The following is a 72,089-nucleotide window of genomic DNA, read 5'->3' as shown; positions in this document are numbered from 1 at the left end:
ACCTTAACGTGCGCTTCTCTCCAAGTGGCGGATAGAGTAGCCCGATTTACTTTGCTAATTGACTTTTGGATAAGTTTAGGGTCTATTAAATCAGAGGCAGTTAGCCTGTTCCAGTCTAACGCCATCTGTTCTAGCAGAGGAGTTCCTTTGTTAGTACTAAGAAATGAGTAGCAAGGAGTTATTGACATATGGCCATTTTTAATCAGTATCAACCAATTTTCCAATTTTCCCAGGGTCCAGGACCAGCCTATATTCCTGACCAGGTCTGTAACATAGTGTCTAATTTGCAGGTATGCAAAGAACTCCTTGTTGGGTAGCCTAAATTCATTTTTCAATTCTTCAAAAGTTTTTATACTATTTAATTCCATCTTAACAAGTTGCTGGACTCTTTTAAGTCCTAAATGAGACCAGTTGTCAAAAATAGCCGAGTTCAGGCCAGGCTGAAATTTTGGGTTCCCCTTTATTGGTAAATGTTGAGAAACATTACAGTTACTTTTAAGCAGGACCCCAATTTTCCACCATGCTTTTATGGGATTTAACATAGTTTTAAGCTTCTTGATTTCAGAAGGTAGTGTTTTAGGCTCACAGTGAGCCAACCCTACTAGAAGAAATGGGTGACAAACATTTTCCTCTAGCAGTGTATTTGACACATAGTTTTAAGAATGAAACCAGTCTGTCACTGTTCGTGCTAAGAAGACCAAATTCTATTGTCTGAATGTCTGATGTCAGGGAGGGCTAATCCTCCAAATTCTTTCGCTAGGGATAATTTATTTAAGGAGATCTTAGATCTCTTCTCTTGCCATATAAACCTTCTGACTGCCTTGGTAAGTAGATGAATATCCCTTTCAAAGACAATTATTGGGGTATTTTGTAGAACATATAAAAGTTTTGGAAGACGGATCATTTTATATAATGCTATTCTACCACATAGTGATATTGGTAAATTTTGCCAGACTTTCATTTTTTCACATATATTTGTCAAGATTGGCGTTATATTAAGTCTGTATAAATCATCAGATTTAACTGGTATTGTAATTCCTAGATATTCGAAAGATTCAGAAACCACCTTGAACGGGCTATACTTTATTGAGTGGATATTCTTCCTAAGCTAGTATATCTCAGACTTGGACGCGTTTATTCTATACCCCGAAAAAGAACCATATTGAGCAATTATGCTTAAAAATTTAGGTATGTTTACCTTTGTATTTGTAATATAAAGGAGTATGTCGTATAACACAATCTTCAAATCGTATTTACCTATTCTAATACCGTCAAGACATTGTCTGATCTTTAACGCTAAAGATTCTATAGCTATATCAAAGAGAAGAGGGGATAGAGGGCAACCCTGTCACATTCCCCTTTCAATTTTGATTTCTGAAGATAAAGAATTATTAACTATCAGTCTCGTTTGAGGAGACTCATATATATTTTTTTTTTATGAAATTGGGAAAGTTGTCCTTAAACCCGAACTTAGCTAAGGAAGTGAACATGTGACTAAAATAGACTGAATCAAAGGCTTTCGCCGCATCAATTGCGACTATTGCAAGGTCCGTGGTACCCTCCATCCCCCTCTCTCGGGTCTGAAAATATTGTATTGTTAGCAGAACTTCCCTATTTTAGAAGCAGAATTTCGATGGTAAATAAACCCTGCTTGATCGGTGTGAATAAAATGCGGAAGGCCGCTTTGGAGTCTGCGTGCTAGGATTGAAGCGAGGATCTTATACTCTTAATTCAGAAGGGCTATGGGTAGGTAAGATCCCTTGTGTGTAGGGTATTTTCCAGTTGGTATGGTTTTACCATTAATATAAAAGTCATTATAAAGATTACATAAGTAGGGAACCATTTCTTCAATTAATATCTTGTATATCTCATTTGGAATCCCGTCAGAACCTGCTACTTTATTCAAAGGCATTTCAGAGATTGTCTTCCTGACTTCCTCTTCAGAGATTGGATTATTCAAGCTAGTATTTATTTCTGTCGGGACTGTGGGGCAGTTTATTCTGCTCCAGAATTCTGCAGACTTGTCTTCATCACCATCTCTTGCAGAGTATAGATCCTTATAATACTTTGTAAATGCCGCTGTGATATCTTCTAGTTTTGTAAGTATCTTTCCTTCCTGGTCAATTTTATCAATCAGGGGAGACTTTTTTTCTCCCCTGACTAACTTGGCTAATAATTTACCACTTTTATTACCAAACCGATACATTCTAGCTTGGAACCTCAGCTCTCTCTGTGTTTCTAGAAGCAATGCTAAGGCATTTCTTTCGCTTTTGGCTTTGATATATTTAGCCCAGTTAAATGGTGTTTTCTGCAAAAGATAGTGATTATATGAATTGACCACGAAGTGAGTAGCCTCTTTCTCTCTTTTCTTTACTTTCTTTGATATTATGGCCGCATATGCTGTTATTTCCCCTCTCAAGACTGCCTTGGCCGCTCCCCAAAAAATTTCCGGCCGATCAACATATTCTGAGTTAAAATGAATATATTCTTTAAATTTATCTATTAAGTGTTTTTTGAATTTTAAATCATTAACCAAATAGTATGGGAAAAGTGAACCTGGCAGGGGTGTTTTTAAAAAAGAAAAACGGGGAGTGATCAGACAAGACAATGGATGTTATTCCTGCAATGTTCTCAACTTTTAAAGCACTTTGGGTTGTGGTGTTATATCAGGTAGTCACTATGTATTTCTGTGTATTTTATGATAAATGTTAAATGAGTTTAACATTTTGTATGAATTAAATATTAATTCTGTTGTATACATTATGTTTTTAGATTGTCTTGAAAAAGGCTAAAACTGTAGCCGAAACGTCGACTGACACATTGTGATGATTTATATGCAATAAAGATATTTTCCTTTGTCAAGTCCTGTGAGTGCCCTTTCATTTGGAGGATTTTTGTACATGGCTTTAAGGAGACACCCAGGCACTGGATATGCTATGGCTGAGGGAGTGAGTGCGTAATAAGGGTATATATATACTCTCTCTCTCTCTCTCTCTCTCTCTCTCTCTCTCTCTATATATATATATATATATATATATATATATATATATATCTATCTATATCTATATCTATACATACATATATACACAGTATTACAAGTACAGCAGAAATCCACAGAGATTTTAAAAAGAAATGTGATGTGTAAAATTCCAAAGAATTATCTTTAGATTACTCAAAAATGCCAATTAAATTGGAGGAAAAGCAGAAATATAAATGATTGATGCGTCTATCATTTCAGAAATTGCTTTATTCCCAGTAGGAGTACTTGCTGTAATGGTACTGGCTGATACTTTTTATATGCAGGGAAAAACTGCAGATTTTGATAGTGTTATGTTTTAATTGGCACAATAGAAATTATAAAATCATTCTTCCTTTTGATAGCATGAAATGCAGGACACACATCACTAGAACCTAAAAGTTTTATGCTAATATTCAAGTTATGATTATTTTAACTTTGAACCAACATAAAAGGATTTAACATGTTCAAAATATTATACACATTACTGTCACTATTGTAAGTTTAAGAATTGTTGTGGTTGAATATGGGAGATTGGGGCAGTAAAATCCTTGTAATTACAATATTTTTCTGATGTGTTTAATTTATACATACAGTATCCCACAAAAGTGAGTACACCCCTCACATTTTTGTAAATATTGTATTATATCTTTTCATGTGACAACACTGAAGAAATGACACTTTGCTACAATGTAAAGTAGTAACAGTGTAAATTGGCTGTCCCCTCAAAATAACTCAACACACAGCCATTAATGTCTAAACTGTTGGCAACAAAAGTGAGTACACCCCTTAGTGGAAATGTCCCAATTGGGCCCAAAGTGTCAATATTTTGTGTGGCCACCATTATTTTCCAGCACTGCCTTAACCCCCTTGGGCATGGAGTTCACCAGAGCTTCACAGGTTGCCACTGGAGTCCTCTTCCACTCCTCCATGACGACATCACAGAGCTGGTGAATGTTAGAGACCTTGCGCTCCCCCACCTTCCGTTTGAGGATGCCCCACAGATGCTCAATAGGGTTTAGGTCTGGAGACATGCTTGGTCAGTCCATCACCTTTACCCTCAGCTTCTTTATCAAGGCACTGGTCATCTTGGAGGTGTGTTTGGGGTCTTTATCATGTTGGAATACTGCCCTGTGGCCCAGTCTCTGAAGGGAGGGGATCATGCTCTGCTTCAATATGTCACAGTGCATGTTGGCATTCATGGTTCCCTCAATGAACTGTAACTCCCCAGTGCCAGCAGCACTCATGCAGGCCCAGACCATGACACTCCCACCACCATGCTTGACTGTAGGCAAGACATATCTTTGTACTCCTCACCTGGTTGCCACCACAGACGCTTGACACCATCTGAACCAAATACATTTATCTTGGTCTCATCGGACCACAGGACATGGTTCCAGTAATTCATGTCCTTAGTCTGCTTGTCTTCAGCAAACTGTTTGCGGGCTTTCTTGTGCATGATCTTTAGAAGAGACTTCCTTCTAGGATGACAGCCATGCAGACCAATTTGATGCAGTGTGTGGCTTATAGTCTGAGCACTGACAGGCTGATCACCCCCACCCCTTCAACCTCTGCAGCAATGCTGGTAGCACTCATACGTCTATTTCCCAAAGACAACCTCTGGATATGACACTGAGCACGTGCACTCAACTTCTTTAGTCGACCATTGCGAGGCCTGTTCTGAGTGGAACCTGTCTGTGAAACCGCTGTATAGTCTTGCCCACCGTCCTGCAGCTCAGTTTCAGGGTCTTGGCAATCTTCTTATAGCCTTGGCCATCTTTATGTAGAGCAACAATTCTTTTTTTCAGATCCTCAGAGAGTTCTTTGCCATGAGGAGCCATGTTGAACTTCCGGTGACCAGTATGAGAGAGTGTGAGAGCAATAACACCAAATTTAACACACCTGCTCCCCATTCACACCTGAGACCTTATAACACTACCGAGTCCCATGACAACGAGGAGGGAAAATGGCTAATTGGGCCCAATTTGGACATTTCCACTTAGGGGTGTACTAACTTTTGTTGCCAATGGTTTAGACATTAATGACTGCGTGTTGAGTTATTTTGAGGGGACTGCAAATGTACACTGTTATACAGACTGTATACTCACTACTTTACATTGTGGCAAAGTGTCATTTCTTCAGTGTAGTCACATGAAAAGATATAATAAAATATTTACAAAAATGTGAGGGGTGTATTCACTTTTGTAGGATACTGCTGTGTATATATATATATATATATATATATATATATATATATATACAGGGAGTGCAGAATTATTAGGCAAGTTGTAGTTTTGAGGATTAATTTTATTATTGAACAACAACCATGTTCTCAATGAACCCAAAAAACTCATTAATATCAAAGCTGAATAGTTTTGGAAGTAGTTTTTAGTTTGTTTTTAGTTATAGCTATTTTAGGGGGATATCTGTGTGTGCAGGTGACTATTACTGTGCATAATTATTAGGCAACTTAACAAAAAACAAATATATACCCATTTCAATTATTTATTTTTACCAGTGAAACCAATATAACATCTCAACATTCACAAATATACATTTCTGACATTCAAAAACAAAACAAAAACAAATCAGTGACCAATATAGCCACCTTTCTTTGCAAGGACACTCAAAAGCCTGCCATCCATGGATTCTGTCAGTGTTTTGATCTGTTCACCATCAACATTGCGTGCAGCAGCAACCACAGCCTCCCAGACACTGTTCAGAGAGGTGTACTGTTTTCCCTCCTTGTAAATCTCACATTTGATGATGGACCACACGTTCTTTATGGGGTTCAGAACAGGTGAACAAGGAGGCCATGTCATTAGAGTTTCTTCTTTCATACCCTTTCTTGCCAGTCACGCTGTGGAGTACTTGGACGCGTGTGATGGAGCATTGTCCTGCATGAAAACCATGTTTTTCTTGAAGGATGCAGACTTCTTCCTGTACCACTGCTTGAAGAAGGTGTCTTCCAGAAACTGGCAGTAGGACTGGGAGTTGAGCTTGACTCCATCCTCAACCCGAAAAGGCCCCACAAGCTCATCTTTGATGATACCAGCCCAAACCAGTACTCCACCTCCACCTTGCTGGTGTCTGAGTCGGACTGGAGCTCTCTGCCCTTTACCAATCCAGCCACGGGCCCATCCATCTGGCCCAACAAGACTCACTCTCATTTCATCAGTCCATAAAACCTTAGAAAAATCAGTCTTGAGATATTTCTTGGCCCAGTCTTGACGTTTCAGCTTGTGTGTCTTGTTCAGTGGTGGTCGTCTTTCAGCCTTTCTTACCTTGGCCATGTCTCTGAGTATTGCACACCTTGTGCTTTTGGGCACTCCAGTGATGTTGCAGCTCTGAAATATGGCCAAACTGGTGGCAAGTGGCATCTTGGCAGCTGCACGCTTGACTTTTCTCAGTTCATGGGCAGTTATTTTGCACCTTGGTTTTTCCACACGCTTCTTGCGACCCTGTTGACTATTTTGAATGAAACGCTTGATTGTTCGATGATCACACTTCAGAAGCTTTGCAATTTTAAGAGTGCTGCATCCCTCTGCAAGATATCTCACTATTTTTGACTTTTCTGAGCCTGTCAAGTCCTTCTTTTGACCCATTTTGCCAAAGGAAAGGAAGTTGCCTAATAATTATGCACACCTAATATAGGGTGTTGATGTCATTAGACCACACCCCTTCTCATTACAGAGATGCACATCACCTAATATGCTTAATTGGTAGTAGGCTTTCGAGCCTATACAGCTTGGAGTAAGACAACATGCATAAAGAGGATGATGTGGTCAAAATACTCATTTGCCTAATAATTCTGCACTCCCTGTATATATATAAGTATGCCTGCTTGCTTTTCCCCAGAAGTACTATTTATACATTGTTACCAACGTGCCAGGGAACCTTGGGTAAGATAAGCATATTAGATATACAATATCTTATGCTTTTTACTTCCAAGTATTGTGTTTAACAGCAATTCCCTTTATGGGGTAGGTGCAGCAAAAATAAACAACTGTTTTGAGTATATTAACTTTCATCTGCAGCAGATAGGTTTGGTTTACTGCTTGGTGAAGGGTTTTTTTTTCCAGAGAAAAAGTAATACTTTTTTGAGTTATGGTGGAGATTAAAGCATGAGATTAAAATCCTCCATTTCATAACAGTAAGATCCATAAAACTATTGTATAGAAAATGTTGTATGGTAAATGAGTATCCCCTAGATTACGAGTTTTGCATTATGGCTGTGCACAAATAGCACATGCGTAATGTTTATTGCGCACTCTTCGCAACATAGGTTTTACAAGTCTGAAAAGAAGGTTGTTACGTATCGCGTTAACACGAATACCACGTTTATTTCACTTGCGTAATCACGGCCGCATAATGGATTCACCCATAGAGATCAAAAGAAACAGATTTTTCATCTAACACTCAATATCGTGAGAACTACACATTGCTCTGTCACATTACACATACAATTTAATGGACACAAATAATAATCATGTCAAATGCACAAACAACATTCGCTCACACAACATAGCAGATTCGCATTCAACATTCACAATTATTTACAACAAATACTACAAAATATTTATTTAAAATGAGGATTCAACAAATATGTTTGGATCTTCATCACAGGACAAAAGAACAAGAAAAACAAATTACACACTAATATTCAAACCAAACATTCGCATTGGCGATTAGGAAAGATTTTTAAATATAAAGATTTAGAACAGTTAACAATACAATACGATCAAAAATTATAATTTTGATTTTGCAATACTAAATTATGATAATGTTATGCAAACGATCACTATGACATCATCGCATTATACACATTCCTTAAAAACATATATGGATTTAGAAACTCAATATGAGCATGCGCAAATTCAAACAACTACTCCACATTGCACACATACAGGGAGTGCAGAATTATTAGGCAAGTTGTAGTTTTGAGGATTAATTTTATTATTGAACAACAACCATGTTCTCAATGAACCCAAAAAACTCATTAATATCAAAGCTGAATAGTTTTGGAAGTAGTTTTTAGTTTGTTTTTAGTTATAGCTATTTTAGGGGGATATCTGTGTGTGCAGGTGACTAATACTGTGCATAATTATTAGGCAACTTAACAAAAAACAAATATATACCCATTTCAATTATTTATTTTTACCAGTGAAACCAATATAACATCTCAACATTCACAAATATACATTTCTGACATTCAAAAACAAAACAAAAACAAATCAGTGACCAATATAGCCACCTTTCTTTGCAAGGACACTCAAAAGCCTGCCATCCATGGATTCTGTCAGTGTTTTGATCTGTTCACCATCAACATTGCGTGCAGCAGCAACCACAGCCTCCCAGACACTGTTCAGAGAGGTGTACTGTTTTCCCTCCTTGTAAATCTCACATTTGATGATGGACCACAGGTTCTTTATGGGGTTCAGATCAGGTGAACAAGTAGGCCATGTCATTAGATTTTCTTCTTTTATACCCTTTCTTGCCAGCCACGCTGTGGAGTACTTGGACGCGTGTGATGGAGCATTGTCCTGCATGAAAACCATGTTTTTCTTGAAGGATGCAGACTTCTTCCTGTACCACTGCTTGAAGAAGGTGTCTTCCAGAAACTGGCAGTAGGACTGGGAGTTGAGCTTGACTCCATCCTCAACCAGAAAAAAGGCCCCACAAGCTCATCTTTGATGATACCAGCCCAAACCAGTACTCCACCTCCACCTTGCTGGCGTCTGAGTCGGACTGGAGCTCTCTGCCCTTTACCAATCCAGCCACGGGCCCATCCATCTGGCCCATCAAGACTCACTCTCATTTCATCAGTCCATAAAACCTTAGAAAAATCAGTCTTGAGATATTTCTTGGCCCAGTCTTGACGTTTCAGTTTGTGTGTCTTGTTCAGTGGTGGTCGTCTTTCAGCCTTTCTTACCTTGGCCATGTCTCTGAGTATTGCACACCTTGTGCTTTTGGGCACTCCAGTGATGTTGCAGCTCTGAAATATGGCCAAACTGGTGGCATCTTGGCAGCTGCACGCTTGACTTTTCTCAGTTCATGGGCAGTTATTTTGCACCTTGGTTTTTCCACACGCTTCTTGCGACCCTGTTGACTATTTTGAATGAAACGCTTGATTGTTCGATGATCACACTTCAGAAGCTTTGCAATTTTAAGAGTGCTGCATCCCTCTGCAAGATATCTCAATATTTTTGACTTTTCTGAGCCTGTCAAGTCCTTCTTTTGACCCATTTTGCCAAAGGAAAGGAAGTTGCCTAATAATTATGCACACCTGATATAGGGTGTTGATGTCATTAGACCACACCCCTTCTCATTACAGAGATGCACATCACCTAATATGCTTAATTGGTAGTAGGCTTTCGAGCCTATACAGCTTGGAAAAGACAACATGCATAAAGAGGATGATGTGGTCAAAATACTAATTTGCCTAATAATTCTGCACTCCCTGTACAAATCTTCACAACAGCACACATGGACCTCGTTTTCTTTGCAAACCGGTACATCATTAAGCATTTACATAAGGTATATAAGCACGCTCTGAACATGACTTACTTGACTGTATTGCTTTTTCAAGACAGGTACAGGTCTAGGTGTTGGAGTTTAGAGATAGTGAGAGAGAGTTTGTGTATGAATTTGCCTGGGTGAGTGTGCGAGTGTTGCTTTGTTTTTCATTCCTTACACATATTTAAACATATTTACTTCATTTACACACAAACACATTCAATACACATTCAATACATACATACACATAGCAGTAACACTACATAGACAAACATACACTCCATACCCCATTCCCTTTAAACCTATACCCATCCCATAGTTTTTTTCTTTTTTAGACCAACGTATTGTTTACACACCCTCATTTAGTCCTTTTTTATATGTTTGGTTTTTTTTACTACCCCTTACCCTATTTTCTAAAACCCATTCACACTTTACACGCTGTTCCAAATTATTATGCCAATGATATCTTTCTCATTTACCTAAATAATTGATGTAAACAACAGTCAGCATAATTCTCATGTTATTAACTATTAAGAGTACAATTCAAATTTTATTGAACAAACCTCCTAATGATAACAGTATTTTTTTTATTCAAAATAAAAAACTTACAATGCACTGTTCTAAATTATTACGCACAGTAAGTTTCAAAACACTTTTTTGTAAAGAACTGAAAATCGTCATTTACTGTGTTTGCAGCATATTTACTGAAATCAAAAGCTATTTTAATCAAACTTTGAACAACATTTTAACTTTTTAAACATTTTAACAGTTCACGTTACATTTTAACATAGGACCCCTTATTTGATAGCAGCTTCACAAGTCTTGCATCCATTGAACTTTTGAGTTTTTGGACAGTTTCTGCTTGAATTTGTTTTCAAAATGTCAGAATAGCCTCCCAGAGCTGCTTTTGTTGGATGTAAACTGCCTTCCACCCTCATAGATCTTTTGCTTGAGGATTCTCCAAAGGTTCTCAATAGGATTCTGGTCAGGGAAGGATGGAGGCCATACCATGACATTTTCTCCTTTTATCCCCATAGCAGCCATTGATGCAGAGGTATTCTTTGCAGCATGAGATGTTGCATTGTCATGCATGAAGATGATTTTATTACGGAAAGCATAGTTCTTCCTTCTGTACCAGGGAAGGAAGTGGTCAGTCAGGAACTCCACATACTTTGCAGAGGTCATCTTTATACCTTCGGGGACCCTAAAGGGGCCGACCAGCTCTCTTCCTATGATTCCGGCCCAAAACATGACTCCACCACCGCCTTGCTGACGTCCCAGCCTTGTTGGAACAGGGTGGCCATCCACCAACCATCCACTACTCCATCCATCTGGACCATCCAGAGTTGCATGGCACTCATCAGTGAACAGGACTGTTTGAAAATTAGTCTTCATGTATTTTTCTGCCCAATGCAGCCATTTCTGCTTGTGAGCATTGGTTAGTGGTGGTCGAATGGAAGGTTTATGCACAGTTGCAAGACTCTGGAGGACTCTACACCTTGATGTCCGTGGGACTCCAGAGGCACCAGCATCTTCAAATATCTGTTTCCTGCTATGTAATGGTATTTTAGCAGCTGCTCTCTTGATCCGATGCATGGATCTGGCAGAAATCTTCCTCAATGTGCCTTTATCTGCACAAACCCATCTGTGCTCTTAATCAGCCACAAATCTCTTAATAGTGCGATGATCACGCTTAAGTTTTCGTGAAATATCTAATGTTTTCATACCTCGTCCAAGGCATTGAACTATTTCACTCTTTTCAGCAACAGAGAGATCATTTTTCTTCCCCATATTGCTTGAAAATTGTGCTCTGCTTAATAATGTGGAACACCCTCCTTTAGTAGTTTTTCCTTTAATTGGGCTCACATGGCAATCTAATTATCACAGGTGTCAGAGATTGTTTTCAGTGATCAAAAGAGCCCTGAGACACAATGCCATCCATGAGTTAAACTGAATTTTTTTTTTAATCTTTGTGACACTGAAATAGAATTTGCATAATAATTTGGAACAGGGTGTAAACACTTTTTACTTTTATTTCATTATTTTGCCCCCCTTTCATTTGTGCACTTTCACCTTCTGAAAGGTATGGTGGGAAGGAGGAGTAGGGAAGAGATTAGTGGCGAGATTAGGAATGAGATTAGGCAGCAGATTAGGGACGAGATGAGGCAGGAGATTGAGGAGCTCAGGGAGGAGATTAGGGAGGAAATTGAGAGAAGAAGGGTGAGCGGAAGGGGGAAAAGGGGGAGATTAATTAGAGAGGAAGGGGGAGAGTTCAGGGTGGGTGGGCCAAGCCACATTATTGAAGACGAACAAGTGGCTGGGCCCAGTAGGACAAGGCAGGAGCTCAGAGATGGGCACAATACAGTCTAGAGAACAGAGGCTCACATAACAGGGGAAGCCCGGGATGAGAGCTCAATCTGATTGGATCAGCCAATCGGATTGAACTTGATTCTGATTGGCTGATTCCATCAGCCAATCAGAATTTTCCTACCTTAATTCCGATTGGCTGATAGAATCCTATCAGCCAATCGGAATTCGAGGGACGCCATCTTGGATGACGTCCCTTAAAGGAACCTTCATTCTTCAGTTGGAAGTCGGAAGAAGAAGATTGATCCGCGCTGGAGGTCTTCAAGATGGAGCCGTTCGTCATCGGATGAAGATAGAAGATGCCGCTTGGATCAAGGTGGTTGCCGGTCCGGATCTCCTCTTCTTCCTGGATAGGATGAAGACTTTGGAGCCTCTTCTGGACCTCTTCAGCCACCGCTTGATAGAAGATTTCAGCAGGATTATGGATCGCCAGCCCCCGCTTGGGCTTGGATGAAGATTTCGGAGCCTGGAGCGATCGGTGAACCTGGCATGGTGAAGATAAGGTAGGAAGATCTTCAGGGGCTTAGTGTTAGGTTTATTTAAGGGGGGTTTGGGTTAGATTAACGGTATGTGGGTGGTGGGCTGTAATGTTGGGGGGGTATTGTATGTTTTTTTTTACAGGCAAAAGAGCTGAATTATTTGGGGCATGCCCCGCAAATGGCCCTTTTCAGGGCTGGTAAGGTAAAAGAGCTTTGAACTTTTTTAATTTAGAATAGTGTAGGGCATTTTTTTATTTTGGGGGTCTTTGTTATTTTATTAGGGGGCTTAGAGTAGGTGTAATTAGTTTAAAATTGTTGTAATATTTTTCTAATATTTGTAAATATTTTTTTTATTTTTTGTAAGTTAGTTCTTTTTTATTTTTTGTACTTTAGTTAGTTTATTTAATTGTAGTTATTTGTAGGTATTGTATTTAATTTATTTATTGATAGTGTAGTGTTAGGTTTAATTGTAACTTAGGTTAGGATTTATTTTACAGGTAATTTTGTAATTATTTTAACTATTTTAGCTATTGTACCTGGTTAAAATAATAACAAAGTTGCCTGTAAAATAAATATTAATCCTAAAATAGCTACAATATAATTATAATTTATATTGTAGCTATATTAGGATTTATTTTACAGGTAAGTATTTAGCTTTAAATAGGATTAATTTATATAATAAGAGTTAATTTATTTAATTAGATTTAAATTATATTTAACTTAGGGGGGTGTTAGTGTTAGGGTTAGACTTAGCTTTAGGGGTTAATCCATTTATTAGAGTAGCGGCGAGATCCGGTCGGCAGATTAGGGGTTAATTATTGTAGGTAGGTGGAGGCGACGTTGTGGGGGGCAGATTAGGGGTTAATAAATATAATATAGGGGTCGGCGGTGTTAGGGGCAGCAGATTAGGGGTACATAGGTATAATGTAGGTAGCGGCGGTGTACGAAGCGGCAGATTAGGGGTTAAAAAAAATATGCAGGTGTCAGCGATAGCGGGGGCGGCAGAATAGGGGTTAATAAGTGTAAGTTTAGGGATGTTTAGACTCGGGGTACATGTTAGAGTGTTAGGTGCAGACATAGGAAGTGTTTCCCCATAGAAAACAATGGGGCTGCGTTAGGAGCTGAACGCTGCTTTTTTGCAGGTGTTAGTTTTTTTTTCAGCTCAAATGGCCCCATTGTTTTCTATGGGGGAATCGTGCACGAGCACGTTTTTTAAGCTGGCCGCGTCCGTAAGCACTGCTGGAATTTAGAGTTGCAGTGGCGGTAAATATGCTCTACGCTCCCTTTTTTGGATCCTAACGCAGCCATTTGTGAACTCTAAATACCAGCTGTATTTAAAAGGTGCGGGGGGAAAAAGCACGCGTAGCTAACGCACCCCTTTGGCCGCAGAACTCTAAATCTAGCTGGTATTTAGTAATTAGCATAAGACATGATATTCTGAAAAAACATACATTATGAACAGATGGTATGTCACTTAATCGTTAATTTGGTAACATAATCTTCAGTTAGGTCATCTATTAAAAGTTATAATCACAGAGAGTCTGAGTAGATCAGTTGTCAGCATAATAAGTGTCTACTTGGGTGGTAGAGTATATGCTAGGCAGTGCAGAGTTGAGAAAAAGAGTAGGAACCAGGAGGGAGCGGAGAAGAGAAAAAAAAAAAAAAAAAGGGAAGGGAAGGGGATAGGGAGAGTGAGGGGTTGTTCGTGTCTAAATAGACACGAGTATCCACCAAAGAGGATAAATAGACATGTATTCCTCTATTTATGTAGCCAAGTGTCCCATATTAACCAGTAGGTCTCCATCTGATCAATCAAATGTAAGGATTTACAGATATCCCCAACTTCATTCCAAAGCGGATATAGTTTTGGGCAGTCCCACCAAATGTGAAGGTCGGTTCCATCTCCACCGCATTCTCGCCAGCAACGGGATGAAGATCCCGGGTACATTCTGGTGAGTTTGACAGGGGTTCTGTGCCATTATAGTAAAACCTTGACATAAACTTCTAGCATAGTGATACAATGTATAGTCTTTTTTGTAATAGAAATAGCATATTCCCAGCTGTGGTCTGGGATGGTTGTTCTGATTTCCCTAACCCATGCCTTAAATTGCCAAGGTATACCCTGAGTAAGGTCAGAGAGAAGCAAAGTATAGTATAGCGTGAGAGGCTTGCATTGTTTACTGCCTTTAGACCATCTGAGTTCCCATGGAGAAGGTTTTCTAACCTGAGCCACAAGAAATCCCCAAGTTCTTAGGAAGCTGAGAACTCTAATGGATTCATAAGGAAACCAGGGCGGGGCTGGATTGAACCTGGTCTGAAGTGATGTAAGATCCAGGTTTGGATTCTGGTCAAAGAAATCCCCAATAACGGAATATCCCTTTAGCACCCATTTGCCTAAATGAATATTCGTGAGATCCCAGAATAACCCCGCTGTGCTATGTATTGGGGAAGGGTGGGGAGCAATTAACATTCGATGTCTTAAAGATATCCAGCTCTGTAGATTATGCTGCACAACAACATTATGTAAGCATGATTTTAATTTGTTCAAGTTGGAGACTTAAATTAGATCTGTCAAATCCAGGTTGCCTGGCATCCCCGAGGCCTCAAGGAGATACCATCATGGGCTTCGTAGTAGGTAAAGACATTAGGTGCTGCAATTCCTCCCAGAGTGAATGATCTATGTAATGTATTAAAAGCTATTCTATGGGCTTTGTTTTGCCATATATAGTTTACAAAGAGTTTATGGATATGAAATAAGGTGGGTTTTAGAACATTGAGAGGGATGCATCTAAATATATATAAAACCTTCGGAATTAAGGACATTTTAACAGCTGCTACTCTGCCTAGCCAGGATAACTCTTTGAAGTCCCATTTTTCTATTAAATCTTGGAGATTACGAAGCAGCAAACTATAATTATCTCAAATAATCTGTTTGGAGTCTGCACTTAATAGGATACCTAAATGTTTAAAATTTTGTATAGACCATGTGAATGAGTAGAGAGACTGTAAGCGTATCAATGTGGGTTGGTCTATCTAGGAGCAAGGTCACATCATCCGCAAAGAAAACTATCTTTTCCGGGGGGGGGGGGGGGGGGTATGATGGGCACTCCGAAGATCTGGTTGTGCTGTCGGATTCTCTGGGCATACGATTCCATTACCATCGTAAAAATAAGCGGTGAAAGGGGGCATCCCTGCCTAGTTCCGTTACAAATTGAGAATTCTGGGGAGCAGAATCCCATACCCTTCACTCTCGCGTGTGGGGCAGAGTATAAGGCTTTAATTGTTCTAATGAAAGGTTCAGGGAAGCGAAGGACTTCCCAAATATAGTCCCATCTGACCCTGTCAAAGGCCTTCTCGGCGTCTAACAACAGGGCCACCATGGGGATGCCTAGTCTGTTTGCTTCTGTAAAGACTGAGATCAGCCTCCTTGTATTATCTGGTCCTTGCCTACCTAATGTGAAACCCACCTGATCGTGGTGTAATATTTTAGGGAGTAAATGAATAATTCTGATGGCAATTAGTTTTGAATAGATATTGGATGATAATTGCCGCAGTTAGTGTGATCTTTTCCTGGTTTAGGAATTGGAATCATCATAGCCTCAAGGAATTCCCTAGGAATCTCTCCCATTTCCTTAATTTCATTAAAAAGGTTCTTCAGTATTCCAAAGAGTTCTGGCTTTAATTTCTTGTAGAATGTTCCCGTAAACCCGTCTGGTCCTGGTGCTTTGTTATTTTGTAATTGTTTGAGAACATTCTCTTTGGATGAGAACGGTTGTGTTAGTGTCTCTAGGTCTGCTTCCGCCAGTTGTGGAAGATTTAAGGTATTTAAGAAATCTGAAATGTCTTGGACCGGGGCCAAAATGGGATGTTCGTGTGTATCAATATTATACAGTTTAGTATAGTAGTCCGCAAACATAGCACAAATGTCTGCTGGGGTGTAAGCCATTCGGCCTTCATGGGATAGGAAGGAATACGTGCCGCTGCCGCTCTTTACCTCAACTTTTTAGCTAGGAGCAAGTCTACTTTATTACTCTTAGAGTACATAAGTTGTCTGAACCACGTAGCAGCCTCTTGGACTCTTGCCGTCTCTCTGTCCTTAATAAGGGACTTAAGATGCAGAATTTCCTCTGAGAGGGCTGGGGTAGGGTTAGTTTTGTTCAACTTATCCGCCTTACGAAGGTCACACATCAATTTCCCCAGAGGCCCTCCTTTATCCTTCTTAGCTTTAGCTAACTTGCATTGTGATGGCCTATCCCCCGGGCGGCATAGATTGACTAAATATTAAAATAGAATTGTTAGTGTCCTAAGGGATCTAAAGAAAAAATATATTGTCCATAGGTGCTGTTTAGGGTATTAAATACTGACCACTTTATAAGAGTCCGGAGTCAAATTTACCGGGAAGAGAGTATCATAAGATTTTAGGATAGGGGGAGGAGGACTAACAGACCTCCTCTGTATCAGAAAGGAATCAGAGCAATACAAAACATACAATCATATATTCATTCAAAACTTAATTTTATCCTAGTATGAATTAACCAAAGCAATACAGGGAGTGCAGAATTATTAGGCAAATGAGTATTTTGACCACATCATCCTCTTTATGCATGTTGTCTTACTCCAAGCTGTATAGGCTCGAAAGCCTACTACCAATTAAGCATATTAGGTGATGTGCATCTCTGTAATGAGAAGGGGTGTGGTCTAATGACATCAACACCCTATATCAGGTGTGCATAATTATTAGGCAACTTCCTTTCCTTTGGCAAAATGGGTCAAAAGAAGGACTTGACAGGCTCAGAAAAGTCAAAAATAGTGAGATATCTTGCAGAGGGATGCAGCACTCTTAAAATTGCAAAGCTTCTGAAGCGTGATCATCGAACAATCAAGCATTTCATTCAAAATAGTCAACAGGGTCGCAAGAAGCGTGTGGAAAAACCAAGGCGCAAAATAACTGCCCATGAACTGAGAAAAGTCAAGCGTGCAGCTGCCAAGATGCCACTTGCCACCAGTTTGGCCATATTTCAGAGCTGCAACATCACTGGAGTGCCCAAAAGCACAAGGTGTGCAATACTCAGAGACATGGCCAAGGTAAGAAAGGCTGAAAGACGACCACCACTGAACAAGACACACAAGCTGAAACGTCAAGACTGGGCCAAGAAATATCTCAAGACTGATTTTTCTAAGGTTTTATGGACTGATGAAATGAGAGTGAGTCTTGATGGGCCAGATGGATGGGCCCGTGGCTGGATTGGTAAAGGGCAGAAAGCTCCAGTCCGACTCAGATGCCAGCAAGGTGGAGGTGGAGTACTGGTTTGGGCTGGTATCATCAAAGATGAGCTTGTGGGGCCTTTTCGGGTTGAGGATGGAGTCAAGCTCAACTCCCAGTCCTACTGCCAGTTTCTGGAAGACACCTTCTTCAAGCAGTGGTACAGGAAGAAGTCTGCATCCTTCAAGAAAAACATGATTTTCATGCAGGACAATGCTCCATCACACGCGTCCAAGTACTCCACAGCGTGGCTGGCAAGAAAGGGTATAAAAGAAGAAAATCTAATGACATGGCCTCCTTGTTCACCTGATCTGAACCCCATTGAGAACCTGTGGTCCATCATCAAATGTGAGATTTACAAGGAGGGAAAACAGTACACCTCTCTGAACAGTGTCTGGGAGGCTGTGGTTGCTGCTGCACGCAATGTTGATGGTGAACAGATCAAAACACTGACAGAATCCATGGATGGCAGGCTTTTGAGTGTCCTTGCAAACAAATGTGGCTATATTGGTCACTGATTTGTTTTTGTTTTGTTTTTGAATGTCAGAAATGTATATTTGTGAATGTTGAGATGTTATATTGGTTTCACTGGTAAAAATAAATAATTGAAATGGGTATATATTTGTTTTTTGTTAAGTTGCCTAATAATTATGCACAGTAATAGTCACCTGCACACACAGATATCCCCCTAAAATAGCTATAACTAAAAACAAACTAAAAACTACTTCCAAAACTATTCAGCTTTGATATTAATGAGTTTTTTGGGTTCATTGAGAACATGGTTGTTGTTCAATAATAAGATTAATCCTCAAAAATACAACTTGCCTAATAATTCTGCACTCCCTGTATTTTATTATGGAGTAACAATGGGATTATATGTAAGGATACTTGGATTAAATATAAGCTGCCCCTCCAAGTATCTAGGTAACATCACCTAAAATTGTTAACTAGGAATCTGTCTCGTCATCTACTTAGTCATTTATTAAGCTGTTAGGTCAGAGGGATAATGATAGTTAGCTAGGGTATTAGTATGTCAATTGAAGATTGGGTCCTCTAGTCTGTTTGTCAAAAGCTCTGTATAATGTCGGAGTCTCCTTATCTTCTACTAGTAGTTATCGTCAGTAACTAAAACATTGTGTGAGTCTCGGTCTACCTTTGAAATTGTAAAGCTAAGTGGTCAGCAAGTGATAAGTCAAATTAGTCTATGGGTATAACCTGGGGAGGGAGTCAATCGGAAGTGTGGATATGTATTACCATTTGCTAGTGGTGTTGTATGACTTTGGTTAAGTTAATGGACTTAGTGAGATTACCCCTTGAAAAATGTTCAATTGAGGACTACATAAGACATATCGGTAAAATATAAACTTACATGTTATCATAGTTAAACAAAAACAATGAACAATGGAAAGAAAAAACATTTCAACAAGAAGAAAGTATACATTACAGTTCCGCTGTCTTCTAACAACTGGAATGGATGATCAGGAGCCTAAAAAATAAACAAGAAACCAGTCCAGAAACCTGAGGTAGATGTAGTTGAATCAGGATTAAGAGTCCAATTCTTGATTTTGACGCTTGGCATGTGTGGCCTGTAATCTCTGTGGGAGAGGGTCCCATTCCTTAGCTATGGGGCTAAGTTTCTCTGGCCTATGACATGCTGGGGCTGCAGAATCTTGGGCTTCAAGGATTGTAGTCTGTGTGGGATTAAAGGGTCTTGAGGGACCTTGAAACCACCGGTCCAAAAGTTATTTTCCTCTGGAGGAGTCTTCAATCGTGATCAATGATCCGTCCTTATGGATAAGGAGCTTTGTCGGGTATCCCCATCTATATTTGATCTCTTTCTTCCTGAGTATGGCTGTGATCTCTCAAAAATAATTTCTCTTTTTCATAGTGTACTGAGATAGACTGACTCCTTCTGGCAGAGAAGAGGTGTTAAAGGCTGCTTTAAGTATTTGTTCTTTGTATGTAAAGTAGTGGAAATGTACAATAGTATCCCTTGGTTTGTCAGTTGGGGCATTTCTGCCTCTTGGAAGCCTATCCACCCTGTCTATAAGGGACCCTGATGTATTAGTGGTTGGTTTGAGATGTTTGCAATATTCTAATATGAAGTCTTCCAATTCCTTTGGTGACACTTCTTCTGAAATACCACGATACCTGAGATTGTTTCGTCTCAAACGATCTTCCAGGTCTGCTACCTTGGCCTCAATATCTACATGATCCACTATATTCTGTCAGTATGAGATTATATTAGCTTGCTCAATGGTCAAATCTTCTTGCTTACATTCGAAAGCCTCAGTGCGTTCATTTATAGCACCTATATCTCGCCTCAATTCAGCTACAGATCCCTGTATAGTTTTAGTGAGTGTCTCTTCTAGATTCTTCATTCTCTCAATGAGAGTGTCGACAATTTCAGAGACTGTGGTGTCAGTCATCTTGACTATTGAGGTTGGGGTTGTAGTGTGAGATGTCATTGCAATTTGAATCTGAGGTTCAGGTTGGGACAAAGTTCCTGGGCTTCATGGCGTGTGTTCGGGTATAACTGCCGCTTTGAAGTGGTCTGCTAAGAATTTTTTAGGTAACATAGCAGAATGTTTCTTTCTATTGCCTTGTGGCATGTTAGATTCCTATAAACTAGGAACTGGCTCTAAGTAGCCCCTTCACACTGCTCTTGCCCCCTGGGTGGATATAGCCATGAGGTATTTAAGCCATATTGGCTCTTAGTGACAAGCTATGAAATAAGGTATCAAATGATAAAGTGAGTAGTAGCTACTACCTCTGACATGGTTAGGCAAGTAATCTGGCAGTTTTTTGATCTTGACAGTGTGTCTCCTCTCAGGGGCTATGCCACCACTGGGTGTTGACGGGAAAGGGAAAGAGGATATGACCCGCTCCAATAGTAAGAGCAGGAAAGGGTGAGGGGGGACACTGTGATTGTAGTAGACAAAGAGCTAAATGAGGCCTCTGCAAGGACCTGTTCTTGGGGTGACCCTAGCAAAAATTGTTGTAGTTCCCAACCTGAGTATGCAATGCTCTTTCACAATGTTCACTACACTCCAGATGGGGCCCTGTAATATGATAGTCCTGTAACAAGTATACACAAAAAGTCACATGTAAATATACAGGATGTATGTTCCAGTCTTACAATTTTAATAAGTTGAGAAACTTATTGCTGCCTGTAGGAGTTAGAAGCCACCTTGCAATAGTTATGCATTTCAGTGTGATTAAGGTTTACGTCACAGCTGCTCTATCTGAGGTTTATGGGTGTTGTGTGCTTAGGATATTATGTCCCCAGTAAAATGAACAAAGTTCTGGACCACAGAGTATTAATAGACTAAAGGCACAACAATTCTCGGTTCCGTGTGATGGCAAGGGAACATAGGTTCAGTCCGGTATGAGCTGTGAATGCTCGTGTGAAAGAGAGTCACCTCCTTACAGCGGATGGCCCAAAAAGTTAAGCGCAAGCTGATAGTGCTGGGGGTTAGGAATGTGTATGGCTATCGCATTTATACCCCATTTAAAATGCCCCTCTCAATGGAGAGGTGGGAGTACTCACTGTGCAAAGTATAGCGGTGGCTGCGTGATCACTTTGAAACCTGATCTGGCTGATTGAGCCCAAAGGTTGCCCCCTGAAAAACCCCAAGCCTGAGGTGTCCTGCTGTAATCTGCCAGTTCAATTGTAGCTCCGGTTGTGCTGACAGTGAGTCGATCTCCGTTGCGCAGCTCACTGTGTATCTTCCGACTTGCCTTCCAAGATGTCGGCTTTTCCCGGAATTTACACCTTTGCATGTGATGTCTTACGCAACATGGCGCATCTGATATCACGGAACAACGTGATACAATCAAATTACGGAATTTACACCTTTGTATGTGACGTCTTACGCAACATGGCGCATTTGATATCGCGGAACAACCTGATCCAATCAAATTACGGAATTGACACCTTTGCATATCAATAACAATTGTATTCCTATTTCAAAAACTAGCATGTGCTATATTGTTAAATAGCAAACGTTTTTGTTCTATGTAATGCACATCTTCACATAATGTAACACTAGATAACATAATAATGTGATCTGTGAAATATATTCCATTGTTGTTAATAAATATATATTTCATTAGAATAGTAAGAATAGGAAATATTTATGAAGCATCAAGGTTTAACAGAAATAATGTTACTATATACATCACGAAAATGTGTATTGTTTATACATTATATGTTACCTATAGCAATATATTGTTTGATAATGAAATATAATAAAACATCATAGAACGAGATTAATCATCCAACATATGTGTGCATTACACACGGTGATTGTTTATGTTCCACTACTACAATAAGATTTCATGTGAATTGGAATATATGTGCTGTCAACATTCCGATTATAGTCTGTTTTAAATATATTATATGTGTATGTTGAGTAAAACAAAATAAGATATAAAAGAGTACCTTATACATGCAAATCCATAAAGAAATAACTGTTGTCAGCATCACTTATAAATTATCAACATAAAATCACTTTTATTAGAAATGACATTAATAAATAATAAATATAACATTTTAATTAAAAGATTGTTTTTATTATGATAAATATAATTTATGAGGTCATATAAGTCTTAATGATAACCCAACCCCTTTGGAGCCATCTGACAAGGTGACATAGTGCATCACAGTCCTTGGAGGGAGTTGACAAGGGCAAACAAAGGCCAACACAGCCCCTTTGGAGCCATCTGACAAGGTGACATAGTGCATCACAGGTATGTGAGCACCTCCTACACACCTTATTCCTGGTAAGTAGACAGAACAATAACTTTGTCATAAGGAGGCAGGATATATGATTAAAGTGATCCAACCTCTTATTATTCTCTAAACTTAGTGTGCCATATAATACTATTTATTTATGAAGACAAAACACATGAACCATGTAACAAAATCAACATCCAGCCATCTCTTCATTTGGAGTTTAATTCTGGAGTTAGTGACTGCCCTGACTTTTTCCTTTCTGCAGATTACAATGCTGCTTTGGAACAGGTTATCACTAAACTGAATTGAAGATTTCCAACACAGCCTCGTCTGATGCATTTTTCTTAACCATTGCATTCAGGGCAGTAGAATTCCATCCAAAACAACAGAACTCTGCAACTACAGAAAAACTTTTTGAAGCAGGAAAACTGAGAAATAAAAGAAAAAATAAATAAGATAAAGTTTTCATGTATGATATATTTATAGTAAAATAACAAGTTAGTAATTAGGCATATTCACAATGTGAAGAGTCAGAGGAATATTTTAAATATTTAAATATATATATATATATATATATATATATATATATAGTGTGTGTTTCTGTGTGTGTATATATATATATATATACATATATAATTGTGTGTGTGTTTCTGTGTGTGTATTTATATATATATATATATATATATATACATTGTGTGTGTGTGTGTGTGTGTATATGTATATATATATATATATATATATATATATATATATATATATATATGTGTGTAGCCCTTCCTGTTGAACATTTTCCTGTGAACTTTTGCACCTGTATACAATCTGCAGGAGAAGTTGCCTAGGCAACTATTAGACTGGTTGGTCGTGATCAAGTGAAACTGAAAGAAGAGTGTAAGACACAGGAGGAAGCAGACATGTCAGAGCAGTGAAGGTCTGTGTGAGGCCTGGCTGTGAGAGAGCTGCAGACTTCATCTTGTAAAGTAACAGCATTCATCTGCTGATTTAGTGTATGCTGCCAGCTGCAGTCTGACCCTGTGAGAGAGCTGCAGACTTAATCTTGTAAAGTAACAGCATTCCTCTGCTGATTTAGTGTATGCTGCCAGCTGAAGTCTGACCCTGTGAGAGAGCTGTGGAGAAGAATGCAGGCAAAGTAAATGACTGGCAGACCTTGGAGTTTTCTTTCAGCCTGTGCAGATGAATCCTGTTTAGTGGTAAGAAGTATCCTCTCTCCTTGTCATACTGACAGGGCATTCTGTCCATCACATAAACTTATAAACAGCTCTTCCTGTGGATTGCAGTTTCCTATGAGCTGTAACTGTTTAAATGCATGTGGATTACCTTAAAGGGCCCCAACATTTCTGTGCACCAACTGGTACCCATCAGCCATTAGGGTGAAGCCTGAGGGTGGGTTCGCAGGTGGTTTGGGAGGGTGCTGGGCCTGGTTAGAGAGAGTTGGTGTGTTAGTTAGCCACTGTATTTCTTGCCTTATTTTTTATTTGCCATAATCCTTTAATACATGTTCATACTGTTTTACTGTTATTACTGTGTGTGTTGTAGTTATTTATTATGTTCCTGTCTGGGAAACCCATTCTTGCCCTGGATGCCCAGTCAGGTGGAGGCACTGCCACAGTCATGTACCCCAACTCCCAGGTAGCGGAGACTCAGGATCAGCCTGCCGAGCACATGGAGGTAGCTGGGGTAAAGACCCACAGGGGTAATTGTGGGCCTAGGCCAAACCCTGTTACACACACATATATATATATATATATATATATATATATGAGCAGAATAGGAAATGGCACATGCCAGCAAGTGACTACCCTGGTGTGCTGCTAAATAGTGTGTACATGCAGTCCCAATGAGCCTCACGCTCAGCCACTGCGTGTGGAGATTCTTAAAGCAGGCACTTCAGACAGGGATTCATTTTACAATAAGCTTTTAATGACGAAAAACAAAGCCTGTTCCAAATGTTTCAGCTCCTCCTGGAGCCTTATTCAATGCACGGCCTCCATTGAAAAAGGCTCCAGGAGGAACCAAAAGGTCCCTGTCTGAAGTGCCCACTTTAAGAATCTCCACGTTCAGTGGCTGAGCGTGAGGTTCTTTGAGACTGCATATATATATATATATTTATATATATATATATACATAGTGTGTGTGTATATACACACACACACACACACACATATATATATATATATATATATATATATAGTGTATGTGAATATGTATGTATGTATGTGTATATATATATATATATATATATATATATATATATATATATATACATGCACACAGTTACATACACACACATATATATATATATATATATATATATATCTCGATGGAATATAGGGCTGGTCTTTAATTTTTTCCAGGGCTGCTTTTTATTCCCAGTCTGGCCCTTGTGGGGAGGTTCGGAAAGTGTGGCAGGGTGATGCCCAGAAGTGGATGGTCCATCTGAAATATATTATAAAATTGTTTCAATACAAACATTATATAAAAATATATTTTTTCCTTTTAAAATTAATATTCATCATCATTTGAAATATGTAATTATTTACTTTGCTCATAAATTAGACAAAGTCACAATAATGAATATGTTTAAAGGTATAAATTGGCCTTTAATTGATTTGAAGCAAGTCTAATTTCAAATCTTTTGAAATTGATTCTTGAAGCTCAAATGTTTGCTCATTGGTTCTTATTCTTGAACGTTTGATCCATACATTAAAAAGCATATGTTGCAATGTCCCCATTATGTGTTAATCTTTATGATTTAACAATATTACATTTCTCTTTTTGATAACATATATCAGTACACATGTATGCATTTGATATTGAAAAGCCATAGAGATCTAGCCATCTCTTATGTGATGTACTTGTCATTGGATCACATGTAGAGTGCATTATTAAATGTGAACAACATAGAGTCATTTAGAAACCTGCCCGTGGATTGACTTATGAGAGTCCACTAATTGGATAATATGGAAGTGTTTCATATGAGCAAATATAAATGGCCACTCCACATAGGCTTCAAAACAAGGTAATCACTGATGACAAAATATATTAAGATTATTGTCTTGGTAATGTTAAATTTAAATGTTTTAACCTTGATGGTTCAATCAATTACTATTCTAAACATTTACACAGTAGACAGTACCTTTCCTATTAACTATTAAGAATAGAATGCTATCTGACATTACATTTTCATAGTATGTTTTAAGAATATATCTTTACATTAGGATTAAATGTATGTCATCCCAATATTAATAGACACATTCAGACTTGAAAATTTTAGGTTAGAGAAATATTAATGTTTGTCTTAGTGAAATGGGCAGTCTGCAAATAAATCATGTTAAAATCAAAGCTTAGATGAATATGCAAACATACTCATGCACCCTTTACAGATCATGCATCATGAAACTTAATTAAGGAATTTCAACATGATTATATTTTATGTATACTTAGAAATGGCTGAGAAGTTCAGAACACTGATGACATAACGAGCTGGTCTGCATCTAGGCACTCAAATGAATAGCTATGACAGTCTGTACAATTAGAAGATAATTATTGTGGGATTGGATGTAATATGCATGTGACATCATGATGTCATTCATGACAATTTATACCTAACTAAAAAAACAATTCTTAATTTCTATTTTCCTGCTGCATGATACTGAAAGGGGGGGCAGTAGTATATTTGAAACTTAATGTGATCATAATTTTTAACAGGACCAAGGTGTAGACTTTATTTTTATCCAAATAATTATAAAATTATATATATAATTTCTACAAAATACACATTATATGCATGTTGTTATATATATTTGACGTACAATCAGACACCAAGGGAACCACATTCTCCTCCATCACACATATAACATCCATAGCTGTAAAACATAATATGTTGTGTACAAGTTAAAATCTAATATTTCAAACATGTGTTACTGGTGATCAAGGACACACATCAATGTTGTGTCAGTATATGGCCGGGTTATAACATAATATATTTAATAATTATTCTTTAAAATAAACCCCCAATAAAATGCATATACCAAGACAATAAAATTAATATAAAATTCCTAAATTATTTTTATTAGTTAATATTTATAAACACATTGAAATATATTTGCAGAAAACCAGATATGAATCAATTCTGTACACGTTTGTATTATTAAAATATGCTATGCAAAGATCATAAAAGTTTACCTTATTTATTCACACTTGAATTGTATTAAAATACCATAATGAGACCAAGATATAGGTCACTAACATTCAGCAGTACAATCAGCTATATAGCCACAATTGATTCTAATACAATTCTAATTTAAAGCATCAACATAGTATCTATTATTTGTGCAAAATCAAACTTCTATGCCAATTTATCTAAGCTGAAATAAGTTCTTAGCTATCTACAATTTAGACAGTTCTAAATATATATATATATATATATATATATATATATTTGCAAAGATAAACTACTTAGCATTTATGATTAGTTTTACAATACATAGGCTATGAAATACTAGGTTAAAATACAATTTATTCCTCTATGTCTGCTACCTACAGCAACAATGGGTGTTTGTTTAAATATTTAGCTTACAACAGGCAAGCTTAAAAACTGTTCAGGACTATGAATATGAATCTAAAATATAAATATGCTCTTTAAATCTATCAGTTGTAATTTAACTGCAGTAACTATGCATATATTTTGTTTAAATGTTACCTATATTTAACAACCTTTTATTCTTTACCCAAATTACCAAAATTGATAATTCAGTTTCCAAAAACTTTGTCAACAGGTCCAATTTCACCTCAGAATATAAAAAATAGAGACCTAGATTTGGAGTTTGGCGTTAGCCATGAAAACCAGCGTTAGAGGCTCCTAACGCTGGTTTTAGGCTACCGCCGGTATTTGGAGTCACTCAAAATAGGGTCTAATGCTCACTTTTCAGCCGCGACTTTTCCATACCGCAGATCCCCTTACGTCAATTGCGTATCCTATCTTTTCAATGGGATCTTTCTAACTCCGGTATTTAGAGTCGTGTTTGAAGTGAGCGTTAGACATCTAACGACAAAACTCCAGCCTCAGGAAAAAAGTCAGTAGTTAAGAGCTTTCTGGGCTAACGCCGGTTTATAAAGCTCTTAACTACTGTGCTCTAAAGTACACTAACACCCATAAACTACCTATGTACCCCTAAACCGAGGTCCCCCCACATCGCCGACACTCAATTAAATTTTTTTAACCCCTAATCTGCCGACCGCCACCTACGTTATCCTTATGTACCCCTAATCTGCTGCCCCTAACACCGCCGACCCCTATATTATATTTATTAACCCCTAATCTGCCCCCCACAATGTCGCAGCCAGCTACCTACAATAATTAACCCCTAATCTGCCGACCGCAAAGCGCCGCCACCTATGTTATCCTTATGTACCCCTAATCTGCTGCCCCTAATACCGCCGACCCCTATATTATATTTATTAACCCCTAATCTGCCCCCCACAACGTCGCAGCCAGCTACCTACAATAATTAACCCCTAATCTGCCGACTGCAAAGCGCCGCCACCTACGTTATCCTTATGTACCCCTAATCTGCTGCCCCTAACACCGCCGACCCCTATATTATATTTATTAACCCCTAATCTGCCCCCCTCAACGTCTCCTCCACCTGCCTACACTTATTAACCCCTAATCTGCTGACCGGAGCTCACCGCTATTCTAATAAATGGATTAACCCCTAAAGCTAAGTCTAACCCTAACACTAACACCCCCTAAATTAAGTATAATTTTAATCTAACGAAATTAATTAACTCTTATTAAATAAATTATTCCTATTTAAAGCTAAATACTTACCTGTAAAATAAACCCTAATATAGCTACAATATAAATTATAATTACATTGTAGCTATTTTAGGATTAATATTTATTTTACAGGCAACTTTGTAATTATTTTAACCAGGTACAATAGCTATTAAATAGTTAAGAACTATTTAATAGTTACCTAGTTAAAATAATTACAAAATTACCTGTAAAATAAATCCTAACCTAAGTTACAATTAAACCTAACACTATACTATCATTAAATTAATTAAATAAAATACCTACAATTACCTACAATTAAACCACTACACTATCAATACATTAATTAAATACAATATCTACAAATAACTACAATGAAATAAACTAACTAAAGTACAAAAAATAAAAAAGAACTAAGTTACAAAAAATAAAAAAATATTTACAAACATAAGAAAAATATTACAACAATTTTAAACTAATTACACCTACTCTAAGCCCCCTAATAAAACAACAAAGCCCCCCAAAATAAAAAATGCCCTACCCTATTCTAAATTACTAAAGTTAAAAGATCTTTTACCTTATCAGCCCTGAACAGGACCCTTTGCGGGGCATGCCCCAAGAAGTTCAGCTCTTTTGCCTGTAAAAAAAAACATACAATACCCCCCCCAACATTACAACCCACCACCCACATACCCCTAATCTAACCCAAACCCCCCTTAAATAAACCTAGTAGTAGTTCTTAACTATTTAATAGCTATTGTACATGGTTAAAATAAATACAAAGTTACCTGTAAAATAAATATAAATCCTAAAATAGCTATAATATAATTATAATTTATATTGTAGCTATGTTAGGATTTATTTTACAGGTAAGTATTTATCTTTAAATAGGAATAATTTATTTAATAAGAGTTAATTAATTTCGTTAGATGTAAATTATATTTAATTTAGGGGGGTGTTAGTGTTAGGGTTAGACTTAGCTTTAGGGGTTAATACATTTATTAGAGTAGCGGTGAGCTCCAGTCGGCAGATTAGGGGTTAATAATTGAAGTTAGGTGTCGGCGATGTTAGGGAGGGCAGATTAGGGGTTAATACTATTTATTATAGGGTTAGTGAGGCGGATTAGGGGTTAATAACTTTATTATAGTAGCGCTCAGGTCCGCTCGGCAGATTAGGGGTTAATAAGTGTAGGCAGGTGGAGGCGACGTTGTGGGGGGCAGATTAGGGGTTAATAAATATAATATAGGGGTCGGCGATGTTAGGGAAGCAGATTAGGGGTACATAGGGATAATGTAAGTAGCGGCGGTTTACGGAGCGGCAGATTAGGGGTTAATAATAATATGCAGGGGTCAGCGATAGCGGGGGCGGCAGATTAGGGGTTAATAAGTGTAAGGTTAGGGGTGTTTAGACTCGGGGTACATGTTAGAGTGTTAAGTGCAGACGTAGGAAGGGTTACCGCATAGCAAACAATGGGGCTGCGTTAGGAGCTGAACGCGGCTTTTTTGCAGGTGTTTGGGTTTTTTTTCAGCTCAAACAGCTCCATTGTTTCCTATGGGGGAATCGTGCACGAGCACGTTTTTGAGGCTGGCCGCTTGCGTAAGCAACTCTGGTATCGAGAGATGAAGCTGCGTTAAAAAAGCTCTACGCTCCTTTTTTGGAGCCTAACGCAGCCATTCTGTGAACTCTCAATACCAGAGTTATTTTTATGGTGCGGCCAGAAAAAAGCCGGCGTTAGTTTTTCGGGTCGTTACCGACAAAACTCCAAATCTAGCCGAGAGTATTTTGCATGTGGAGAATAAGGATAGCTATTAGCTTAATAGTAACAGTGTTCCAGCAGCAAATTTCAGTTACCAGTTACAAGTTTAGCCAACAGCCCCTTTCTCTCTCTATACTTGGGGTTAAATCATGTGATATAACCCCACCCCTTTTTGTTATGTACCATCATTGATGAATTGGATAGGCCCTCCGGATCGGCTTTGTGATTCGCCCTTATGGAGCTGAGCATGGATTGGCCCTGGTGAATTTCATTTTTAACAGCCAAAGGCCTTCTGTCTTTAATACTGGATTATACATAAATTTGGCTTTAATACTGGATTATACATATATTTGTATACATCTATTTGCAGCATTTATCTAAAATGTTACTATTAGTCATTGCTTTTTAGGTCCACAAATAGTCATCTCTATGCTTCCAAAAATACAGAGGTTAAAACCTTTTCTGCTAAAAAAAAATATAGGTTAAGACATGCTAAAATCTTAACTCTCAGGCCTTCATGTTTATTTGAGCATCTCCTTATATTCATATAAAATACAGCAGATTAAATATTGTTATATATTTAAATTATGCAGGCTCCAATGTCATATGTGTCTCTGCTTGGTTTTTTCCTCCCCCAGATGTATGTCTGAGTTTCGTGTATTCAAACACAATAGGGGGCCCTTGATATCTTTGCATACACTACGGGCCATGTCTGTTAATTTACCAGGGTCTGATAAGTTATCATTATCTTGGGCAGGAAATCAACTTCAAACAGATCAGCCACATGGTGACATCTTCTTTCAAAATAACTGCCTGATCTGATTAGACCATATGTCTTTTCTTTGATCTCACCTGAATGCATTGTAATCAGGAGAGGGAATCCTCAAACTTGATCCAAGATTTATGAACAAAATTTACATGGTCATTTCTTTTGAAGCAATTTGCCTTTCTTTGAAATGACAGTCTGAGATTAATTAGGTCAATTGTCTTTTTCTAAGATTACTTTGAAAACAATTTCTTTTGACGATTGGGACACAGGCTTATGCTGTATCTTGTGTACTCAAAAGAAGTGGGTGCTAAATTACACACTGTGACATTTGAAGTTTTACAAATAAAATTATTTGATGTATACAACCATCTATATATATTAAATAATAATATGTATATAAATATTATTTAATCACATTCATAGATCGTCTGACAGTTGCATTAAAGAGATGCTGAACAAAATGAATGATTTTCTTTATTTAGATGGAGCATGCAATATTATTATTATTATTATTATTATTGTTATTGTTATTATTATTATCATTTATTTGTATAGCGCCGCCCAATTCCGTAGCACTGGGTACAATGATAGGGGTATACAATGACAAGGATTTGTGATAAAATACAAAACATAACAAAACTAAACAAATCTAGTACAGGAGGGAGAGAGCCCTGCCCCATAGAGCTTGCAGTCTACAGGTTTAGAGTGCAGAGACATAAGGTTGGGGTAGCTTGTCACATTGGTTGTAGTTGCAGCAGTGAGTCAGGCAGTTCATGCATTAGTTTGGTTCGCATGAGGGATGGAGGAGAGATGGTAAGCCTCTCTGAATAGGTGGGTTTTCAAGGAGCGTCTGAAGCTATACAAGGATGGAGACAGTCTTATGGAGTGGGGTAGAGAGATCCAGAGGACAGGAGCAGCACATGTGAAATCTTGGAGGTGGGACGTAGAGATAACAGGAGTGGAGAGACGTAGGTCAGAGGTTGTTTGAAGAGGACGGGATGGGGAATAGTTTACGATGATAGAGGAAATATAGTTGGGAGTTAGACTGTTGAGTGCTTTTTAAGTTATGGTTAATATTTTAAATTGTATTCTGGAGTGTATGGGTAGCCATTGTAGAGACTGGCAGACTGGAGCAGCTGATGTAGATCAGCGACTTAGGTGGTTGAGTCTAGCAGAAGCATTCATAATAGATTGGAGGGACGAGAGGCAGTGTTTTGGAAGGCCATTTAGTAGTAGATTGCAATAATCAATAAGTGACAAAATGCATTATCATGCATTATAATGTTTGTAAATTTTTAATGATGCTAAATAATATTTGCAAGTTATGTAGTTATTGATATTCAATGGGTAAAATGGCAGAGGATAGGGAGGTCACGGATGCGCACTTCCATTTTATCTCTGTGAAGCATAATCGTGATTGCGCAATAAATATCATTATTCCTATATGATGTTTGACAAATCTAAATTCTTATGTATACCATCCTAGTTAACGTCTGTTGTGAATTTGAGATATGTTGAAAATATGACTGTATACATATTGTCTAAATAGATACTCAAATATTAAAATATTATATGAAGTCTGATGTTTACCTTTTTCAGACTCTGTCCCGCTTTCTCCCAGGTCACCGATTGGAGGTGCACTGGCCTCCAGGTCGGGAGTTTCATGGGTATCAGCTGGGGGCTTGGAGGGGGTAGAGGACTTTGGGGCTGCAAATGCATGGAGGAATCGGAGTCTAAGGAGCGTACATGAAGTCTCCTCATGATCTCTGAGGACAAGTTTCCATGGGGGTGGGGCCGGTTCTTCACCTCTCTGACGGACACGAGTCCACTCCTTCATGAGGCAGACTTTATTCCGCAGACCCAACCTCATATCCCCGAATCTTGGCTTTTTTTTACTGGCCCAGTCATGGACCTCCTCTGAGCCCCATAAAGCTGAGGATAAAAGTCCTTGACCACGTACATCAGTGCAGTACTTTCCTCTCTGGTGAACCTGCGAGTAGACATCTTGCCAAACAGGCTTTAGAGAACTGACAAAAATGGCTACCTGTAATGGACTTTTATATGGGAAAGCAAACATGAGATACACCATGGGACTAGGTATCTGTACATTTGATTGGATAAAATTTTTTTATTTTGTTAGCATGTCTGTGAGTCCATACTGACTCAAGTCATGTTTGTGTGATGAACTCTGAATGGCTGTTGCTTAATGTTTCATGGATTGATATCTTTGTAACTTTCATACATATAGCTCCTGGGGTGCTATCACTTCATTTGGCTTTTCTTTAAAATTTATGAGAATGGAATGCGTATGTGACGCATATATAATTTATGGCATCCGTTAAATATTAAGCAATTTTGTTTCCATTTGACAGTTGAAATATATTTTATTTAATATTCAGAAAGTAAATATTATCCATTCACATTAGGAAATGTTAATTAAAACATTTCAAAGTTTAATATTGATTATAAGATGTGTAACATCGTTCAATGTATTTTTAACAATGTTGATAATTGCTTAGAATCCAGAATGTTAATATTTTATGTATTCCTTTGTTCTTAAATAAATATCGTGACTCATTGTCAAGTATTGACAGTGCTTCATTTTTTAATTTATTTACAATCCCAACAATGCACAGCGATTATGTGCTAAGTGACAGTGTGTTAAATTATGTTTGACTTTTCATAAATGGGAATCTTGTGTTGAAAGAAACGTTTACCACGCTATATTTCACTAATGGCGAACTGCATTATTTGTATTTAAAATAGACGTTACTTTGATAAATTAAAGGGACATCATTTGTTTTTAAAAACATTTTATTGTCATTATTTACAAAAAATCAAATAGTCAAATAGAGCATGTATTTCTATTAAATATTAACATATACTTCATTTTTAAATGTTATTCTCATGGTGTATTTATTTATAAGAAGCAGCTATGCAATACTGTGAAGTATCTGAAGACATCTGGCTAACCAATGCAACTAAGGATACCAAGAGAATGAACCAAATATGATTATCAAAGGTAAATGTTTGATTTCTTAAAATTTGCTCTGTCAAATATTTGATTTTTTAAAATTTGATCTGTCGGAATCATGGAAGATTAACTTTGGGTTGCATGTCCCTTTCACTACAAATGAAATAGCCATCACAAGCTATTAACAACAAGAACTAAATAGTTAACATATTTACCTTTAGAATATTGTTCTTATCATTGATGAATGCATGTAATACACACTATTCTAATAGTAAATATGTATAGGTAATATTTTAAAACAATAAGATTTAGATGCAGGCATGTCTAAATATAAGAATTAATTTAAATATATTAGTCTAGACACCGTCAAAAGTTCTATACATTTAAAGGGTCAGTCTCCACCAAATAGATATTTACTTTCGGCTAGATTTAGAGTTTTGTCGGTAACGACCCGCGTAGCTAACGCTGGCTTTTTTCTGGCCGCACCTTTAAAATAACTCTGGTATTGAGAGTCCACAGAATGGCTGCGTTAGGCTCCAAAAAAGGAGCGTAGAGCATATTTAATGCCACTGCAACTCTTGATACCAGAGTTGCTTACGGAAGCGGCCAGCTTCAAAAACGTGCTCGTGCACAATTCCCCCATAGGAAACAATGGGGCTGTTTGAGCTGAAAAAAAACCTAACACCTGTAAAAAAGCCGCGTTCAGCTCCTAACGCAGCCCCATTGTTTGCTTTGGGGAAACACTTCCTACGTCTGCACCTAACACTCTAACATGTACCCCGAGTCTAAACTCCCCTAACCTTACACTTATTAACCCCTATTCTGCCGCCCCCGCTATCGCTGACCCCTGCATATTATTATTAACCCCTAATCTGCCGCTCCGTAAACCGCCGCTACTTACATTATCCCTATGTACCCCTAATCTGCTGTCCCTAACACCACCGACCCCTATATTATATTTATTAACCCCTAATCTGCCGCCCACAACGTCACCTCCACCTGCCTACACTTATTAACCCCTAATCTGCCGACCGGACCGCACCGCTATTATAATAAAGTTATTAACCCCTAATCCGCCTCACTAACCCTATAATAAATAGTATTAACCCTTAATCTGCCCTCCCTAACATCGCCGACACCTAACTTCAAATATTAACCCCTAATCTGCCGACTGGAGCTCACCGCTATTCTAATAAATGTATTAACCCCTAAAGCTAAGTCTAACCCTAACACTAACACCCCCCTAACTTAAATATAATTTAAATCTAACGAAATTAATTAACTCTTATTAAATAAATTATTCCTATTTAAAGTTAAATACTTACCTGTAAAATAAATCCTAATATAGCTACAATATAAATTATAATTATATTATAGCTATTTTAGGATTAATATTTATTTTACAGGTAACTTTGTATTTATTTTAACCAGGTACAATAGCTATTAAATAGTTAAGAACTATTTAATAGCTAAAATAGTTAAAATAATTTCAAAATTACCTGTAAAATAAATCCTAACCTAAGTTACAATTAAACCTAACACTACACTATCAATAAATTAATTAAATACAATACCTACAATTACCTACAATTAAACCTAACACTACACTATCAATAAATTAATTAAATACAATACCTACAAATAACTACAATGGAATAAACTAACTAAAGTACAAAATATAAAAAAGAACTAAGTTACAAAAAATAAAAAAATATTTACAAACATAAGAAAAATATTACAACAATTTTAAACTAATTACACCTACTCTAAGCCCCCTAATAAAATAACAAAGCCCCCCAAATAAAAAAATGCCCTACCCTATTCTAAATTTCAAAAGTTCAAAGCTCTTTTACCTTACCAGCCCTGAACAGGGCCCTTTGCGGGCATGCCCCAAAGAATTCAGCTCTTTTGCCTGTAAAAAAAAACATACACTACCCCCCCCAACATTACAACCCACCACCCACATACCCCTAATCTAACCCAAACCCCCCTTAAATAAACCTAACACTAAGCCCCTGAAGATCTTCCTACTTTATCTTCACCTCACCGGGTATCACCGATCGGTCCTGGCTCCAAAATCTTCATCTAAGCCCAAGCGGGGGCTAGACATCCATCATCCGACGGCTGAAGAAGTCCAGAAGAGGCTCCAAAGTCTTCATCCTATCCGGGAAGAAGAGTAGATCCGGACCGGCAACCATCATCTTCCAAGCGGCATCTTCTATCTTCATCCGATGAGGACCGGCTCCATCTTGAAGACCTCCACCGCGGACCCATCTTCTTCCGACGACGACTTCCCGACGAATGACGGTTCCTTTAAGGGACGTCATCCAAGGTAGGAAAATTCTGATTGGCTGATGGAATCAGCCAATCAGAATCAAGTTCAATCCGATTGGCTGATTCAATCAGCCAATCAGATTGAGCTTGCATTCTATTGGCTGTTCCGATCAGCCAATAGAATGCGAGCTCAATCTGATTTGCTGATCGGTGAAGATAAGGTAGGAAGATCTTCAGGGGCTTAGTGTTAGGTTTATTTAAGGGGGGTTTGGGTTAGATTAGGGGTATGTGGGTGGTGGGTTGTAATGTTGGGGGGGGGTAGTGTATGTTTTTTTTTACAGGCAAAAGAGCTGAATTCTTTGGGGCATGCCCCGCAAAGGGCCCTGTTCAGGGCTGGTAAGGTAAAAGAGCTTTGAACTTTTGTAATTTAGAATAGGGTAGGGCATTTTTTTTATTTTGGGGGGCTTTGTTATTTTATTAGGGGGCTTAGAGTAGGTGTAATTAGTTTAAAATTGTTGTAATATTTTTCTTATGTTTGTAAATATTTTTTTATTTTTTGTAACTTAGTTCTTTTTTATTTTTTGTACTTTAGTTAGTTTATTTCATTGTAGTTATTTGTAGGTATTGTATTTAATTTATTGATAGTGTAGTGTTAGGTTTAATTGTAGGTAATTGTAGGTATTGTATTTAATTAATTTATTGATAGTGTAGTGTTAGGTTTAATTGTAACTTAGGTTAGGATTTATTTTACAGGTAATTTTGAAATTATTTTAACTATTTTAGCTATTAAATAGTTCTTAACTATTTAATAGCTATTGTACCTGGTTAAAATAAATACAAAGTTACCTGTAAAATAAATATAAATCCTAAAATAGCTATAATATAATTATGATTTATATTGTAGCTATATTAGGGTTTATTTTACAGGTAAGTATTTAGTTTTAAATAGGAATAATTTATTTAATAAGAGTTAATTTATTTCGTTAGATTTAAATTAGATTTAACTGAGGGGGGTGTTAGTGTTAGGGTTAGACTTAGCTTTAGGGGTTAATACATTTATTAGAATAGCGGTGAGATTCGGTCGGCAGATTAGGGGTTAATAATTGAAGTTAGGTGTCGGCGATGTTAGGGAGGGCAGATTAGGGGTTAATAAATATAATATAGGGGTCGGCGGTGTTAGGGGCAGCAGATTAGGGGTACATAGCTATAATGTAGGTGGCGGCTCTTTGCGGTCGGCAGATTAGGGGTTAATTGTTGTAGGTAGGTGGCGGCGACGTTGTGGGGGGCAGGTTAGGGGTTAATAAATATAATATAGGGGTCGGCGATGTTAGGGCAGCAGATTAGGGGTACATAGCTATAATGTAGCTGGCGGCAGCGTGCGGACGGCAGATTAGGGGTTAATAAGTGTAGGTAGCTGGCGGCGACGTTGTGGGGGGCAGATTAGGGGTTAATAAATATAATATAGGGGTCGGCGGTGTTAGGGGCAGCAGATTAGGGGTACATAAGGATAACGTAGGTGGCGGTCGGCAGATTAGGGGTTAAAAAAATTTAATCGAGTGTCGGCGATGTGGGGGGGCCTCGGTTTAGGGGTACATAGGTAGTTTATGGGTGTTAGTGTACTTTAGGGCACAGTAGTTAAGAGCTTTATGAACCGGCGTTAGCCCAGAAAGCTCTTAACTACTGACTTTTTGCTGCGGCTGGAGTTTTGTTGTTAGATTTCTAATGCTCACTTCAGCCACAACTCTAAATACCGGAGTTAGAAAGATCCCATTGAAAAGATAGGATACGCAATTGACGTAAGGGGATCTGCGGTATGGAAAAGTCGCGGCTGAAAAGTGAGCGTTAGACCCTTTTTTGACTGACTCCAAATACCGGCGGTAGCCTAAAACCAGCGTTAGGAGCCTCTAACGCTGGTTTTCACGGCTACCGCCAAACTCCAAATCTAGGCCTCTATTAGCCATTGCACATTTTGGCATACTCGACCCTGTTATATGAATATACATTTGACCTGTGTAAGGACCTTGTATGTAAGTCTATGTAAACTGGCCACTTATCTCCCTCCTTTGACGGAGCTTGTTAATGAATCAGTTCAGACTCTTAAAGGGACAGTATACTATAATATTTTGGTCCCTTAATGTGTTTCCAATTACTCTTTTTTTTATCAGCAGCAGAGTATAAAATGTATGAGATTTACTTTTTAAGGTTTATTTGAGTATATAAATGATCTGATTTTGTGTTTTAAAGCCACAACCAAATTAAATATATATATATTTTTTTAAATATTCTTTATTAAGGTTTCAAATAAGGCAAACATACAAAAAAAAAGTCAGTGGTAAAAGTACAAATACAGTGTATAGTTACATTGCATGACATAACACAATCTTAAAGTGCACAACAATTGCCTTTAAAACTTTAAACCCACTAAACAATTTGGCGAGTCACTCTAGGACTTTATAATGATGTATTGTGGATGAAGTTATAGTAGGTAAATTTAGATAGATTGAAATCACTCGTGGATCTCAGATGGGAAACCCTGTTTTACTCTTATTTATTTTTGTTATGATTAACAAGCGAAAATAAACCAAATTAAATATTTTGAGCTTCTAGATATAATTTGATCTCATTACTTTATCACATTGTGTACAGATACATGCTTCTTTATCTTATATCTGTCTGTAAACCAATCACCAATACTTGAAAATTAACATTTTATTACCTTATCTCTTCTATACCCCACTGGGAGTGTGCTTTCTTATGATGGCTGTGCTTACACAGCTTGGCCTTAAGGCCAAAGATTTTCTGACTAGGTGGAGATACCACAGGCTAAATCAACTATTTTAAATGCAAAACTAAGGGTAATGGAAATACCTTTAAACAATTTAATACACTCCAGCATGTAAAGTGGATAATTGTGAACAAATTTAATTTGAGAAACATATGAGTTAACTGTACCTTTAAATGACTCCACTAGTGTGAACACTCTTATTAATATGGCATACAAAACTAGCTATAATGTTTTCTTTAAAGATCATTTAATCTACCTATTGTCAGTATATGGCTGGGTTATAACACACTATATTTAATAATTTTTCTTTAAAATACACCCTTAATCAATATGCATATACTAGAAACCATAAAATTAATATAAATTCCTGAATTCTTTTTTATTAGTTAATATCTATAAACACATTGAAATATATCTGTAGGAACAAGAATATGAATAAATACTATACACGTTTAAAACTATTAAAATATGTTATGCAAATCTTTACAAGACAAACCAAATTGTATCTTTATAACTAACCTTATTCACAATTGAATTTCATTAAATTAACACCATGAGATTCCAAGATATTAGCTACTAACATTCAGCAATACAATCAGCTACTTAGCCACAATTTATCCTATATAATTCCAATTTAAAACATCAGAAATTATATATTAACTTATTATCACCAATAACCAAATTCTATGCCAATTTATCTAACTGAAATACATTTTTAATTATCTACAATTAAGACAATTCTAGAATATATATATGTAAATTTTCCAGGATAAATTGATTAGCACTAATGATTAGTTTAAAATACACAGACTATGAAATATTAGTTTTAAAATACACATATGCTCTTTAAATTTATCAGCTGTAATTTAACTGCAGTGACTATGCATATATTTTGTTTTAAAATATTACCTGTAATTAGCAACCTTTTTTTATACTTTACCCCAAAATGACCAAAATCGATAAATCAGTTACCAAAAACTACTTGTTTCATCTCAGAAGACAGATAAGTAAATTTTGCAATCAATGAGAAAAGATATGGCCCACTTTGCTTATAGTTTGACTGTGTCCCACGCAAGAGTTTTCAGTCAGTTTAGCAAAATCATCAGCAGCCTCTTTTCCTATTCTGCACACAGCTTATATTGTCTTTTAATCATTGATGAAACAAATGGGTGGCCCTACGGATCTGCTTTGTGATTGGATCATTTTGGCAATGTATGTTGCTAGGGAGATGCATCTTTGTTAACAACCAATTATCTTTTGGCTGTAATTCTTGCATCGCAACACCAGATTTTGGCCATCGGGGGGCAGCATGACAAACAAACAGCAATACATTTAATCATTTCTAACATTTAAAAATATTTCTTTAAAATGTGTAATAAATGCCATAATTTCTTTACATTAATAATTTACATGTTCAAATGTATTGTACTATGTCACATTATTCCTTCTGATTATTTTAATTTGAAACATCAGTATTCTTTTTAATATCATATTACATCAAAGTAATTTATACTGCTAACTATTAGCTTAAAATCCATTTAAAATAGTCTTCAGTATCCTGGCATTTCCCCACATTTATATACAAACACATCATATTTCATATTCAGTACTGCACTGCATCCCAACATGAATATAATATATTTCATATTTCTAATAAATCTTGAATGCATGAATCTTGTCTATGCAGATCTGAAATAAAAATAATAGTGTTATTAATCATATCCATATTCATGTTCTTCCTGTTATTTTCCATTAGCTTCCTGGAACACAGAGAAATTTTATTAATTTTGGAATAACTTAAACATTTTATATCTATATATATATATATATATATATATATATATATATATATATATATATATATATATATATATTCATTTCTATGCTGTATTTTGGAGTTAAGAGTGTAATTTAAAAACATGTGTTTTTAGCTGGTCAAATTTTCATTGCTTCAATACACAGGCAGGGGTAATTAACAAGTCTATGCTAATCACTATGCAGCCAGAATTTCACTTGTTTATCTGATTTTAGGCCCAGAATGTCATCTCCATACATTCCAGGATGTGTGCTGATTTGGTTGACCATCATCCCTTGTTTGCTACCCCCTGCAGGGCTGTGAGCTTCAAAAGCTGTGTTAATCAGGAAAAAAGTATCTCCTATCTGATTTCATACACTGAGCATATAGCCAAATATAGATTGACCATCTCTTATTGAAGTTTTTGCCTTTGAAATGGTTCAATGGTCCTATTGCAATTTAACCTATAAACCTCTGCTCTTTCTAAAAATCACTTTTACAACATTCCTTTTTAAGTGACTTTGTGACCAATCCTGCGTGATCACAGCAGTGGGGGAGGATTGAATATGGGTTTCAAGTCAATTTTAATGTTTTATGAATGAATGAATCATTTGGTGCTGATAGGCCAAATATATAATAATATATATATTAATCTTCACATATACCTTGACACTATGTTATCTTGCAACTAACGATAACATAATAACTAAGCTATATTAATTTTTAAAATACCTTACAATTTTCTACAAACCTGAATGATAGATTTTAGAATGAGAATAGAACATTAAGCTAAACTGTCACTTTAATATAGCAAGTTCACCCTACATATTTCTTAAAAGTGACATAATAAAAGTTGTTATGTAGACAACATATAATAATATGTACAGATATTAGTTTAACTTCTAAATTATACTACATAGCCTCGCCATTAACCCTTAATTAACATTTTCTGAATTGTACATCTCTAAGTCACACAACCAAAATTCATTATATGGCTGTATCTAACTCCACCTTCACTTTGGTAAAATACAAGTCTTTAACACTCATCTACTGGAACTGTGTTGATATTATATGTAATAGCAGGCATGTGCTTGTAAAATCGATCATTTAACAACCAGTTATGGGACTATTTTTTTCTTTCCATGTCCTTCTAATATTAAAAGGATGTGTTTGTTAGTGTCTTACTTGGATGATTCAGATAGATAATACAAATTTAAACAACAATCCAATTTACTTCTTTTATTTACTTTTCTTCATTTTTTAGATATCCTTAGTTGAAGAAAAAGCAATGCACATGCGTGAGCCAATCACATGAAGCTGCTATGTGCAGCAACCAATCAGCAGCTACTGAGCCTATCTAGATATGCTTTTCAGCAAAGGATATTAAGAGAATAAAACAAATTAGATAATTGAAGTAAATTAGAAAGTTGTTTAAAATTGCATGCTCTTTCTAAATCATGAAAGAAAAATTTTGGGTTTCATGTCCCTTTAACTAATATGTCTAATATCCTATTTTGGGCAAATATTAATTAATTATTCAATTGTATGAGGGACATGATTGAATGTAATGTTTTATGTCCCTTCAAAAACTAAAATACGTAAATGTCACCTATGAAATTATATCAGATGAAATGTATCCCTTTATCTGTATGATCGGTCTCAATCTGATTCCTCTATTGCACAAAGTAGGGGGGATGTATATTAAATGAATGTTAATAAAATAGGACGTGAAAACTAATTGTTAGACAAATTCAATTTATTTATCAATAATTCCACCATTATTACTCCTATGATTCTTCTCAATAGCATGACCTGATCTATGATTTTAAAGGTCAATTCTAGTCCAAATTTCAGTTTATCTGCATTATGTGTCACATTCATCACTTTCAAAATAGAGGATTGTGAAATACCATCTAAAATAATTTAGAGGAAACATGTTTTCCATAGGATGTATCCTGCCTCCCCCAGTCTTGTTCCAGACATTGGGGCCTATTTATCAAAGGTCTTGCGGACCTGATCCAACAGTGCGGATCAGGTCCGCAAGACCTCGCTGAATGCGGAGAGCAATACGCTCTCCATATTCAGCATTACACCAGCAGTTCACAAGAGCTGCTGGTGCAATGCCGCCCCCTGCAGACTCGCGGCCAATGGGCCGCCAGCAGGGGGGTGTCAATCAAACTGATCGTACTCGATCGGGTTGATTTCCGGTGATTCCTGTCCGCCTCATCAGAGCAGGCGGACAGGGTTATGGAGCAGCGGTCTTTAGACCGCTGTTTCATAACTGCTGTTTCTGGCAAGTCTGAAGACTCGCCAGAAACACGAACCCACAAGCAATAGCTTAATAAGCGTATGTAGCCTCTTTTGTGTTATGTTATAACAATCAAGTGTAAAGCTGAGTCACATACATTGTGCATACTCAACCTCTGATGTATGACTTTGTCAATTCAATGTGCTTCAGAGTATCCCTTTATCTGCTATCTGTGGCATTCATCCATTTCAGACTATCTAAAATCTAATAATGTCTAAAATCTAAAATAAATAATGGATCATAGATGATGGATCAGTGGCCCAAATCCCCCCCCCCCCACAGTCTTGGTCCATACATTGTGTATACTTACCATCTGATGTTGTCTTTAAAAATCAGGTGGCAAAGTCATCAAAGAAGCTAATGCCAGAGATATATGATGTATAATTTACCTATGCTTATAAAATATATATTATATTTTGATATAGTAATTTTGTGAACAATCCTATCATGGTTGCACGATTCTACTTTCATTTTACTAAAAGTCTCACATTTTCGCAATTCTCCTATATAACTTATATTATTTACCTTCTGACGTGGTTGTTAATTATGTTGTCTCTGACATTGACCCCCTCATCCCGGAATGGCCCCTCTACAACTTCGTCATCCTCCTCATCTCTTTGGATGGCTAGGGGCACCTGGACGATCTGCAGCATCCCAGCCTGTTGAGCTATGTTATGAAACATGCTGCAGGCTATAATGATCTTTGACACCTTCCTAGGGCTGTATTGGAGGGCTCCTCCAGACCAATACAGACATTGAAAGTGCATTTTGAGGAGCCCAAACATCTGTTCAACTACAGCCCTAGTTCGCTTGTGTGCCCGATTGTAGCGCTCCTGTGCCTCGTCGGTGGGGTTAAGTAGAGGCGTAATGAGCCAATTCCCCGCTCATGTAACCCAAATCACCTATAAATAATTAACATTACAAAATGTCAATATTATAAATATATGATAAATAAGATGAAAAAATACACTTTAAGAAAGAAAAAGAAAATGATACAATGCAAAAAATCGAAAATCGCATAAACTCCATGAAATTAAAATTAGGGTTAAACGTTTACATAACCCAGCTAAAATTTCTATATGTAATAAACATTAATTGCTCTGCTAGTGACTTTGAAAGACTCTGTAAAATCAGCAAACTGCTATACTGTCGTCTACGTCCGTTATGTATAAAGAGTTACACCGTCACTTTAAAAGCATTGTCAATGCTATGACCTGCTACATATCTGTTTATATGAACCTAGACATTTGCTGAAAAGACAAGTTAATGGTTAAACCTCATTCTATATCTGCACATATTAGATATAACCTGCTACATATCTGTTTATATAGACCTAGACATTTGCTGAAAGAGACAACTAAATGGTTAAACCTCATTCTATATCTGGACATTTTAGCTATGACCTGCTACATGTCTATTTATGTAAATCTAGACATTTGCTGAAAGAGACAAGTAAATGGTTAAACCTCATTCTATATCTGGACATTTTAGCTATGACCTGCTACATATCTGTTTATAGAAACCTAGACATTTGCTAAAAGAGACAAGTAAATGGTTAAACCTCATTCTATATCTGCACATTTTAGCTATGACCTGCTACATATCTGTTTATATAAACCTATACATTTGCTGAAAGACAATTAACTGGTTAAACATCACATCATTCTATATCTGCACATTTTGCACATTACACAAACTAAACTGTTTGTGAACATTACTGTAGCAATTGTCTAACTTCTTAACCATACTGTGCACAGGTACTCACCAATGAGCCACTTGTAAGGAAACTGTCCTCAAACTGTTGCCAAAGTGAGAACTGCCTGAGGATATGGGAGTCACGACTGACACCCTCGAAATTCGCAAACAAGCTCATAGTTCGAATCCGTGCATCGCAAACAAACTGCACATTCAAACTATGAAAGTGTTTGCAATTTCGGAAAGGACCCTCTTCTTCTGGAACCCGCAAAGCAATATGGGTGCAATCTATTGCTCCAAAAACATTTGGCATTTCAGCTACTTGATAGAATTCCCTCTTGAGGTGTCTCCAATCATCTTCATTTTGAGGGATTCCTACGAAAAGACTACAAATTATTTTAATGGCATTCAGAAACCTTTCAAAAACCACAGAGAAGGTTCCTTGAGACATAACGGACTGGTTAAATGTATGCAGCAAAGCATCTTAGACATGCCAGGAATATCAGTGTGCATATGTCTGCGTGGCTCCAGATAAGGTCTTAGTACATCTTAGTACAATGCTGTCTATTGTCAAAAACCTCAGCATCACTCATTTTATCCAAGGTGAGCCTCACCCTGTGAACAGGAGGAGCCCTAATCATCAGGTGTTCCACATGCTCCTCTTCGAGGGGCAGGGCACACCTGAGTCTGTTGTACATAACTTGTCCAACAGCACCAACACAATCTAACTGGGGGTTGTCCATATTTGCAGAGCCAAGCAGCACAAGCCAAATAGCACAGCAAACACAAAATGATTAACAAGGTATTCAAACACACAAAAGCAATCTGATACAATTTCGGTCTTAAGGGACATATTGGCCATGGTGTTTGGGTGATTTATAGTGCAAAATGTACAATGGTAGCGTGTTTGTAATGATTGCTGATTGTATACACTTGATTGTATCAAAGCAGCGCAAATGCTTTCAAAATGGGCGTTTTTGTTATTGTTCAAATTTTGTTTTTCCCCATTAAATCGTAATGGAAAGTGTTAAAGTATAAAATATAACAGATACAGCATATCTTCGTAATGTTTGTTCATATGCGTAACAAATACTTAGTAAACGCAATGTTATATTAAAAACCACAAGTCCACACTAACAAGATTAAAAGTGCATACTTGTCTATATTGTGTGCATAGAAATGGCATAGAATATGATTGATCAATGTTGCTGACATATATAATATTATGTATATAAGTGATTGTCGAGATTTCAATTATTATATGGTTGAATACCATTGAAATGCAATAATAATGAAGGTCTTCCAAACCTCTCATCTACGTATATGTAAAATTGAGTGAGAAACTGATTAAAGAGGCAGTAAAGTCCTAATGCTATTCTCTGTATGGTTGAAGCTTAGAATGATGTCATCATATTAGCTACATGTCTGTTTACTTTCCAAATCTTCGTTCTCTTGTTCTACTTTGCAACATTATTATTGTTTGATGATTATAAAGATAACTGTGTGTTTTTTGTTGTGGGATGTGCGTTATGTACATATATGTATGTACTGTGATTCTCTCCCACAGATGTTTATTCATATAAAGCAGTATAGCATTGTTGTTCCTTCCAAAAAAGCGACAATTAGAATATTTTCATATGATATATTTGAAATAGACGAAATTCTGAATGGTATATTATGTTTAAATCTTGATCTTAAAGGGACACTAAAGCCATAATTTATCTTTCATGATTCAGACAGAGAATACAATTTTAAACAACATTCCAATGTACTTCTATGATCTAAACAGCTTCATTGTTTATATATCCTTTGTAGAAGAACTCGCAATACACATGGGTGAGCCAATAACCCAAGGCATCTATGTGCAGTCTCCAATCATCATCTACTGAGCCTATCTAGATATGCTGTTCATCAAAGGATATGAAGAGAATAAATCAAATGATATAATATACAATAAGTAAATGAGAAAACTGTTTAAAATTGCATACTCTTTCTGAATCATGAAATATAAAAATGCTGTTTTATGTCCCTTTAAATATGTGTTAATTCTTGAAAATGATTTCCTATTTTTCATGATACAATAGATCGTGATTTATACTTGATGTAATGTAATTTTGTAAATGATTTTGACCGTGTACTGATGGTCACACATGTAAAACACATAACTACAGTGCCAAATAGTATATTTTGTGATCTATTTGTCAGGGCGGGACCTATGCAAGAACTAATGAATTTGCGCAAACTGTAGACTTCCAGTATTATCAGTTTAAAAAGAGAAAATTATCGCGTGCGTTACGGAAAGAGGCTGGTCGCGTGCACGAGCATGTATTCCCTATAGAAGACAATGGAGGAGAGCAAAAGAAAAAAAAATTCCAACACTCCTGTTGAGCGCAAAGTGAGTGGCGTCATGTCATTCTGTGAAATTGTACATGAAATCGTGATAATTTCATATTTAAAAAATGTTTTGTGAACGTAATGTGGTGTATATTGTTTGTATGTAGATAGTTATGTATGTATGTGATGATATTTGTACGGAAATGTACTAAATCAGTGTATGTTCATGTATGTCTGTGAGTCAATATAAAATGGCTTTGTGTGCATTTTTTTTCTAACGCCCGAGATCTCGTATCTTTCATCCGTTATATTTTTTTTTTTAAAATTAAAAAATGTATTTATTGTACAGTGTTTGTATGAATGTAAGTGTACTTTATGTATAATATTTTTTAAATGATTGGTGAAGGTTTTTGGTTGCGATATATCAATAACTACTAGTCTTGGAAAGCGTTATGGATTTGTGGGTAAATGGGGATTTTTGTTTCGCTACGGAGGTTTTTTCAGACTTGTAATGGCTGCATTATGGAAATTGAGGTGTAATGGGCCATAACACTACAATTTGAGTCATAATGCACAACTTGTAATCTAGCTGTATATTAAGTGAGTATGAATTGGTTTTCAATGCCCTGTTTGCTTTAACTGTTTTCTAATAGAATTAAAGTTGAGAAAGAGGGCGCCACATAGCGTAATATGTTTGAGACAACTTCAAAGGTAAAATGAATCAAAAATGCTTACCGAATGGAAATGCACCGTACTGTGACCGGTGCTGACAAGCCGGCTAACACTCACAGTGGTTAGTACACTGATGTCTGTGGTATACTGCGTCTGTGTGCAGGTCGAGTGATTCTGTCTGACTCCTGTGTCGGATCGCTCACTTTCTCAGCCAACGTGATCTTGTTTTGTTAAAATCACACTGCAGGTTAAGTGTGACACCTTGACCAGACTGAAGGAGATTAGGGGCAGGCTCACACCCAGTCTGGTCAAGGTGTCACACTTAACCTGCAGTGTGATTTTAACAAAACAAGATCACGTTGGCTGAGAAAGTGAGCGATCCGACACAGGAGTCAGACAGAATCACTCGACCTGCACACAGACGCAGTATACCACAGACATCAGTGTACTAACCACTGTGAGTGTTAGCCGGCTTGTCAGCACCGGTCACAGTACGGTGCATTTCCATTCGGTAAGCATTTTTGATTCATTTTACCTTTGAAGTTGTCTCAAACATATTACGCTATGTGGCGCCCTCTTTCTCAACTTTAATTCTACAGAATCCCCACACCGAGGATTAGAGGAGCTGCCTTCAATGAAACAATAATCACCACGTAACTGCATTTACTTCACCCGTCTTGCCTCATAGGAGCCATTTGGCAATATCGATCCAATCATCAAACTGACGGTTTGTTAAGTGACTGATTCACATTTTTTCTTTAGCGCACCCCTATTGTTTGGATCCCTCGCTGGATTCCAAATTTGTTTTCTAATAGTCAAACTACTATTTTATTTTGAGGAGTCAATCCTGACTTGCTTTATGGAGAAGACACAGCTAGCTACAATCATTATGTTTGCAAGTATACACCGAGATTACAAGTTGTACGCTAAACCCGGTGCGTAAATAACGCAAAGAATTTAGCGGTACCGCACTTTACGTAGTGCTGCCACTATAAGTTACAAAAACAACTTCTTGTGTTCTGTGGTATGGTACGTTGTGAGCGGAATATTCAGCTCACCCGTATAACAAGCCGCAGCGGTATGGCTATACCGCTAGCATTTTAGCCTATACCGCAACTCTCCATTCTGCACTCAAAAAATAGCTTTAGAGTGTGGGATTTTCAGGTTACCCGTATTACAGGTTGTGTGGTCTAGCTATTACGCTAGTGTTTTAGCTTATATTGCCATGATCCATTCCGCTAACAAAAACAGTAGTTATGGATTTTGCAAAACAAAAATGTTTCACAAAACTCATAACAAAAATGTTACAAAGTACACTAACACCCATAAACTACATATTAACCCCTACAAAACTTAAACAAAAATACCATATTAAAGTTATTAACCCCTAATCTGCTGCCCACCCGCATCGCAAACACCACAATAAACCTATTAACCCTTAATCCACCTCCGATCCCCATCGCCAACACTAAATTAAAGTATTAACTAGACTTGTGCGCAATCGAAAAATTTGTTTCGCTTTGTTTCATTTCGGGCCGTAAAAAATTGTTTTGAGACATTCGGAATAATTCGGTATGTATCGGTGATTCGTTTCGGGATTTATTTGTGTTGTTCCGAATTTTGACATTTGTATACATTCAAAACCGTTGCCGAATTATTATTAATGTCGGACCAAATCTTTATTACGGACTGAATCATTATTTCAAACTAATGTTCGGTCGACAAAATTATGTTAAACCGCCACCGCCACCACGCCACCACTAAATAAAGCTATTAACCCCTAAATCGCCACCTCCCCACATCACTAATACTACCTAAATCTATTAACCCCTAAACCACATCGCCAACACTAATTAAATAATAAAATAAAGTTATTAACCCCCGAAACCGCAGTTCCCCGACATCACTGATATAAACTTACCCCCAAAATAAAAAAAATCTAAAAAACCTAAGCTACCCATTGTATGGGCATTGCCCTTAAAAGGGCAATCACCTCTTTAGTGCCCTTAAAAAAATAAAAAAGCCCTAATCTAAATATATATATATATATATATATATATATATATTCCTATATATATCTATACCTATATAAAATCATCTATATAAATAGGTATAGATATATATTGTACCAAAATACCATCATATATAGATATAAATATGTATTTATGAATAAATAGAACATATTCTGCTATGTGCAGAACATTGGAATGGGAAATATTCATATTTTCATGTTGGTATTGCGCGCGAGTAAGGTGTTTTTCCCACTTCCTTTGCCCTATTGACTTCTATGCGTGTGATATTGTATGTTCAGCTTTTTGCATGCATCAGGTTAGCGCAAGAGCGATAACTTTTTTTCTATCAACTCACAATACCAGCGCTACCTAACGCACTTGAAAGTTTACTTCTAGCGCAATTAGTTTTCTAGCAAAAGCACTAAATAGCACTCCACTCATAATCTGGCCCTTAATATCTATTTAGTCTGGGAACAGTGCAGACCAAAGTGCCCAAATTTCAAAATAGAGATCAGTTTTATTCAGTGTCCTAAACGTGTACTGCTCCATAATTTTAATATACTTCATACTGGACTTGGGGGAAAGCAGAATAGTTAACTGTCTTCCAGGCCCTTGAAATAGCTAGTTTAGTTGCTTCAAAAGGTAAATGAACAAGTACTTATGAGAGTTTAATAGCTTTGTTATTTCCAAGTGCAGGAGACCCACCTCAGGCTTACCAAGCACACATACATGAAGGTCTCGAGATACAGCAAAAACAGTTTTCCACAAGGTTCAAAGTTTAGTGCATTCCCATCAAATGTGAGCTACCATGGCCACATTCTTTCCATCAAAGAGCAGGAGCATTCCCGAATATATGATTAAGAATAGCTGTTCTCAAAGAATTGCAGAATGTAATATCTTTCTAGGAAAAAAAAAGCTTTTGATATCATCTCTTGGCATCCACTGTGAAGCAAAGATCCCTCTCCCAGGCCAGGTATTGACTAAGTGTAGGTTGACCCGAGTTAGTCAAGAGAACAGAATAGTGAAAAGATATGGGTCATTTGAGGGGGTACCTCTCACCAATCTCTGCTCTCAGATAGTCATCTCTTTGAGCCCCATTCTGGGAAAGTTACAGGTCCTCAAAAGGCTTCTCAACCTGAATTATTAAAATTAAAGTATGGCTGATGGAGAGTATCTGTCTTGGGCTTTATAAAAATCCATCCATTTACTAGGCATATATAGGTCTTTGATATAAAAACCATGAGTCCCAGACCAAAGAGATATATGTGTTTCTGGTATTATACGGAGGACACTCAAAAGACAGTAATGTGTCTCCTAGTGTCCCAGAACTTTAGCATGTTGAAAATAATTGGATGTGTGAGCCCTAAATCTTTACGGGAGAAGGACAGGATCCAAGGTAAGTCCCTCTGGGAGTAATTGTCAGGGTGCCAGGAATCAGACTGAGATGAAAAGTTCAAAAATAATTACACCTTTATTTATAGCAAAAAAATAATAAAAAAGTCCATAAGTAAAATAACAAGCCAGGAATCAAAATCAGAGCTGGTAGTCAGATGAGCCAAGTCAGGAGTCAAAGAGAATAGTCAGACGAGCCGATTCAGAAGCCAAAGCGAGTAGTCATACGAGCCGGAATCAGGAACAAGGAGAACAGCAGAGTCAGGAACAAGCTAGGGATCAGGAACCAGGAGGGACATCAGACAGCCAGATAATACACTGGAACTCACAGACAGGTCTGAGACAACTCAAGGGCAAAGCATACTGAACAGAGGCCCTTTAAATAATAAGTGATGACATCACAATTCTGAGACTGTAACTTGTCTCACATGGATGATGTATACCAGTCTGGCCATAACAGTGCGTGCAGGAAATGAGCAGCATCACACACTATGCACCAGAGTCAGCAAGAGAGGTAAGTAAAATGGCTGCCAGCAGCACGTGGCAAACAAAGCAGGGAAAAAACCCTGACAGTACCCTCCCCTCAACGACCCCTCCCCCGCGGGAGGACAAAAGGCTTATTGAGGAAACGGCATGGAATGCACGGAGGAGGGTGGGAGCATGAACATCAGAGGAGGGAACCCATGAATGCTCCTCCAGACCATAGCCCCTCCAGTGAACCAAATACTGTACGCAGACCCTGGACATACGAGAGTCAATAATGCTGCTGACCTCATATTCTTCATGGTTCTCAACAAAGATAGGACGGGGATGAGGCAACAAAGTGGTAAACCAATTACAAACCAATGGTTTCAAGAGGGAGACATGAAAAACATTGGAGATGTGCATTGCAGGAAGAAGGTCAAGAGCGTAGGCCACAGGATTGACCCGTCGGAAGTATTTGAAAGGACCAACATAATTGGGAGCCAGTTTATTGGAAGGCACACAAAGGTTCAAGTGGCGGGAGGACAGCCAAACCCTCTCACCAACCTGGTAGGAAGGCGCGGGCAGATGCCTACTATCAGCCTGGAACTTTTGGCGCTGCATAGAACGATGAAGGCAATCCTTAATCTTCACCCACGTGGAACGGAGTTGCCGGAGATGCTCCTCCATAGCTGGAATACCCTGAGACATGAATGAATCAGGCGACGAGGATGGTTGAAACCCATATTTCGCCATGAAAGGGGATAACTTGGAGGAAGCATTAATAGCACTATTAAGAGCAAACTCTGCCCAAGGTTGAAGAAGACCCACAGGAAGACATTGAGGAGTCTTATTCTGTGCACAAACTGAGCAGGAGGCAACATATGCAGCAACATCAGAACGAAGACCTGGCCACCAGAATTGTCGAGTGACAGACCAAATAATTTGGTTCTTGCCTGGGTAACCTGTGGCTTTAGTATAGTGGTAAGTGTGCAAAAGTTTAGTTTGAAGATTCTCAGGAACAAAATGCTTACCACTAGGTTTCGCAGGAGGTGCATCAGTTTGTGCAGCCATGATCACCTCCCCGAAGTCAAGAAGTCAAATTAGTATGTATTGTAGCCAAAATATGGTCAGGAGGTATAACTGGAGTAGGTACAGACTCATTCTTAGAAAGAGGTGAAAATTATCGAGAGAGGGCATCAGCCCTAACATTCTTACTACCAGGCAGGTAGGAGACCACATAATTAAACCGAGACAACAATAGCGCCCATCTGGCCTGTCGGGGTTACAAATGTTTTGCTTCAGTTAGATAAGTTAAATTCTTGTGCTCAGTAAGAATGAGCACTGGTACACTAGTACCCTCGAGAAGATGCCTCCATTCCTTGAGTGACAAAAATTATGGCCAGTAATTTCCTGTCGCCAATTTCATAATTGCACTCTGCTGGAGACAATTTCTTAGAGAAGAAACCACATGGTTGCAAGGAACCATCAGGCGTAGGACGTTGAGACAAGAGGACACCTACTCCAGTCTCAGATGCATCAACCTCAAGAACGAAAGGCAGGACAGGGTTAGGATGAGCCAGAACTGGAGTGGCAGCAAAGGCAGTCTTAAGACTATCAAAGGCCTTAATGACAGTAGATGACCAATGGAGTAGATCATTCTCTTTACGGGTCATGTCTGTGATAGGTTTGACCAAGGAAGAAAAGTTTTTAATAAACTTTCTATAGTAATTGGCAAACCCCTAAAAATGTTGAATAGACAGAAGACCAACTGGGCGAGGCCACGGCAGAAATGCAAACAACTTGTCAGGATCCATGGAGAACCCTGCAATAGAGATAACATAACCTAGGAAGGTTACTTGAGTCTGATGGAACTCACATTTCTCGAGTTTACAAAACAGCCTGTTCTCACGTAGTCTCTGAAGAACCCATGTAACATCATAATGATGAGCCTCAAGTGTGGGTGAATGTATGAGGTTGTCGTCTAAGAACACCACACACAGAAAAGGGCATGCAGGAAATGAGCAGCATCACACAATATGCACGAATGTCAGCAAGAGAGGTGCGTAAAATGGCTGCCAGCAACACATGGCAAACAAAGCAGGGAAAAAACCCTGACAGTAATGTCTGTTCTACTTCTTGCCAATGATGTAATATTCTGGTGAATCCCCAGCCAGAGAGATGAAACAAACATGCTGCATCATGTTATAATACTTCATTTGGGAGAGCCAAGACCCCCTACAAATCAGGTTTTGTATGACAATTTTAGATGTCCTTCCCAAATATAAGAGGAAATCATACCCTAAAACTTGTTTAGTATAACTCTAGGCACTGTGATGGCAGCTATGCGTCCTAACCAGATCTCAGCAAATCCTCACCCTTCCAATAACTGACTAAATTCATAGATACAATCTATTACATTTTTGGAGATAATTAAATGAGGATCACAACTTAGGTACACTCCTAAATGTTTAAGATTTGTGTGCAACCACTGGAACTGGAAAGTTTCTTGAAGTAAAGACAATTCATCTGGACCAAGATTAATATATAGAACTTCAGTCTTGGTTACATTACATCACAAAAAATGTGAGAAGATAAAATATAGCAGGCATAGTAGTGGATGGGTAGTTTATTTGCAGAGTGATGTCCCCAGCAAATAGCTCAATTTTGTGCTGGGAGTCAACATCGTTTATACCTGAGATATGGGGATGGATCTAATTTCTTGGTTTAGGGGTTTTATGGCCAAGGCAAAAAGGAGAGGGGTAAAGGGACAGTCCTGTCATGTCAATCAGTTTCTTAAAGCTATCTGACCAAAACCCACCAACCATGTGCAAATGGTACTGATAGCCAGGATAAACTCAGGAGGAAAACCAAAGACTCTAGGGGGCCAATTTATCATATGTCGGGTGGACATGATTCGTTGTAGCGAATTACAGTCTCCTCTTAAGATCGCTTTAAGAGAAGCCCAAACAACTTGTGTGGAGGTCTGATAATTATCATTAAAAAGTAGGAATTCAGCTATTGCTTCCCTTATCTCATTGGACATTGGTGGGATATCCAGCAGCCAATCATCTAAATGCCATTGAGGCCCAGAGGCATGTGAGGAGAGAGGGGAAAAAGAAAGGAGTAATGGGTTGTGGTCTGACCATAAAGTAAGATCAATTTTAAAGTTGTGAATATTGTCTAACATCCAAGACCAAGTAAAAAAGTAGTCTACCCTAGAAAATGACTTATGTGGGCTTGGGTAAAATGAATAGTCTCTATCCATGGAGTGCATGGCTATGCATAGATCATAGAGACCAAGGGGCATATGTATCAAGCTCTGCATGGAGCTTGATGCCCCGTGTTTCTGGCGAGCCTGCAGGCTCGCCAGAAACAGCAGTTATAAAGCAGCGGTAACAAAGACCGCTGCTCCATAACCTGTCCACCTGTTTTGAGCAGGCGGACAGACCTCGCCGCAATTCAACCCGATCGAGTATGATCCGGTTGATTGACACCCTCCTGCTGGCGGCCTCTTGGCCGCGAGTCTGCAGGGGGCGGCGTTGCACCAGCAGCTCTTGTGAGCTGCTGGTGCAATGCTGAATACGGCGAGCGTATTGCTTGCCGTATTAAGCGAGGTCTGTCGGACCTGATCGGCACTGTCGGTTCAGGTCCGACAGACCTTAATAAATATGCCCCCATGTCTGCAGAAGGAGTGTAATAGCGAGCTTATTGATCTTTCAATTGGCATAGATTGTGTGTATTTTTTTTATCTATACATTGAATCCTATACCATATTTGTCTCCTGTTAGGATTAATTCTCCCTGCCTCATGTTGGACACCAATCTGAGGAGCTTTCTGAGAAATCTAAGTTCTTTGGAATTGGGAGCATACAGTATATGTTGACCAAGGTGAAAAGGTGATTATTTAGCTTACATACTAAAACAATGTAGCGAGTGTGAGGGTCAGTTTCTGCAAATATAAGATCAAAAGCAACATGATCTCCAATAATGATGGCTCCCCCGAAACTTGAAGGGAAATGCGGCTGCAAACATTGTGGAATATCTTTTGAATGAGCGCCTCCTACCAACTGCTTTGTTGGGTAATTAAGACCTGGACATTATGTAAGTAAGCAAATGAAGAGAAGGGGAAAAAAGGGGGGAGGGGAAGGAGTGAAGAGAAGTAGACTAGAATACAAATTTGAGGTTCGGTATAGTGTAATGACTATCAAATTTCTTACGTAGTGTATATCAGAAATAAAGTGAACAGCGGATAAGAACTGCTCAACAATCATGACTAGTTCTACATTCCATCAGAATTAAACCTTTAGAGAAAAATATTTAGAAGCGCTCTGTAGAAAGCTATGACATTTCTATTTGGCGAGGGGTAATATGTCATATAAGAACTAAATTAAACTGTTACTGTAAAATGTGGATAATTAAATATTGAGGAACAATGCATTCTAAGGTGCCAAAAGCCGCAAGAGCTAACTGTATGTATGACAGTAAAGTAACAGTTATTTGAGGTGGGTGTAAGCTGTACACTTTTTGCTAGATTAGAATTATTAAATGTGCATACTCAACACACATATATTATAATTAGTGAGATAATTAATAGGGACCAAACTACTGTCCCCATATTAGATATGTGTCAGGATCAAATCAGGGGAGTATCAAAAATTTAAGTGAGTGAGAGTATACCACCTATATAAAACACTTTAAAAAAAACAATTAACATATAACTTCCTCAGCAAACTTTTAACTCAAATGAGGGAAATACATAACATACTTACCAACATAAGTGAACTTGGTATCTGTAAAGTTCCTAAAAGAAGAAACCTTTAACCAAAATCATCCTGTAAATGAGGACATACAAGACAGTATTCAGTCTCCTAGAGAAGAGGAATCTTTACTCTTAGATGTGTAAGAAGGTCTCCTAGGATGGGGTAGCCATTTTAGCAGAGTAACCCTCAAGCCGATAGGGTCTGATGAAGTTTTAGAAGATGGAGAAGGAAAGTGTAGGAGTCCCCATGATTTCAGAATTTTCATCCCTTGTTCAAGAACGGTGATTATGTGTGTTTGCCCTTTATGTTGGAGAAACATTTTAACTGGGTAGCCCTATCTGTATCTATTATTGTTCTTTCTTAAACAGTGAGTGACTGGCATAAATGACCCCGATGATCTTGTAATGAACAGTTCTTTGAATAGACCTAGAACATATTCTGGTAAGTCTGCTGCTAAAACATCTTTTGGGACCCCTCTGATGCGAACATTGTTCCGACAAGATTTGTCTTCTTGGTCAGCCAATTTAATCTCAAAGTCGGATATAATTTCTGCAAGGTTCTGTGAATAATACATCAGGTTGGAATGGTCTTCTGCTAGATGATAGTGAGGCAGTGTGCTCTCAAGAAAGGCTATATCTAGCTTGAGGTCTTTATTTCTTGTGTTAGAGATACATAATGTGAGTCCATTTTTGAGGACAGAGAGTCCAGGAGCAAAACATCACTTTTTTTCTTGACTTATTGGGATCACACAAATAAGAAGCTGCAGCAGGTCTGATGGAAGAAAATGAGTGTACTGAATCTTCTTCAGAAAGATCTCTATCAAATTGTAATTTACTATTAAAAGGATCAGCCACACTGCACTTAGTGCCGTCATGTTTTCTGTTTATTCTTATTGGAGTGCGCGATCTCTGTAGAGAGCTGCTGACAATATCACAGAAATGAAAAGTTTAGACTGTGATCCCAATATCTGGAGTATGTCAATATATAATAGGGTGAATAGGAGCAATAAACTTCCCAAACCGCTGCATTAGGATTAGGTGGTTCACGTATAGCTTCATTAGGAATGTCCCATGGAGAGAAGAGATCAGTCCCCTGAGAGGAGCAAAGTTAATGCATCATTACAGGAGAAGTTAACTTGGGTGAAGAAATGAAGTCCAGATAATTCTCTCTCTCTCACTACTTGAGGAATGTGTCTATTGAAGACAAATGTTAAATACCCACTAATGGTGAGTAAATAGGGTGCAGGGAGGTTAGTGAGAGAGAATACAGATAGTAGTGAAAATGTACTTCAGAATACTAGAACCCCAGTTGTGATGTTACATAATATTGACTGGTAACAGTTGTGCATTATTAATCTGTATGCCAATAGAGAAATGTATTGGCTTTAAGAGAGTACCCAGATGGGGAAAAAAACATAATGTATACTGACCTCTCTCACTGCCAAAACATACCCATTCAGGGCTGTAGAAGGGTGGAGAATGTAAGAACAAATACCCACTAGGCTCAAGTAAATAGAATTGTGGAAGGCTAGTGAGAGAGTTGGCAGCTGAAAAAATGGAAGAGATATCCACTAGTTGTGGAAGATAAATGACACAGTGAAATATGATCTGGCAGTAACAGTAGTCAAATATTGAGAAAAAGAATGCACAGAAGTACTGCATTTAAGCAGTTCCAGCAGAGTATATAGCTAGTAAATTATATTGGTGGGAAAGTGTTTGGATGGTAGAGAGAGCTTTACTACAAAGACAAACAGCACTGCTGACAGTTTTATATGAGATAGCAATTTGGATGGGTCTCACCCGCACTTGTTCCTCTGCAGGTTATTCATCTGATTCAAGCTGGGGCAAATGTTGGGCTTCCATGAACTTTTACCTTTATAAATAGCTCAGTGATATTCAAAGCAGGAGGGTAGTAAAATCACACACTGCTGTACAGTCCCAGAATCTCAACACACCTGGGGTACAATGTCTCAAGATGGCGGATTTGCTCCACTTAGCTCAGCCCATCGGGGAAACTAAAATAAAGTGCAAGATCCCCACAAGGTATAGGAACTAGGCTGAGTTGAGCCCAGTACTATAGGCCAAGTCTGCGACTGTCCTCAAGGGGATCACCAGAAATGTAGATGTGTACAGAGTTGCGCTTTGGTCTTCAATAGGGCCCAGGGAAGTCACTCCCACTGGAAATTACTGATACAGACAATTGGAAGTTGGCAACCCGGTATATCATAGCAAGTTAGGACAATTTGAAACAAATATGTACAATAAATGTCCAGATTTTAAATTTTGGTGTGGTATTTTAACTATGCAAAATGGAGCTCATCCTCCATGTGTCCACTCACTTCTCTAGTTAGCTCCTCCCCCTGAAACCACTGGCTATTTTAACAAATGTGTTATTTCAATGTGGGTACAAAGAGCATATTTAGATTTGATTCATGTGCACATACAACATAGAAGCTCTCATTGATAAAAGGGATAGCTTTTAGTAGACACAATTTTACATGTGCCATGCAAAATTCTTCTATTAAAAACTGTTTAAGCTTGAATACCTCTGCAATGCCTGCCACAAAATACAAAGTACAAAGCAAATTTTGAGAAGTGTGTTTTTATTTTAATGTTCATTATGTATTAAGTATACTTTATATACTATGTCCTAGTTGCCATTGCTGTTGGAAACTGTGACTGGTGGTAACATAAAACATCCCAATAGGGGGGGACTTCTGGGCGGCGGCCATCTTACTGGTCGCACTGAGCTTCAGCTCCTGGGTTATTCACCACTTCTATCTAGAATTTGGACGACATATTGGTACTAAGATACTTAGATAAGTGGAAAAGCTCGACTGAAGGCACTCTCATCCAAGAGATAAGGTTTTGGATTGTGGTGTGGCCCTCCCAGCCCTCAGTACCGGACTTACAATTTTGAGGCCTTCCCTTACTTCTGAAGCCTCATCTGTCTCCACACCTGCTGCACCACTGCTGGGCAGCCAGCGCTCTCCGGAGCAAATTTTCTCTACAGAGAGCTATTAATATACAGCACCAGGATGGAATCACCGCTAATAGCTATTCTTGCTGAGCTACTGGACATCCAACTTAAAAGCATTACTGACCATCTAACAAGGGATTGGGGTAGTGCCTGTATTCCTATCCACACAACCGGTTTCTCAAAGTTTCCTGAAACCATATTTGAAGTGGGTGAGGAACCTGGCTGGGAACATCAAAGCCCGCTGGAAGAGACTACTGCCTCGCTGTGCCCTGAGCCCCGAAGTGAATACTGTTATATTCGACAGCCTATGCTGCCCCTGACAGCAACTTTACCTATGGAGAAGGATTTACCTTACCTTAAACTCCCAGCTCAGTCTGATGCAGACCCAGAGGACTTCAAAAGTCGGAATTTATTGACATTCCAAATACCTATGCCTAGAGCGGAAGGAAACAGCAGCAACAGTTATGAAGTGGATCAGAGAGACACTCTGAGTAGTGTGAGAAAACCCTCGGCAGAACAACTCATGTCGGTTAACACATGCAGACCTGGAGTTAGCCAGACATCTAGCAAGGCAAAGTACCGGGATATGAGGCGGGGACAATCGGTCCTGAGTCTCCCATGTGTGAAGGCCGACCGGCCCTATGAGCAGGCTATTCTGTGATTTACACAACTTAGGGAACTGACAGCTCGCCGAACCCCTCCATCATTTGATGTCTCCCACGCTATAGGGGAGTCGTTTACCCCCTCAAAGACTGCTTATCACTATGGGGTGAGACACGCTTTAGCAGGGCTTAACATGACAGGAGTAAATCTGTGTGCTGATGAACGGATCATCCTTGTTATGGGGCAGGTTGGTTTGCTCTTAGCAAATGGTCACTTCGTACCATTTGTTTTACCTATACTGGATCCAGCAGGTATAGGCTAGGTACTGGTGTACTTCAGTGATTTTAAGATCACTTATAATTATGTGGGACTTTTTCATATGACTGTTAGGCTTTAATTTTAAAGGACTCTGGCATATTACCATAGCAGGGCACTACGAAGATATGCCGTATGAAACTTTTCTAGAACATTGTGGGACAAATTGTTGTTTCTTGTACATGTTGCTGGTTAATGAGTGGGTTAAAGATAGTGGTCGTTTTAAGTATTTACCATTAGCTGGATAGTGCAAATGTTAACACATAGACTGACATGAGGGACCTTTATTTTTGTAATGCACCGTCCCCATTGTTAAACATGCTGGGAGAATTTTACTGTGCCATCCACACTTCTTATAGCTGCCTTCGGGTGTTCATACCCTTTTAACTATGGTAGCTTCTCCTGCTTTATGGTTTTCTATCTAGCCGTGTGAGAAATCTGTACCATCCCAAGTCCCCTTGTTTCTAAATATTAAATTATACTAACACATATCTCTATTCTATTACATACATGTGGGAGACTAATTTATTACCTAATACAAAAAATTTGCATTAACGCAGAACCTCTCTAGTGTAACCCACTGGGAGAATATATACATAGTTCCTTTCTAGTCCTATAAAAGTGCTTTCAGGGGGAAATGATTATATAATTTTCCTCCATATATAACTTGCTAATTGCTCCTCACATTCTTAGAGAAATTTCTTAGTGAATGTTCTATTAGTTAATGTTTAAAGGACGACATTTATAACTCTAGTCTTTGTTAAATAAAACAGTTACTGAGGCAACACATTGGTACGTTCTTTTTATTTTATTTGTACATTGATTATTGGTCTATCAGTCACAAATTGTTGATCTATTCATTTGGGTTTTGCTGATGCTGTATATCTGAGGATACAAAACTAGTTATGCTCCAGGTACCGTTAAATTTTGTCTGTATTATTGCGCCCTCTACAGCTATATAGTCCCATACATATATTCTGGCTGAAGTGTGAAGGATCCCTCCCATTTATCACAATGGTACATTATGTGGTATCTAGTAGTAGTTAGCATGTAATTTAATAGTTTAGTTATACCCTTACTTTATACATTTTTATAATATTCCATGCATAGTCCTTATAAAATGTTCTCAGCCAGCAAGTCTTATGCTTAATGGTCACTTCTAAATCTCTATACCAAAGCTCCTGTTTTATACAACTGTAAATGTATCTACCTACTTAGCCAAATTAATTTATACTACAAATCAAAATATGTAAAGCCCACCACCCCCTGTGTAATGGCAAGCATTGTTTATATTGCCAGGTCCCTTACTGACCTGTTCTCTTATATATACTCTAGTTGGGTTTGATTCTAATAGATAATAAAATAAAAAAAATTAAAAAATGAGGTTAGACATATGGGACCCAAAAGTGGTCTCCCTTGATCAAGATAACTTCCTGTAGGATTGCTCTAAGGTTGCAGGGTCCAAAAGTGGCCTTGGGTGTTATTCAGGAAGTTGACGCACTGTTTGGCATACTGTTTATATAATAGTCTTTGTATAATTTTCTTACAATGTTTACTGTCAAATAGATCTTTGTACTTTGCTGTTTTTTTTTATTCTAGTTCTGTATGCCTTATATGAAACCTCAATAAAACAAAAAAAACAAAAAAAAAACATCCCAATAGAGTTTGATGAAGATACTTCTTATTGTCTTTACGATTTACTTGCAAACCTTAAGACTACAAAAATAAATTTATTTGTAGTCACATAATCAACTACTAGAGATGTGCATCTTTTTCATTACAAATGCAAACTTAGAATGAAAAACAGATATTCGTTTTGTTTCACAAAAAAGGAGCGGGTTAGGGGGCTCCCCAGCTCGCTAAGGATACGTATAAAGCTACAGGGAAACTTTTTTACATGTAGCTTTGGAACATTTACATTCGTTTAGCGAAAACAAATTTAACTGTTTTACGAATATTCAGTTATGGGGGTCAATTTATTATTGTGCGGACGGACATGATAAGACGTAGCGTATCATGTCCACCACACATCGATAAATACAGACAGCATACGTAGTCAGCATTTATCATTGCAACAGCAGCTCTTGTGAACTGCTGTGCAATACCGCCCCCTGCAGATTTGCGGCCAATCAGCCACTAGCAGGGGGTGTCAATCAGCCCAATCGTATTTGATTGTGCTGATTGCTGTCCGCCACCTCAGAGGTGGCGGTTGAGTTAAGGAGCAGTGGTTTTAGGATCCCCTGCATCCCCTGCTTCACAAATTGACCCCTTAAACTAATTGACCCCTTAAACTAAATGAATACCGAATAGTGTGCAGCCAACTAATATTCGATGAAACAAATTTCCCTGAATATTCATTCCAAAAGATTCAGACAACCATATTTTTTGGCACGGCACAAATCTATGATGGAAATACTATTATAACACTGGACATTTCTGGGTATAAATGTGTAATGAGAAGTGGAATACAAAAACCCTTATTTAAGCCCACCCACTTTCCACCCAAGATTGGGGCGAGCAAGGTAAAATTTGTCACCTACAGTTATTATTGGACAAGAATTTCCTGTACAGGCCTGCCTAACTTTTGCACAACTAATTGAATGAGTGCTGGACTTTTTGAAGGCGCCACCTTTGAGGTGGCAGAGAGGTTAGGAAGCAGTGTAAGCCAGCCTACATCAAAGCTTTGTCTGCAGCTTCATAGATGAAGACCAAAGTCTTAAAAGGCTGACATCTGGTTTAAGAATTTTGTACATTAGGAAGAGTAAAGGAATTAAATCAGTTTGTAGAGCAAACATACAGCTAGATTACAAGTTTGGCATTATGATTGAAAAGGCTGCGTGTTGGCCCATAACGCTGCTTTTTCCCTAATGCTGCTATTACAAGTCTTGTAGGTATAGGTGTACCGCACACCTTTTAGCCTGTCAAGCAACGTCAGTTCCACACTTTTAAAAAAAGTCCTTTTTCAATGGGACTCCCATAGCGCCGGTATTACGTGTTTGCCTGGGAGGCCAAAAAGTGAGCAATACACCCTATGCTGAAAAGATCTGTACTGCCATCTAAAGTCAATAGTTATGAGTTTTACGTTACAAATCTGTAGCATAAAACTCATCGCAAACACTATAATAAATTTATTAACCCCTAATCTGCCTCTCCAGACATCGCCACCACTATTAAAATGTATTAACCCCTATTCCGCCTCTCCCCGACATCGTCGCCACTATAATAAACCTATTAACGCCTAAACTGCCGCCCTCCTGCATCGCAAACACTATTTAAATATAATTAACCCCTAATCTGCCGTCCACCCACGCCTCCGCTATAATAAACCTATTAACCCCTAAATCGCAAGCCTCCACATGGAAATATTCTAAAGTAAACTATTAACCCCTAAACCTAACGCCCCCCTAACTTTATATTACAATTACAATTTCCCTATGTTAAATTAAATTAAAACTTACCTGTCAAATTTAAAAAAATAATAACTAAAAATTAAACTATTATAATTATTAAACTAAAATTAAACTAACTACCAATTAAATACAACTAAACTACACATTAAAAAAATCCTAACACTACTCTAAAAATTACAAAAAGCATCTAATTACGAAGAAATAATATAACTAAATTACAAAAAAACAAACACTAAATTACGAAAAATAAGAAACAAATGATTAAAAATAAAAAAGAATACAACTACCAGAAATGACCCACTTACAAAAATAACTGTTTTACTTGTCGTTTGGATATAGGGCCCATATCTAGATGGCAGGGTATAAAAACACAAGAATGTGGAAACACCATACTCCCTAATTTAACCATACTCCCTACTTAAACTATTGGTATAGCTTGGTATAGCTACATTCTAGATCTTTTTAATATTTTTATTTATCACTATATAGGATGGCAGTTTTGCCTGACAGTAAAAGATTTCATTGTTGAAGGTATCAGAATAGGAGTGGGGTAAGCTCCTAAGTTAATCAGAATATAACGAAGCTCACCACTAATGGCCTTTGCTGATTTTGGAGACTCAGACTTCCCGGGGAACCCAACTCTACTACTTCCGGTTTTCAAACAATAGTCTATAGACCGTATAAATTCATTATTGAACTACGGTTGTGCAGTTACATGTTTACATGCCACTTGAATCAGTCTTTTACATATTAGTTATGTACTCTATAGGTTGCGTATGATGAAGACTATGATTCTAATACTTGGTATTTGTTATTTTTATATAAGAACTTAATCGATTGAAGTTTGCAATGGTGAACGCTTGTATTCTATATTTTACTGGTGGATCTTTTTGTATTCTTGGGTGGCTGGTCTCCTGCCCCCCCCCCCTCTCCCTCTCCTCCATATGTTACACTCTGGCACATGTGAGTGTGTCTAGAGTGCTTTGCGCAGTTTACCTTGTAAAATACTGCATGTATCCCTATATCCCATTACATATATTATATCTGACTTTTTATTAGCTTTTTATCTGCTTCTGACATTACATTCTAATTAGATCTTCATGTTTGAGAAGTTCCTATAAGCTCCCTAACTCTTATTTTTCTGACTTTTCTCATATTTTGGGAGCCCCAATTTAATAATTTAATCTTTATTTTTTTCACACCATTTATTGGATGTTCATGAAGCTCTCTTGGACTTTTGGCATGTCATAAAATAAGCTATATATATGTTCAGAATATCCCAAAGCAAGATTTTTTTTTAAAAAGTGAGGTTAAGTTTATTTTTTACATGGTTGGATTTTTCTGTGATGCAACAGAAATGACTTTATGTTCTCAACAATGTGCATATTGTGATTCTTTTCTCCTGTATTCATGTATATTTTGATGTATCACAGTTGTATTGTGACTTTAACCTCAATAAAAATTATTTAAAAAAAATCAAAAAATCAAAAAGAATTACACCTAATCTAATAGCCCTATCAAAATAAAAAGCCCCCCCAAATAAAAAAAACCTAGCCTACAATAAACTACCAATGATCCTTAAAAGGGCCTTTTGTTGGGCATTGCCCCAAAGAATTCAGCTCTTTTACCTGTAAAAAAAAAAATACAAACAGCCCCCAACAGTAAAACCCACCACCCCCACAACCAACCCCCCAAATAAAATAACTATCTAAAAAAAACTAAGCTCCCCGTTGCCCTGAAAAGGGCATTTGTATGGGCATTGCCCTTAAAAGGGCATTTAACTCTTTTACATGCCCAGACCCTAATCTAAAAATAAAACCCACCCAAAAAAACCTTAAATAAACCTAACACTAACCCCTGATGATCCACTTACAGTTCTGAAGTCCTGCTTGAAGTATCCATCCAGCCGGCGAAGTCCTCATCCATGGGGCAAGAAGTCTTCATACAGACGGCCTCTTTCACCTTCATCCAGCCGGCGAAGTCCTCATCCTGGCAGCAAGAAGTCTTCATCCAGATGGCATCTTCTATCTTCATCAATCCGGCGCGGAGCGGGTCCACCCTAATGACATCCGGTGTGGAGCATCCTCTTCATATGGTCTCCACCGTAAACTGGAACTTCAATGCAAGTGACATCATCCAAGATGGCTTCCCTTGCATTCTTATTGGCTGAAAGATTTAAATCAGCCAATAGGATTAGAGCTGCTAAAATCCTATTGGCTGTTCCAATCAGCCAATAGGATTTGAACAGTTCTCATCCTATTGGCTGATAGTTAAAATAAATACAAACTTACCTCTGAAATAAAAATAAAACCTAAGCTAGCTACAATATAACTATTAGTTATATTGTAGCTAGCTTAGGTTTTATTTCACAGGTAAATAAGTATTTAGTTTTAAATATGTATTATTTAGTTATTAATTTTAACTTTAGTTTAGCTCTATTTTAATTATGTTAAAGTTAGGGGGGGTTAGGGTTAGGTTTAGGATTAGGGTTAGGTTTAGGGGTTAATATAGTTTAATTTAGCTTGTTGCGATGTGGGGGGCTGGCGGTTTAGGGGTTAATTGGTTTATTTAGTTAATAATTGTAAATTTAATTTAGCTATATTTTTATTATGTGAAAGTTAGTGGGTTTTAGGGTTAGGCTTAGGGTTACGTTAGGGTTAGGGGTTAATGAATTTATTTAGTGGTAGCGATGTGGGAGGCCAGCAGTTTAGGGGTTAATAACTTTAGTATAGTGGCGGCAACATCAGGTGCAGCAGATTAGGGGTGTTTAGACTCTGGGTTTATGTTAGGGCGTTAGGTTTAAACATTATTTTCTTTTTCCCCATAGACATCAATGGGGCTGCGTTACAGATCTTTGTTTCCACAATCGCAGGTGTTAGGCTTTTTTTTTTGCCGGCTCTCCCCATCAGGGTTTAAGCCTGATGAAACAACCACTGGCTGAGAAATGCATCGCTTGTTGTTTTTAATATTTTAATAAAGTAATTGTATTACTTTTAATAATTGCTGCCTCTATTTGGATCACTTTTGGAACATCTTTGGGCCTCCCAAATTTCCTGGAGGTCGGGACTTTCCTTATTGCCTCTGAACTAAGTATGTTGGGTGACTGAATTGACCCCAGCCTGCTCTATTAGCATCAATGGAGATGCTACAACAAATGTGAGTGCAAACTTTTACATCTGTCTGCATTTTATCTTTGGCTAAACAGTACTAGGTTATACAGGGAGTGCAGAATTATTAGGCAAGTTGTATTTTTGAGGATTAATTTTATTATTGAACAACAACCATGTTCACAATGAACCCAAAAAACTCATTAATATCAAAGCTGAATAGTTTTGGAAGTAGTTTTTAGTTTGTTTTTAGTTATAGCTATTTTAGGGGGATATCTGTGTGTGCAGGTGACTATTACTGTGCATAATTATTAGGCAACTTAACAAAAAACAAATATATACCCATTTCAATTATTTATTTTTACCAGTGAAACCAATATAACATCTCAACATTCACAAATATACATTTCTGACATTCAAAAACAAAACAAAAACAAATCAGTGACCAATATAGCCACCTTTCTTTGCAAGGACACTCAAAAGCCTGCCATCCATGGATTCTGTCAGTGTTTTGATCTGTTCACCATCAACATTGCATGCAGCAGCAACCACAGCGTCCCAGACACTGTTCAGAGAGGTGTACTGTTTTCCCTCCTTGTAAATCTCACATTTGATGATGGACCACAGGTTCTCAATGGGGTTCAGATCAGGTGAACAAGGAGGCCATGTCATTAGATTTTCTTCTTTTATACCCTTTCTTGCCAGCCACGCTGTGGAGTACTTGGACGCGTGTGATGGAGCATTGTCCTGCATGAAAATCATGTTTTTCTTGAAGGATGCAGACTTCTTCCTGTACCACTGCTTGAAGCAGGTGTCTTCCAGAAACTGGCAGTAGGACTGGGAGTTGAGCTTGACTCCATCCTCAACCCGAAAAGGCCCCACAAGCTCATCTTTGATGATACCAGCCCAAACCAGTACTCCACCTTGCTGGCGTCTGAGTCGGACTGGAGCTCTCTGCCCTTTACCAATCCAGCCACTGGCCCATCCATCTGGCCCATCAAGACTCACTCTCATTTCATCAGTCCATAAAACCTTAGAAAAATCAGTCTTGAGATATTTCTTGGCCCAGTCTTGACGTTTCAGCTTGTGTGTCTTGTTCAGTGGTGGTCGTCTTTCAGCCTTTCTTACCTTGGCCATGTCTCTGAGTATTGCACACCTTGTGTTTTTGGGCACTCCAGTGATGTTGCAGCTCTGAAATATGGCCAAACTGGTGGCAAGTGGCATCTTGGCAGCTGCACGCTTGACTTTTCTCAGTTCATGGGCAGTTATTTTGCGCCTTGATTTTTCCACACGCTTCTTGCGACCCTGTTGACTATTTTGAATGAAACGCTTGATTGTTCGATGATCACGCTTCAGAAGCTTTGCAATTTTAAGAGTGCTGCATCCCTCTGCAAGATATCTCACTATTTTTGACTTTTCTGAGCCTGTCAAGTCCTTCTTTTGACCCATTTTGCCAAAGGAAAGGAAGTTGCCTAATAATTATGCACACCTGATATAGGGTGTTGATGTCATTAGACCACACCCCTTCTCATTACAGAGATGCACATCACCTAATATGCTTAATTGGTAGTAGGCTTTCGAGCCTATACAGCTTGGAGTAAGAGAACATGCATAAAGAGGATGATGTGGTCAAAATACTAATTTGCCTAATAATTCTGCACTTCCTGTATAGGCACTTTGTGTCTTTTATATTTCTCTACTACAGATCCTATACCAATCTTAGGAGGTCGGTCTTCTGGGTGACTGTTATAGATCCCAGACTGCTCCTACAGCACTAATTGAGGTGCTCCAACACATGTCAGTGTATTTGTCACACATAAACATTATTCCCTTGGATCAAACAATATTGGGCCATGTGGCGCATCTGTCTTCTCTTGCTCTTTTAGACTGCTGTTCCTGGATCCTGGCCTGGTCCATCACAGATTGCTGCCTTCACCAATAACTCTGTCATCATCAGAGACTTTGATTTATATACCTACACTGTAGATTTAATCATCCCTTGCTATTATTGTATATTGTATATTGTACTATATACTTACACTGTTGATTATACCATCTAGGATTATCATATTTGTTATCTCTGCATAATTACAATTGTGCATTCTAATATTTGTTCATCACATTCACTTACATATAATTCTTCACTGAGTAGTTTATGTTAAACTCTGGGGATATATAGAATATAGCCTATTGCGGCATATAGGGTAGATAGATTTACACCCACATAACTCCTTTTAGTACAATATTATAGAATTGTCACACTGTTACCATAGAACCACTGTTACAGAAAGGGCGCCCCCTAACATAATTTTGTATCTCCCCATTGATGTCTATGGGGAAATTGTGCATAAGCACATCAAAGCAGCGCTTGATTTTGGTGCGGTATGGAACTCAACACCACCATATCGCCCCACACAAGCCTGGCTTTTTTTAAATCTGTAATAGCAGCGCTATAGGGAGGTGAAATAACGCTGCTTTTGTGGCGGTCGTTAAAATCCCTATAGCGCTCAAAACTTGTAATCTAGCTGAATATTATTTATTACCATGTGTGTGTATATCGGCACGTCCAGTGTTCACGTAAAAAAAAGAAAAAAGTAAATTTGAAAACAGAAGATTTTTTTTTTTTTTTTAAATTGCCAGCTTTATCTAAATTATGAAACCAAATTTTGAGTTTCATGTCCCTTTAAATAATGCAAGAATCTGCAAATTAGTCCATTTTAAAGATATTTTAAGCAAGAATTTCTCTGTCCTTAATTATATTTTCAGTTAGAAGATTTAGCCTTTTTTTCGTTGACATTTTAAATAGAAGTTTTGAAACTGTTCTTCAACTAAGCAATTTCAGATATAATAGACATCAAGATTATAAGTAAAAAGATGGTAATGATAGGATTGATAGGCTAGAGAATTCCAACAGGATCATCAAAAACATAGACCATTAGACAGGCCAGGCTCCTAAGAAATATGATTTTTAGACATTATAATATGATCATTTAGTTTGAAATATTTTCTTTGATTTGAAACCATGATAATGATACAACATTTACACAAAGTACTGCTGAACAAATGTCCTCTCTACTTTTTCACTTCTAATTGATATTGTTATATTTTAGAATAACCAGAAGTATTTTTCTTGTTGCTTTTCTTTGAAAACATTTTTTACTTTGGAAACTATGTCAGGGTCTATTCTAATCTACTTAAAAAAACCTCTTTCCACAGGTTTTGATGATTCAGACAGAAAAAAAAAACCTTTTCAGTTTACAAAATGTATGTTATTCCCTTAGTACCCTTTGTTAAAGATCATACTTAGGTATGGTTCAGGAGTGTGCATGTGCATGGAAAACAATATGACAGCAGTCTTTTGAAAAATGAGTATAATGATGCTATACATTTAAAAAATAAAAACTGCTACCATATAGGGCTCAAGACACGTGCATGCTCCTGAGCCTTCCTGAGTATGCTCTCCAGTCAAGAGAACAAAGTAAATTTGATTTTTATTTAAATTTTTTCAATTAACTAATTACAGCAGATTTATTTATTTAGGGGCCGATTTATTAACAGTCGGACTGACATGATCCGCTGTAGCAGATCATGTCCGCCCTACATCACTGAATGCTGACAGCATACGCTGTTGGCATTTAACATTGTAAAAGCAGTTTGAGTTAAGGAGCAGTGGTCTTAAAACCGCTGCTTCTTAACTCCTGTTTCCGGCGAGCCTGAAGGCTTGCACAAAAACAGGGGCATTCACAGGGCCATTTGGCCCTTAATAAATCAGCCCCTAAACTCTTGTAAAGACATGTTTTATATTTTTGTCCAATATGTTTTTGCTGTTCAGAGGGATATTTTCTCAGTTTTGAAGGTTTTGTTTATGTTTTAATAAATGCTATTAAATCCTAGTTTAATAAAAAGTAAAAAATAGTCAACAAACTGCAACATTTTTAAGTATGAAATTATGAAATGTGCACAGATCAAATATAAACATCTGAATGTTAATCTATGATTGCAAGTAAATGTTTGTAAGTGCTCAAAATATTAATATATGCATTACACATTAATATATAAATTACACAATATGATATGAATCAGTTTGTGCCACCCCTGTCAGATTCCACATGGATATTGTGGTCCCTCATGGTTTAATTAGATATGCAGCTCTGACTGTTGCAGATCTCCAAACATTTTGCTGATGATTTCTGGGCCAAGACATTTGTGCCCAGTGTACTGTGGTGCCAGGGGTCACAGTAATGTTGTGGGTGGGCTGATGCAGATGGGGGCATGGCTGGGGAATGTTATGGGTAGGACACAGGACCAGACCTTGCAGCTTGTGACAATACAACAGTAGATGATTGGGAGGTCTGCATTTGTGTTAGCTGCTAAAATCTGACAGTTTCAATGCATTTTTTTTGCATGTTTACCTAATCTATATGTAGGAAATTAATTACAATTTGTACAGATCACTTTGCAGAACAAGCACATTATGTTTTGCATTAAATTTTACTCAACCATTTTCTATCATCAATATGAAAGAGTAGAATTTAAACATGTTCTTGTGTTTGATAGGTTCAAATGAGTATTGTATCTATTAACCTGTGAGGATTAGCAGGAAGTACGTGATTGATGTTGTATTATTTTCATTTTAAATTGAAAACCACTTTTACTTGTTGTTTTCTGGCACAATAAAACAGTTTGACATCTTTACTTGCTTTTTCATAGGGATCATCGCTTTAATACCCCAATGAAACATTTCTGTAAAATGTGCCTCTCATAGCTTTGATAAGGGAGTTTAAATCTCATGTGATTTCAGTTTATGAGAAGACCATAATAAACCCAAATTTCTTGTTTATTTCCAGTGACTTTAATCCTTATTAACTTCAATTATACTTTGAGATGGAATTTGTTTTAAACAAATTTACAGTGGTTTTCCTGCCCATCAGAAAACAGCTTTCTAGCAGCCTAGTATGATTGTTTATTAACTCCTCAGAGGGTAGAGGAAGAAGGATTAGCACTGAGAGGGATATTTATCAAAGCGTCAAGTATGTTGCATTTGCGAGCGTCAATACGCTCGGCAAACATTGCGGCCGCGGATCTCAATACGATCTCCAGATTTATTAAAAAATAATCAAAGACATGCACGTCAAGTATGGCGTGATGAGCATCAGACTGTTGTTAACTAACAGTCATCGATCTCACGTCTATTCGGGTTTTTCCCAACTTTATTTATACCTTCATTACTGTTCGCGAACAAGAATATTGCTCTATTACATTATTATTGTGGAAATGTATTTTTTTTCGGAGCAGCAATTAATTGCCAATATAGCAAGTAGTGACATATTTGGTGCAAAGTGGACAGTCAATTATTAGAATTTTTTTGAAGATTGTGCATACATATTTTATTATGTATGTGTATATATATATATACAGTATATATATATATATATACAGTATATATATATATATATATATATATATATATATATATATAATTCTGATGTATTTATATGTATGTATCTAT

General features: G+C 37.8%; 1 long non-coding RNA gene across 1 annotated transcript; it reads left to right on the top strand.

The window, feature by feature from the left end:
- The first annotated feature begins 23,326 nt into the window (after window positions 1-23,326).
- Window positions 23,327-41,076, top strand: LOC128659351 (uncharacterized). The gene is made up of 3 exons (XR_008402341.1): window positions 23,327-23,587; window positions 33,629-33,723; window positions 40,766-41,076. It is a non-coding gene; the product is annotated as an uncharacterized LOC128659351 (long non-coding RNA).
- Window positions 41,077-72,089: the final 31,013 nt, after the last annotated feature.

The sequence above is a fragment of the Bombina bombina genome, chromosome 5 (genome assembly GCF_027579735.1).
Source record: "Bombina bombina isolate aBomBom1 chromosome 5, aBomBom1.pri, whole genome shotgun sequence".
In the NCBI taxonomy this organism is placed as follows: domain Eukaryota; kingdom Metazoa; phylum Chordata; class Amphibia; order Anura; family Bombinatoridae; genus Bombina; species Bombina bombina.
The sequence above is the reverse complement of the archived record's forward strand: the minus strand, read 5'-3'. Positions and strand labels throughout refer to the sequence as shown.